Raw genomic sequence first — 67,463 nt, forward strand, 5'->3', positions numbered from 1 at the left:
TTTGACCCTGGATAATTTGGAACCAAATGTTTCTTATAGGCCGGACAATTCACCACTGCATTAAAATAATTTCATAATTAGGAATGAATACTTACAAAATAGAATTTACTTACTAACAGGATTCGTGATTCTACTTTGTGATATTTTTTACGAATTTATCATACTCTGATGTATGCATTGTTTCTTTGTGCTGCCGTTGAGCTTGCAGACCAACACATAAATAAATCTCTTTCTTATTTCCTAACACTAAGCATTCTTTTTTCTTTTTCTTTTTTGGTTTATAAGTTGTTGTTTTGTTCTTAGTAAATATGAAAGAGATTCATTTGATGAGTATTGGTCTGCAAGTATGATAATAGCCTTAAGATTTGAACTCTGCAACATTCTTAATATTTTATTCTGATGTCTGATAACACCTATATGACAGTAGTCATAAGCCTACTTTATATTGAGGAACTAGGGCTACTAGTAGTCAAAGCCCAGATTTAAATATCCAGGCTATTTTCTGCTGACTTAGGCCTATTACTAGTCAAAGTCTAGATTTTAATAAATCTTCATACCCAGCATACGTTTTTCTAAAGCAAAATGAGATATATATCTGAGGTACTTTCAGCCAGTGTGAAAAAAAAATAACAAGGAGATATCCTTTCACCAAAATTTCGTTTACCGATATTTCTGTGCTGCAAAATTGCCTGCACGAAAGTATCAGCACAGGGGAGGGAGTTGGATTGCTTTCTTCAGTAAGAGGAAGTAGTGTTCTTTTGTTTGTCCAGATCTGTTTTCAGTTTATATTTTAATATTTAAAATCTACTTGATATTAATATTCAAAGTCTAGTTTTCATTTCCGTCATATTTTCCGTTTGTCATTTTTCCGTTGCTTATTTATTTTATTCAGGTTTAGTTTCCTTTGCAATTAAATTAGTTAACCTTTAAACTTAATTAGTTATTATCATTGTATTCTTTATCGCATTATCTTATAATACAATTATATTATTAGTGTTGAGCTTATGTTCGGGGAGCTTTTGTCCGCTTTTGCATTAACATAGTTGAGCTTATGGCCGCGACCCAAAAATATACACCTAGTTTTGTCATATAAATATTTTACATAGTGTATATTGAAATACTGTCTTCCATGTAGGCCTACATGGGATACGGCTGTTTCGGTGTACGGATTGCTCGGTGTAAGGACGTTTAGGTGTGAGGCTGGTTCGTGTAAAAGTTCTAATGTTTACACCGAAACGTCCACTCTTCAAAATGAAAATTATTCGTTAGGGAGAAATAAATTCATGAAGTAGAATATATAAATTAATAAATAAAATGAAAATTAAATGCTCTTGTAATTGGCAGCGGTTACGGAAATTATATATAGTAAAAAAGTGTGTGATGCATAAACATTGTGTACACCACACACCCTTATTACGGCAATAACTCTGCAGAAATCGCAAAATGCTGCACAATCTTTGAAAGAAAATTTTCAAACACAGGTGGTTTTTCTTCCAATAACCGCTTTTATATCATGCATACCCAATAAAATTAGCAAATCTAGGAAAAGAAAACTGATTATGAATCAGTGATGGGATCTTAATTATATTATTGCGGAAGAATTACACTGTCAGAAAAATGTCGCAAGAAAAATTTTAACGGCCTAAAGAACACAACAAGAGGCTGTATCCTACCAGTTGTTCCTGCAGAAATTGTTTCTATTATGAGTTACTCTTTTGTTCTTAAAATAGGTCAAAGTTGATGAATTGTGACCACTAAGTGAAACTAATAACAAAATGGACTTCGCATTAGACGCTTGAAGAAAAATCTCTTGGAACCCTGATCTCGCAAGACTTGATGTTAATTTTTCGGGATTTGATGCTTTCACAAGGATATCTTCAAATTTAAAGAGGTTGTATTGGAATATAAGACCAAATGTTCCATTGTTTTCCTACAAAATAATTAAAAGTGGTGATAACAAAACACTATTTGCAGAAATTAAAGGCTGTATGATTTAGCTACGAGTCATAGAATTTACTGACTGTACCACACTTTCTACTGTTTGTGTCCCTGTAAACACTAGAGTACGTCCCGTCTGCATTTAAAAATTAAACCTATTGATCAGAGTTATAAATATTTTATTTTCCAATAACATGTGTTGCTTCACATTCGCGACAAATGCATTGGCACTGGCTTCTAACTTTTTGACTATAGATTTAATAAAACGTCCTGTTAAAATAAGTACAAAAAGGGGCTTCAAATCAGTCTGCACCTTCTCTCAGTAACCCCTGCCAATTATAATTGTCTAACTGCAGAACATTTCAAACCAGAACACTATTTGTAACTGTAATCATCATGTTGGATCCGCCAATTTGAATTTTGTAATTTTAACGTCAGGTTTTGAATCACCTGTCCTAAAAACCCTTGGCAGTAAGCTGGCGGTATTGTTTAATCTTCTATTCTAATGATTATTTTCTCTTTATGCTTGGAGGCCACTTCTAACATTCAAAGAGCGGTTTCTACCCTTAAACTTGCACCATTGCCAAAAATTTAAAAAAAAAAAAAAAACAAGAATACGTGACGATTATTTTTTGATATTCTGCCAGTATGCAAAGTTTCATTCAAATAAAATGAAATCTGTAAGTTTTCGTCCCACGCGAAGTTTCATTCAAACCAGTAAATTATACTTCCGTAAGTCTCCTTGTTATTGCTGTTCAAATGAAACAAATAAGTTAATTGGCGGACATGAAGTCAAAACAAAGAAAAAATACGGCGATTTTACGAAGAGACTGAATAACGTTCGTGAAAATTACAAATCTGATGATGTAATGACAGTCTTAAAAGAAATTGAGTACAATTTTAGATTCTTAGTTGAGTGATTCTATGTAATTTTATTTTTTTCAACAAAATTCCTTTGAGTTGAGTTGATTTTGAGCTGTACGTCCCGTTCAGCAGCGAGGCTATATGAGACATGGACATACTGATTAATGTGGAATCCGAACCACATGAGCTCCCACCGGGAATCGAACCCGGGTCTTCCACGCCAAAAATTCATTTGAGGTATTATTCAGTACTTTGTGCAATATATTTATTTCTGTTCAGAAATAATGCTGAATATTTTGCAGTAAATTTGATTATTATTCTATAAAACTCGCGTATGGACACCTCTGAATAGAAATTATTGTTACGAATGGATTGATGTTGTATTATCACCCTGTCTCAATAACAATGAGACTCAATAACAATGTTAATCAGTTTACACTATTACAGAGTGGCTACAATATGATACTTCATGACTGTTCATTACAAGTACATAATTAATGCAATCAAATATTAGGCTATACACGAAACGTCCTTTACAGCCAAGCGTCCTGTTAGATATTGCAAATATACCGCCTTATGCAGTCGTTTTGACATACGATTAGCGTCATACTAAAAGCTTGACTACTGCAGGAAATATACGTTAGTCGAACTCTTTAATATGGCTCTAATCACTCATCAAAACGACTCTGCATAAGGCCCATAATGTTTAGTTTTTGTGTCTCGCAACAGTGGAGTTTAATGTGTGTAAGCGATTGTGACTGTTCTCACCTGAAATTCGTTGAAGGTGGTTGTCGCCGATAATAAAGTGCTGTTGTGAAAAAGTATTGTGTCGCTGGGACAATGGAAAGTCAAAAATTAATGTTAAAAGGGCAGTCTAACTGGAGTGTCTGGAAGTTTCAGACTACAGTAGTGCTGAAATCTAGAGGGTTGTATGATGCAGTTACAGGAACAGAACCTAAGCAAGAAGATGGTAAAAGCGCGGCGGTATTTGAAAAAGAACTTAAAGAATTCAAGACAAGGGACAGCAAAGCACAGGAGTTGTTAGTGACGTCTGTAGAAGAGCAAGTGTTGTCACATTTACTAACGTGTAATAGTGCAAGGGATATGTGGGGAAAGCTTCTGTCAGTGTACGAAACAAAATCTGAGGTGTCTCTTCATCTGCTGCAGCAGCAATTTTTCAATCTTAAATTTGACGGTGAAAGTGTAGCTGACTTTATTTCAAAGATCCAGGACATTTGTTCTAGGCTGAAATCTATGGGTGAAAACGTTTCAGATAATATGCAGATTACGAAGATACTAATGTCTCTGCCGGAGGAGTACAAATTTCTAACCACTGCGTGAGAGTCGGTACCAGCAGAGAAACAGTCTGTGAATGAACTCATTTCAAGATTAATGGTGGAAGAAGAAAGATTGAAGAATTCAAGATCTATAGATTGCAGTGAGGAAAATGGAACTCGTGCTTTTGCAGCCAAAGCTGAATACGGAAAAAAAATCACCGGTACCAGAGAGAAAGTCAGAGATAGTGATTCGGCAACCGGTAGTACTTCAAGAAGTGCAAGGTCAAATATAAGGTGTTTTTTGTGTGGTGGTGCTTATTTTAAGCGTCATTGTTCACTGCAACAAAGTGAAAAGGATAAACCCGTGTGTAATTTTTACAAAAAAACCTGGTCACATATTTAAAAATTGCTTTGTAAGACTGGGTAAAGAGAAGGCAGGTCGCAAAAACAAATGCATTCGTGGCCGCTTATGTCAGTGGAGAAGCAAACAGTGCAGATTGGTTTGTAGATATTGGTGCAACAGAGCACATGTGTTGTAAGAAAGAAATGTTTGCCACTTACAAAAGTTTAGATGTACGCAGGTCAGTCAAAATTGGTGATGGATCAGAAATATATGCGTTGGGTGTTGGTAGAGTGAAAGTAAAAGCTTTTGACGGTATACAATGGGTAAATTCGGTAATTGAAAATGTTTTGTATGTACCAGCTCTTAAATTGAATTTATTTTCAGTGTGTGCAGTGACAGTGATAAAGGTTACGATCTAGTATCAAACAATAAGGAATGTAAGTTGGGGAAGGATAATGAACTAAAATGTATAGGCATAAGGGTAGGAAAGTTATATAAAATGATGTTCAGGGTGGATTGCCAGTTTGAAAATTCTGCACGTGTTAGTTCTGCAAAAGTAAAACTAACGTTAAAGGAATGGCATGAAAGATTGGCTCATCAAAATGCGGCACAGGTCCGTAACATTCTTGTGAAGCATGGCATTGATTTTGTAGACGAATTTTTTCTCTGTGAGTCGTGCATGAAGGGTAAGTAACATAGGTTACCTTTTCAAAGTAGTCAAAATAAATCTAAAAGACCTTGTGAGTTAATACATGAAGATTTAGCAGGGCCAATGGAAGTTGAATCTCTTGGGGTGTCAAGATATTTTTTTCTGTTGAAAGATGATGTGTCTCACTACAGAATTGTTTATTTTTTGAAGAGCAAAAGTCAGGTACAAGGGCATTTAGAAAATTTTTTGAGTAGGGTGGAAAATGAAACAGGGTATAAGGTAAAAACTTTAAGAACTGACAATGGGTTAGAGTTCGTAAATAGCGAAATGAAGAAACTTCTGGAACGTAGAGGAATCACTCATCATGGAACAGTAAGTTACACGCCAGAACAAAATGGAAAAGCTGAACGTGAAATGCTCACAATCGTAGAGGCAGCAAGAACTGTTTTACAAACTGAAGATCTGAATAAAGAAATGTGGGCTGAAGCGGTGCATCACGTAACCTACATTTTAAACCATTCAGGTACAAGCGAGGTGCAAGGAAAAGTTCCAGTTGAAGTATGGTCAGGTAAGAATGTTTCGAAGGAAGAAATTGAAAATTTTCATGTTTCCGGTTTAAAAGTATGGGTGCACATTCCCAAACAAAAAAGATTAAAGTGGGATTCTAAAAGCGAATGTGGTATTTTTGTGGGCTACGATTTGAACAGTAAAGGGTACAGAATTTTTTATCCTAGAAGTAAGAAAATCGATATGGCTCGGGATGTTGTTTTTCAGCCGAACCAGCAAGTAAGTCAACACAAATCAAAATCCAGTAAAAATAACAATTCTTACATCCTAACCGAAACAGAAGATTCGGAAGCTCTAGAAGGAAGTCAACAGGGTGAAGAATGGGAAGAATCATCGGCACTGCAACCAGAAAGTGAGAATGAAGCCCAGCTTCCTCAGCTCAGAAAGAGGGAAAAAATTAAGGCTCCAACTTGGCTTAAGGACTACGAAACAGTTTTTGTTTGTGAAACAGATGAACCTACAACGGTTGAAGAAGCTATGCGGGGCAAAGAAGCAAATGCATGGAAAAAAGCAATGCAGGAGGAACTGAAAAAACTTGAAGACAATAGTACATGGACAGTAGTTGAAAAACCTGAAGAAGGTGACATTGTGGATTCCAGGTGGGTATTTAAGAAAAAGAGAGATGAAAATGGACATGTGACATACAAAGCAAGATTGATAGCAAGAGGGTTTCAACAGAAGAGTGAATGTGATTCAGCAGACATTTATGCACCGGTTGTTAAATTAAGCACTGTAAGAATTTTATTAGCTGTAGCTAACAAGTTAAGGTTACCAATTTTTCAAATGGACGTTAAAGGAGCTTTCTTAAATGGTGAGATGAAGAAAGAAGTTTTTGTGATACCACTAAAAGGGTTTGAATGTAAACAAAATCATGTATTGAAGTTGAACAAGTCCATATATGGTTTGAAAAAATCTCCTCGAATATGGAATGATACATTCAGTAGTCTCTTGGTGAAACAGGGTTTTGTAAGATCCAAAAATGATTATTGTTTGTATGTCAAAACCGTGAGTAAGGAACGAGTATATTTGTTAGTTTTTGTTGATGATATACTTATATTAGGGACTGAAGAAAATCTTGGTAGGGAGTTAAAAGAGAAGTTGACAAAAAAATTTCAAATGAAAGATCTGGGAAAAGCGTCCAATTACTTAGGGATAAACATCCATCAAGATTTAGAACAAGGTGGTTACAACCTTAAACCAAACAACCTATTTAAAAAATGTACTGAAACGATTCAATATGGAAAATTGCAAGCCAGTAAGTACACCAATGGAATCTAATTTTGTCATAAAAGCAAGCGAAAAATCTGAAAGTCAAGAGTTAGAAAATAAATGCAGACAAATTATAGGTAGTCTGATGTATGCAATGGTAGATACTAGGTCAGATTTAAGTATACCTTTAAGCATTTTGAGTAGATATCAAAATTGTGCGAATAAAGAGTTGCTAAATGCTTTGAAAAGAGTTTTGCGATATGTGAAAGGTGCTTTGAACTTCAATCTGTATTTTGCACTGAGAAAGAATCACACGTTGTACAAGTATTTGTTGATGCTGATTGGGGAATGTTAGAAACTAAGCAAGGTTATATTCTTCTAAATGTTCAATCGTGGACCTCTTAATCTTACTCTGCACCTTTACCGTAATATAACTGCAGAATCACTTTCCAAATAACTGTATGCTAATACTGTTAGGCAAACTGATACATATTTCCAACAATAAATACAAGTATCTCCATTTCACTAATTCCATTTATTATCATATTACCTTTAAATTAACCTATTAATATGTGTATGTGCCATTATTTGAAAACCTTATCATCTCGTGGCCTCATTCCATACCTACAAACACTCTTCCCCCCTTTACATAAATAGACTTTACCTCCCACATACCAATTCAAGATTCCTGCAATATAATCGGTGAATAGGTAAGCTAACTGCACCTAACTCTAATTACAATAAATATAGTATTACTGATAAACTCAACATAAAACTAATAGGTCAATTTCAATTCCGTAACTGTTTTCACTAAGCATTCGCTTCTTTCAATCTATAGTCTAAATGCATGTACCACGAATCAACCTTATGTTCCAAATTCTCGATCTTCATTGAATATACAGGGAGGTGATCTAAATGATTGAAAATCAACCAGTGGTTACATGTTTCAAATATTTGGAAGTACAGTAGTTTGGTGTAGTAGAAGACAAAATTGTGTTACTCTGTCATCAAACGAAGCTGAGTATATAGCATTAGCCGAAGCAACAGCAGAGGCAACTTGGATTTATAATTTGTTACAGGATTTAAAACTGCCTGATATCCTTTATAAAGAAGTTATTTTACTCCAAGATAACCAGGGAGCAATAAAAGCAGCTAAAACTTCCGGAACAAGTAAAAGGTTAAAGCACGTAGACATAAAGTACTATTATGTAAGACGAAGTAGAAAAGGGTAAAGTTAAAATTGAGTACGTTAGTTCTGAGAATCAGATTGCTGATAGTTTAACTAAGCCTTTGAATAAAACAAAATTTGAAAACTTTAAGTCTGGGTTAAAGCTTTCAGCTGCTTCAGATGAGTAAATGTACTGTGTATAACATGTAGGTTGTTAATTTATCTAGTAGATTTTTATTATATAAAAAAATATAAAAATAAAATGAAAATTAGTTTTTGTGTTTAAACATTACATTTGAGGAGGGGTGTTAGATATTGCAAATATAATGTTTAGTTCTTGTGTCTGGCAACAGTGGAATTTTTTGTGTGTATTCGCTAGAAGAGAAAGAAGAGAGACAGACTGCCTAGTGCAAAGAAATGTGTGCTAAAATGGTAAAATAATTGAAAACGTTCTTGTTTGTACTATTAATATTTAGATTAAATAAAACCATTAAATAATGAAGTTCCTGTGCATCATACTCTCAATTTTCAAAACGTCCTTACACTCAACCGTCCTTATACCGAAACATCCGTACACCGAAACAACATAGACCCGGCCTACATGTGTAAACTTTCAACATGAGATTGATTTTACCAACTCTCTTCCCCCTTTTATACTTGATGAATATCAAATTGCAACCTCAAACAACAGCATTATTCCTGTAAGTAAAAGGAAGGCACATATCCCGTAACCGGACTCCGCTTATCTACCGTAAGCTTTCCCATTGTCTCAAGATACTGAGTCAACACCGGAAAAGTACTTTAGCTCCTACTGGGAATTGAAACCAGGACCTACGTGGGGATCCACCGGATTCAGATTCCTTCCCATAAAACTTCGTAACTCTACGAACATTTGTGAACTTTCTTAATATGTGTTTATCATCAAAATGATTTATATAGCCTAAAAAATTTATTTAATATCTCTGGCTCTATCATTTTTAATAGGAGGCACTAATTAACAATTACTTGTCGTCTTTTCGGGTGTTGAATAACACAGGTTCAATACTACATATACGTATTAGCAGTGGCGGCGATTGGACGTTAAAAGTGGGGGGGCAAGACATGATCTGAATATTTGTATATCAATGTTAATATACGAATTTCCCTGGTTGAAACTATATACATTAATAGGCCATTTCAGAAAAGTGGGGGGGCAACTGCCCCCCTTTGCCCCCCCTAATCGCCGCCCATGCGTATTAGACCCGCAAAAATCTTCGGATCCCTCCAAACAAAACAATTCTGGGTGCGTGCCTCGCGTGCTCTAAACATTCATTTATTTGTGTAACAATATTTCAAATGCAGCCTAAGGCCAATTTACAACAGAATATTTTAACATCAATAATGGTAAAATGAAAGGAAAAAATCAGGCAGGATTTATCCTTAAAGATAACATCCCGACATTCACCTTGTGGAACAGCGAAAAAAAAGCTATTAAAACAGATCAGGGTAGCAGGCCACAAGCTTTGAACCCAGGATCTCCCTTTTGCGAAAGAAGAACGCTAACCACTAGGCTAGGCTCCTAGACTTAATAATAATATAGTTGGACTCAATATAGTGAACAAATTGGGTATGTGCCTGGATTAAGAATCAGCAAACAACGGTGAAATATCCCAAAAATAACGCAGACTGATAGTCAGTGATGTGGCCGTGCATCACGCAATATCCTAGCTATTTGGTGGTCTTTGTTTTAATAATAATAATAATAATAATATGATTTTCACAGGCTTGCCCCACCATTCATGGAACAGTTCTTACATCAACTAATCCTACTCGTGTTGTGGACAGCAAAGAGCGCTAAGAAAACAAAGCAAGATGAAGAATGAAAGACATTGTCTTTTTTCCCTCCCCTTTGCTACTTTTGTCTCACTCTGTGTTTCCCCCTGACCCTGCTACCCGTTCCACCTGGCTTTTTCCTTGTATGTGACTGATTTTCTCCTATGATATTCACAGAAATCGATCAAATTTTTTTCCTTGTTTCTACTTAAGATTTGCAATAACAACATATGAAAGTGAAATTTCGTTCTGCTTCACCACCTGAAGAACGAAATTCAATGTCACCCTTTGGAGAACAATACAATTGATACCATGTCCGAGGAGCTCTCCAAAGATCTGTTAAGATCTGTAACTGATGAACACGTTCATTTGTGTTACTGGTGTGGCAAATAGTATTTAACAAAATAGCTTCTGCTTTGCTCACATTCGTTCCATTAGATACCCGCAGAGGAGAATCTTATTCTGCTGGTGTCAGTTGTCGATTTTTTCCCACCAAGCGTAAAAGGAATATCCGAAACAGATTTGTTCCTTCAATTAGTTACGGTACAATAACGTTACATGCTTAAATAACGTTACGACGTCGTAACGAAAATTGGTGTTATATCTTGTACCTACCTACATTAAATAACCAATAATGTTGTTACAGAGAGCTATTTTCGTTATTTTAAGTTATCCACCCCTGGTACATACCCTCTTCGCGAAAGGAGCCCGACCTAAGATCGGCCAACAAAATGGGATTTTTATTCCCTAGACAATTTTTTTGTCTATGTGCTGCTGGTAGTTACGCAGAAAAGAAAGTGAGCGAGCCCTGCTTTTGTCCCGTGAACTTTGAAATATACCGATTTAATAAAGAATGGTATATTCGCCCGTTTAATTTCCTAAAGATCCCCAAATAGTAACCTTGGGTAAGTAAGCATGTGAATAAAGACGAGCTGAGCGAATGCTGTTCGTGAGCGAGCTTGGCCAACATATTTAAGATTATCTCTCTAGACAATGGGATACTTTGTTACAAAATTCTGTTCAAATGAGGCATATCACACATACACTTATATATATATATAAGTGAAACTAAAGTGTCACTGCACTTGAAAGTGGAACATGAATCACCAGCCTTCCCCTGGATGCACCACTGTTTTGGAATAACACACTTCCTACATTTAAGTACCAATTTAAGAGATTAACTTAGGAATCATATGGTTTTAGATGATATCAGTTTTAAAGTGTTATACATATTGTATTTTATGAAAAATATAATTCTAATAACTGTATGGACTACATTCGGGATAAAATACCAAACTTCTACTTAAGCTTTTAACATTATCACGACATCACACTTACTACAATGCCTGAAATTATGTTTAACTTACATTTACGTTTTCGAGAAAGGTTGTGTTGCTTTGAGTACTTAAAATGGGCTCTTCTTTGCCTCTTATTTCGCCCTATGTCTTACAGAAATAAATAAGTTCTTGCAAAGAATATAGACACTAATCATAAATGAAATACCATCTAAACAGCATACAATATTCTGAAATTTAGTATATTATAAAATCTGCTCTCTTACATTCGGATAAAACTGTTTTGTAATATAATTTTGAACTTCTTTCCACCAGTAAGATGAATGAGGATTTTCTCTGCGTTAAGACGCGGTGTTTTAAGTGTGGCTGCTATCCACTTTGATCCAAAACATCCCCACTCTAGTATATTGAAACGAATCTTGCGAGATTGATCATTCATTAAGTCCTTTCAGTAATTTTAGAAGTCAGAGCGCTCCTACATGTGCGCCAGTGTTTTCCCAGGTTTAATCTTTATTAGTATCCCACCTACACTCTTGGTACAAATTGCATCACTTGTATCCGTTCAATTATGTAGTGATACATTTTAGTTTTGATTAACTACTTAATCTAAATGTTGTCTCAAATTAGGTCTAAATATCGCGGTTTTAGCAAAACGCGATACATCAGTCAACGCCAGAAAATATTCTCGGCACAGAAGATATTAATCGCTTACATATCTTAATAAGAGTCTTGCCAAATATAATACGAAATAAATATCTCTCTTTACTTTGGCAGTTATGCTGTGATTTACGTCCATGCTATAAGATGTGTTGAGCAATTTCTAGTTCGATTCAATTCTCTTTAGCACTCAGATTCTGAAGTTTTCATAGTGTATGTGTGCTACCAAAATTAAATTGACTAATCGTTTTCTACATAACTATCGAGAGAGAGGTATTTTCTATCAATACGTATTAACATATAAGTGCTGACAAAACTGATTTTAGACTTTATCGCTTTCCACAATAGAGGCATGTTTGAACCTTATAATTGTATATAATAACACTTGTCCTGCAAAGTGTGTATCAACTAAATACATTCCTTCAGTCTTGTCATTTGTGAGTTTTTTTAATGTAATTTCCGAAGTAATCTCCGTCTATACTGTTGGCACATGCGAGGATTTTCACGTGCATTTTCTAACATGTTTCCTGCCAAACGTACCTTTTTACGAAGATCGTTTTAATACTTACGAAGTTCGATTTTTTTAGTTACTCGGTTCCCACACTATTCGCACGAGTGATTTATATCATAAGTATGTACAACGATAACTATCAAATCTGAACTTTTGATTATATTCCATTGCACACAGAAGAAAATATATTTTCAATTTTTATGTTGTAACATGTGCCTTGCCAAATGTATTTTTTTGAATATTTTCGCACAGTCTTGGTAGTTTTGAGGTTAATTACCGTCATGCATCTATATATGTTCGCCAATGTGAATTTCGACTAAATATCCTTCCACACCATTGGCATATTTGAGAATTTTCATAAGCATACATTGACAAGTGCTTCCCCATGTATAATTTTCCAAACAGAAAAAAAAATGCTTCCTGCACTGATGTCACATATATGAACTTCTTCACATGTATGAATTAATATGCACTTACCGAAAATAATTTTTTATTAAATCCCCTTTCGCACATCTTGGAGTATAAGGGGCTTTCCACTTGTGTGAATTAACATACGTGTTACCAAATATGACTTTCAAGCAAGGCACTTCAGAGGATAATCACCAGAATGTTTTTACATGTGTCTTAGTAAATGTGATTTTGGACAAAATATCGAATCACACCCCCAACATGTGCAAGACCTATCACCTGAATGTATTAACATGTGCATTGCTAAATATGATTTTCGAACAAATCGCTTTGTGCACACTTCGCAAGTTTTAATCTTATCACCCGAATCCATTTCCACTCTCTCGGCATACATGAAATGTTTCGTCAATCTGAATTAACGAGTACGTTCACAAATGTCTTTCTTTAGTAAATCATTTTCCATAATCATTGCACCTCTACCGTTTTTCGTCTCTATGTATTGACACGTGTTTTGCCAATACTAATTTTTCCACAAATCTCTTTCCATACTCCTCATACTATAGAACATTCTTACCTGTAAAAAAACGTGTTTGTAAACGTCAGTTTCTACCAAACTCACATTTACACTCTTTGCTCATGTAAGTTTTCCACCTGCAAGTAGAAATATGTGCTTTCCAAAATGAGATTTTCGAGTAAATCCTACACGCCTGGCAGCTTTAACATTTCTCACCTGTATGTACAAACATGTTTAACCAAACCTAATTTTTCAGTAAATAAATTTCCACACACTTGACATGCAGGTGCTCCTTCACCTGTATGTATAAAAATTTCTTGCAAAAGCTGACTTTCCAAAAAAATGCCTTTTCGCAGTGACTGCACGACTGACGTTTTACACCTGTTGGTATCAACATCTGCGTTACCAAAGCTGATTTACGAAGAAACAACTTTCTACACAATTGATAGGTGTCTCTTTCCAGTTGAATGTATAAGTTGTGTGCACCCTGGCATATATGAGATTCTTCACCAATGTGTATCTTCCAGATGTAATTTTTTGAATAAATTGCTTTCAATAATATTGAAACATGTATCGTTTTTGATCTATATGTATTGACATGTGTCTTCCTGAAGCTAATTTTTTGAATGAATTCCCAACCACAGTCTTTGAATGTGACAGTTTCTCACATATGTGCAAAAAGTCATGTGTTTCTAAATCTGATTTGACACTAAACCAATTTCCACACACTTGGCACGAGTAAGTTTTTCACCTGTATGTACAAAAATGTGTTGCCCCAAATGTGATTTCTGATAAAAAAAAGAAACCCTTCCTACACATCTGGCACGTGTGAGGTTTAGCAACTATATGAATAAACATATGTTTTGCCAAAGTTGATTTTAAAGTAAATTCCCTTTCGCAGTCATCGCAATTGTGAGGCTTTTCTCCTTTATGTATCAATGTTTCGTAAAATTTGATCTCTCAGGAAATCGAACCGCTGTCATAGACGACGTAAAATTTTCCACCTGTATGCATCAACATGTGCCCTGTAAAATCTGATTTTCGAGCAAGCCCCTTGCAGCAAACTTGGCATGCGTGAGGTTTTTAATCAATATGTATAAACACGTGATTCTTTAAATTCTTGACGAAATCTCTTTCCTCATTCCTCGCATATTAGAGAATTTTCACCTGTATGTATAAACATGTGGCTCGCCAAATCTGATTTTCGACCAAATATCTTTCCACATTCTTGGCATGTTACAGAATTTTCGCCTGTATGTATATACATATGACTCGCTAAATCTGATTTACGACAAAATCCCTATGCACATTATTGGCAAATGTGAGCTTTTTTACCTGTGTGTATAAAGATGTGTTTCGCCAAACTGGTTTATGTACAAATCGCTTCTCGCACTCATTGCATATGTGAAGTTTTTAACCAGTATTTATAACCATGTGACTGCAAATCCCATTTTCGAATAAATCCGTTCCCACATTCTTGATAAGTGTGAGTTTTTACAGCTGCGTCTCTAAGCGTTTCGCTAAAGCTGACTTATCAGCTAATCGCTTCCCACTGTCATTGCCTATGTTAAATTTTTTTATCTTGATGTACAAACATGTGCTTCCCCAAGCGTGATTGATGATAAAACCCCTTCCTACACACCTGGCACATGTGAGGTTTTGCACCTATATGAATAAACATATGTTTTGCTAAAGTAGATTTTAAAGAAAATCCCTTCCCACAGTCATCGCAAATATGAGGCTTTTCACCTGTATGTATCAACGTGTGTTTCGCCAAATTTGATTTATCAGCAAATCGCTTCCCGCAGTCATCACAGATGTGAGGTTTTTCACCTGTATGTATAAACACGTGTTTCGTTAAATCTGATTTTCGAACAAATTTCTTTCCACATTCCTCGCACGTTAGAGAATTTTCACCTGTATGTATAAACATGTGACTCGCCAAATCTGATTTTCGTCCAAATCTCTTTCCACATTCTTCGCATATTACAGAATTTTCCCCTGTATGTAAACACATATGATTCGCTAAAACTGATTTACGACAAAATCCCTTTGCACATTCTTGGCAAAAGTGAGTTCTTTTACCTGTGTGTATTAACATGTGTCTCGCCAAATCTGATTTATGTACAAATCGCTTCTCGCACTCACTGCATATGTGAGACTTTTTACCTGTATGTATGAACATGTGCCTCTCCAAATTCCATTTTCGAATAAATCCCTTTCCACATTCTTCACATGCTAGAGAATTTTCACCTGTATGTATAAACATATGACACGCCAAATCTGATTTACGACAAAATCCCTTTGAACATTCTTGGCAAATGTGAACTTTTTCACCTGTGTGTATAAACATGTGTCTCGCCAAAGCTGATTTACCTACAAATCGCTTCTCGCACTCATCGCATATGTGAGGCTTTTTACCTGTATGTAGGAACATGTGCCTCTCCTAATCCCCTTTTCGAATGAATCCCTTTCCACATTCTTGGCAAGCTTGAGTTTCTTCGCCTGTGTTTATAAGCACGTGTCTCCCTAAAACTGATTTATCAGCAAATCTCCTACCGCAGTCACTGCATATGTGAGGTTTTTTACCTGTATGTATGAACATATGCCTCTCCAAAACCCATTTTCGTATAAATCCCTTTCCACATTCTTGGCAAGTGTGCGGTTTATCTCCTGAATATAGTAACATTGGTCTCAACAAAGATGATTTTTCAACAAATGGCTCCCCATATTGATGACACGTGAGAGTTCTTTGTCCCGTATGTGTAATCATTTGCCTTTCCAAATCTGATTTTCGAATCTGAACGCTTGAACTGAATCTATTTCCATATTCTTGGTAAGAATGAGGTTTTTCACGTGCATGTATTAACTGTTTTACAATATCTGGCTGAGAAAAATTCTTGTACAATTCTTCGGAAATATGAACTTTCTGAGTTGAATGAGAAATTATTTCCCTTCTCGTAAGAGTCGTATTCAGTTCTCCTGAAACAGTAAGTGCATGGAACCTGTAAAAGAAGACATCAAACAAGAAATTGAAAATGGAGAATAATAATACGAAAGCACCAAAGAAATGCAAATACACAAGGAATGCGAAGGTTATTGTTTCCTACTATATTTGTTATATAATTGAAAATGAGAAGCTTAAGAAGGCGCAAATTTTTTATATTTTGTTATGTTGAGGTCTGATATTATTGTGCTATTACCTGACATCTTGTAAAAATACAGAATGAAGAACTATCAAGACGTTTCCATCAATAGCCTTATCGAGACTGTATGCGGTCGTATACAGCGTTACTTGCTTTTCAGAGACCAACAAGTTCTATAACTCGAAAATGGATGCTAATCTACCTTACTTAATCTCTTTGTACACAAGGATGGACGAATAGCTTTGTCGGAGAAGGATTTTATTTCTTACGTAGAAATAATTTCGAAGTTGCGAACACCAATATTTTTTATATGTGTTTCGTATTTTTTTGTTTTAAATGAAGCGTCTACATAGATGTTCATTCCTCGCTTCTACGCAAAAGCCTCTGTTGGCTCTGTTGATCGCAGATACAACACATGACACAAAAGAATCACTCATTTCATCAATGCAAATAAAAATGTGTATTGAGGCGACTAGCTTAAACTCAAATCGTAGAGTATTGTCATGATTTCATAGGGACATTTTCTGTGTCTACAATAATAGACACAGATTGGTTGGTATTTGTGACAGGAAAATGAAGTTTTTTTTCAATTAAACACTTGTTTTGCTTATGTGTCACGTTACTGTGCAGTGTGACAAGATGATTATGTGGAGCTTACATCCTTTTGTTAAAACGCTTTTGTCGTTCTTCTAATTATAAAGTAACTGAATGCGTGTGCGTGAGTTTATCCCTGACGTTAGTGCATCCTCTACGATATTTGTAGCAATTGCTTTCAATCTGACATTGTTAGTCATAGGAAGTTAAATATTTTCAATATCGAGACACTTTTAGAAAAAATCAAAGAGGCAAGAACTTCAGATAAAGACAGTACAAGAAAGGTGATGAAGATAACCAGGCTAATACTGCGGCTCCACCTCTCTAACATCCGTCAACTATAAATAAATTTATCAATCAGAAAATTAATCTTCACGACATGAATGTCGTTGCATTTCTTGTCTATCTCTGTAAAGCACAGCAAAGGGAAACAAAATTTAAAAATCATATAGGGCTGACACTCGTTAAAGGTGAACTCGGTTGTTTTAAATGTACAAGTGCAAAGGAAACTTCGGTTTCGGAAAATTCGGAAACGTGTGAATCCCTTGAAATTCACTTTTAACACGTTGGCTGTCAAGGACAAATTGGGTGAAGCACATTGAGAGCCAAGTATGAAACTTTTGGAAATGAACCAGTTTGGTGATTTTGCACCAAATACAGAATAAAAGGCATTACTTGTTTCTTCTTCTTTTACTTTCTTAAAATTCAACCAACGTCAACTAACTTAACATACAAATGCATAAATAGTTGTTTTGAAAATAAAAAAATGAATTTACTATAAACAATAACAAAGCTATTCTTTTATTAAAACAACGCTAGTGACAATTTCACGCCATTGTTGTCAGGACGTGCTGGTCTCCGGCCCGGGGCCACAAAAGCAGTGTAACATTCTGAGGCCGAAGTTTAGTTTTGATCCGAGAAACAAATAGTAAGTGAAACCTCCGTGCGGCTATCCCGGCCTAGAGCAGTAGCTCAGGTGATACCCAAAAGAGAGTATCACAACTCCATGCGTGACACTTATTGAGACCTGTTTTCGGGTCTCTTGGCAGCCAACGTGTTAATCTACTGTTATCTCTATCCCTAAGCCGGATCTTCTTTCTCTTTTGTTTTCGTACGTTCTTTCACTAGAATTAGCATCGCATCAGAACGAAAAGGGTTAAAAATTTTTCCCCCAAAACAAAGTATCTCATGAGTGGATTATGTTACAGACGAGAAATTTGTTATATAAAGTAATTACTGAAAACCAGTAGGCAAATCATCTACGCTGTAGGAGATGAAACCGAGCAGTTTGCGTAGTATTCATAATATATAAATTTCTATAAGATATAAAATTACTATAATGTGCAGACATTCATATCATCTGATGCAATTTAATGATCACGCAGTTTAAAGATTTTCACCTGTGAACCCATACATCTTGAACACAACATCTAAACTTGTTTCGATATTTTAGTGTGTGACGTCTAAAACTGCAAAAAGATCTCCTGGCACAGAAAATACATATTAAGAAAAACAACGAATTTTCATTATTTTTTTTCCTATACATCGCCATTTTCTCGTTACTTACGTGTCCCTTTACTGGTGTAGTGTATTCGACATTTGAGTGAATATGTTGAAGAATAAAATTTCTGCATGCGGTAACTCATGCACATTACGTGGTCCATTCTCGAGCAAATACTCCAGAATATTCAGGGGACAAGTCTTTGTAGACTATGTACAACTAAGTACACTTACGTAGCTTTAAGAGCCACATACATGATACAACTTATATTATCACATGTTGGTGGGACTAAAACTTATATAATATTCCATGCGTAACGTTGTGATGAACATTCAACATTTATAAAACCTTATAACACCTAAACTAGAAAAACAGTTCCCATTTAAATACAGCTTGAAGAAACTGTTTACTTCCTCGTCTTTACCAACGCATTCTGAAAAAAGTAAACATTTAATTTATATTGTCTCAGTAAGTCACCTTCAGTTGAAAGACAACATCCCGAAACTGGCCAACGCTTGATTCAGGTAAGAAGATCGAGAACCTGAACAGATCCGGCACTTAAGGGCAATACGAAGCGCTTACGACCGGTTATAATAACTGAATCCGTAAAATACAAAGGTTAAACTTATGCATAGCATTCTGGACATTTAATTCCATAGATTGCACTCTTGTGATCAGGTATTTGTTCCCTTGGCTACAATCACATAAAAATCTTATTATGCACACGTTCGCGAAGATATGAATGAAGAACAAAAACAATACTTGCACTAGCTCTGAGCTGCATTTAAATGTTTATAGTAATTTACACTGTGTAATTTTAGGAACACTAAATAAAAAATGTTAAAGATTAAAGAAATATCGCCAAAAATATCAGTACACCTTCGATAATCTACGAAACACATTTACTATGCGATTAATTGAACCCAAGGGCATACAACCTCAGAAGTAAAACATCACTACATAATGTCATCGAAGGAATAGAGCCAGCCCGCCTGGATTTCAATTACGAACATTCATAGGATCTTGTTTTATTGTTTTTTAATTAACAAAACGGCCTGTAAAGCTTCTGTTTAACAAGCATCTTACGACACCCCATGTGTATTACTGATGCAAGGGACATAACCCTTGTATTATAAACACTTCTATTTCATTACTTGTGTGCTGATATGTGGTCTCTGAGCAGTGTAAAGATCAACTATACCGATAGAAAAGTAAACCTTATTTTACTTTAAGCTAACTTACTCAATAACTTTCTTTGGAAAATTTATTATTCTTTTTTACCATGTGTTATTAACCAACTATATATTAAGGTTGTGACATAGTATGTAATCCAGCTAAAGTGAAGACGACACAGGTGAGAAACTCTTTTTTTTTCTCAACGTAACCCTGCATATGAATTGAAAAGATCTCTTGTCAACCTGGTACACGCAAATATTCTCATTCCTAATAGAACTGCAAGTAGTGTTGACAACTCATATCTTAAAAATACGCCTGTAGCTGCAAGATAGGCCTATTCCAGTATCTGCATTTCTTGACATAATTAGAGGAAGAAGTATTACTCATGTAAATTAAATCCAAAAAATAACGTATCACGCAACGTCATTGGTATTAAGTTTAGATTTCCAGAAACTAGTAAACTTTGGTGACACACATAGGAACGAAAGTTTATTGAACCGGCCGCAAGGATCATAGACGCATATAGAATGTCTTTGTGGTTCCCTGATGCCTTTCAGTAAAAAAGGAGCAATGCTAAAATGCTCAGGTATGAGCGAGGAAGTTCTAATTAAGTAAAATTCCACGTAACTTCTTTGTTCCTTTACTATTTAATTTTATTTATTGATATTGTACTTGCGCATTTCAGAACTAATGAAGTTGCAACATTCAACGGAGAAACAACGTAAAATTACATGAACCAATTTGATCATTATAAATGACGACACTCACATGTAGGCCTGAAATTGAAGCACTCATTAGAATTAGCAATCCAAACTAGATGTTTAAACTTTAAGGTGTAAATTAAATACTAATCATTAAGCGTAAATTCCCTCTAGCCTAGAATTACCATATCAAAATTATCAAATGTCAAAACAATCTTTCAGTAAAAGCTTAGTTATTACTTATTATAATTATTTTTTAAGAAAGAAGACTTCATTAACTTCGGAAAATTATTTCTTTTTACTACCTTACAATGGTGTTCACGATGTATATGCTGTCTCGTTTTAAACGAAAAGTACTTTGTTCAGTCTTTGTCCAGGTTCTATTCCGATCTAAAGCAGGGTAGAGTAAAACATCAGATTAATGAGTTGAGTTGATTTTGAGTTTAACGTCCCGTTCAGCAGCGAGGCTATATGAGACTTGGACCTACTGATTAACGTGGAATCCGAACCACATGAGCTCCCGCCGGGAATCGAACCCGGGTATCCCACGCCAAAGGCGCGTACGCTAATCGCTTAGCCACGAGGGAGCTCAACATCAGATTAAATTTAATACATAAAGCTTTTATATCGGACCGCGACTTGGGTACGCTATTCACGTCACTTTCCTTTCTCCGTACAGCTTTCTCATTTTGTAAATCAAAGTAAAAGACAATTCAGTCTTACTGCAGTAAGATGTCAAATTGAGCGCAGTATTATGAGAAAAGAGAAACAGCTTATATGATTATATTTTTCTCAACACAAAATGAATCAATCAAATACACACACACACACACACACATACACACACACACATATATATATATATATATATATATATATATATTATAGAGAGAGAGAGAGAGAATCAAAAGTCTGGACACGGTGAAATAACTCGAGAACTTAACTTCGAATCGAGAAACCAAAAAACACGTGTTTATTAATATTAAAAGAAACTATGTGACGAAACCAAACTCGACCTCTAGACCCACCCAACTTTGTAATTTCAAGTGGAAATACCAGTTTTTGATTGCAGATTTGGATTCTACGACCCAAACTATGTTAGGTTTCATCAACACATTTCCCTCGATGCATAATATCGCGCTATAATCGGCCAAAGTAAACAACTTTTTGGAGTGAAAAAGAAAGACATTTTGCTGACAGCGCGAGAATCGTTTCCAACAGATCCGTCACCGTTAAAGACCTTGCACTTATAAACGAATCGATCAGAAGAACGTCGCTTTAACATGTGAATGAACGAACGAGCAATACCATCCCAATGTTGCAATCCCATGTCATCTGTCACTAAACATGTTATAATTCACACATCCATACATTGCATGTGAGATGAGAACACTATAATGGATCGAATAACACACACACACTCACACACAAGTATCACTTCTTGTACAAATGCTCCACTATAATGCCGAAATTACAGGTTACGTTTATAACCTTCGTCATCTCTATCCCGAACGAAAGTTCGATCAACGTACTTAAGAGGCCTCCATGCCACGAAATTAAGGTGGTACCATACATACATATTAAAATGTGAACTCGGTTCACACAATGCTCTTTAGTGGTAACTCATTTAGTTTTCAAATTATATTGGAACGACAGAATCAAATCTTGTCTAGGGTCCGATTTGATAAATTTGTTGATAACACATTATAGATATTTAAAAATTTAATGATAAAAGAATTAAAAATAAAAAGAAAAAATACTACCACAGACTACTATCCTTTACAGACTACAATTACTACCCCTATTACTGCTATTAGTAATACTACTACTACTACTACAGCTGCTACTATCACAAGTACTACTACAACTACTAGTACTACTATTCTACTGTTAATATATTCCTACCATTGCTACTATACTATTACTACTAGTAGTAGTAGTACTATTACTACTAGTAGTAGTTGTACTATTACTATTACTACAACTAATGCTACAATTTCTATTACTGCTACTGCTACTACTACTACTAGCAGATACTTATATAATATACTATAATAATAATAATAATAATAATAATACAAGAAAGTGAGGCGTTCCTGGCAGGGTACGTCAATTTGAAAAGCGCCATGTTACTTACACCTTTATTCCTAGCTGACGTTAGGGGAAAAGAAGAAAAAAAATATTGGGTCGCCGATATTATTCCTTTGTTAAGCTACAATTATAGACCAGTGAGCACAACGCTATTAAACTCCAAACTCTTGCACACTAATGGCATCGTCGGTACGGAGAAAGAGGAAGATAAGAAAAAAAATCATTTCATAACAACACCACATACCTTGCAATCATGTTTATTCAACACTCTTGTAAATAACGTATAAGATTGAAAATAGCATCGACATAAGTGATCATGGACAGCTAAACTCAATTGTCAGAAAAAAATCATATGTATTCAGCCTTTAAAGATTCCAGAAAACTTCTAGCGCCAACACAACTAAAAGATGAGGAACAACAATATTTGAGCATTATCCTTAATAACAGTTAAAAAGTTGTTTACGTCCCTCGACCAAATCAGGACATAATCTTTGGTAGGCTGAATCACAGCGAGTGAAGGGAAATTACAAATTACATTACTGTTTACAAAACATCTCACCGCAGAGGGAGTAAGCATGTGACTGTGTCGACTAACCTTCCTCCCTAAACACATAACGTTTCCACTACTCACCGCAACCAACTGTTAAGAGGGCACTTCCCTCGACATAACTTACAATTTAACAGCGGTGGTAATAATAATACATACTGCAGAAACATTATAGGAAGTACAAGACCAACCAGTAAATTAGACTCTACCCCTGACACCATCACATCAAAGTGTGAGTGATATTTCAATGCCCACCGTCTTCGACGCGTCCTACTGAACTAATAAGTAGCATTATAGCTAGAGATATGACATGAAGACAACTCGAGGATTTACATAGATTTTTGTTGTGTGGCAACTTAATACTTAGATTATGATATATATATATATATATATATATATATATATATATATATATATATATATATTGTAATGACCAATACGGAGTGTCCACTACCGGACAGACATGAGCTAGCCGTCGCTAATCAAGCTTTTACTTCACCAAACATAGTACTTGTAAATAGACAATACGGAGTGCCCGCTGCTGGACGAACATAAGCTAGATGGTAGCGAGTGATACTTTATACATCTAGGCAACTCGGGAAATGATTCCATTCAAAGCAAGAGAGAAATGGTGTTGATATCAGACTACCCCGTCGGCGTATGATTCGACTTACTCGATAGAGACTCACTTCGGTCTACTCAAACATGTTATGGGTAAGATTTACTTGAGACGATATTGTAGACATTGTAGAATCGATATACATATAGTATGTAAATTCACTGAGTAACCAATGATTAATAATTATATATTGTCTTTGTTTCATAGAACGACTCGAGACAATAGAATAGACACACGACAATAATAATATTGCACTGGATATTATCAACGGAAACAAACTTAAACGAATTATATGAACTGCAGACAAGTTCTTTTACAATTTCCAGAACGGCGTTACTCCTTCCATAGATCCAAATAGAAATAGTAAAAACGGAGTTACCTGAAAAGGTGACCAAAGCTCACCCAACCTTTTGACGCTTACTAGTAGACAATACCGGCACCACAAGCCAGTTCAAAGAGCTCAGTTTTGGGCAGCATCTTCGGGCGGCGACTGCAATGACCTCTCTGCATCTCAACACGTAGTAACTGTAATCATAGCCACAGGTGCAGGTTGACCAAATGGCGACCTTCCTTTCGGTTAACAGCAACCAAGTATACTTCATTAACTCTCTCACCAGATGAATGAGATTCCACCGTATAAGTTGCTGGAACACTTACGTTCACAACAACAACCGCAGATGAAGATTTCACTGAATGATACGCTTAGATCCCACAGAAACAGGCGGAATCAGCCGGCAAGTAACAAGGGATGGAGTCCCAAATTAAGGAAAGGCGGGAAACGGAGTCACTACTTCAAGAGGAAGAAGCCGTACACAAGATCGAACTTCATCCAAGAGACAGTACTCAGTGGGACTATCAGACTTCCGCTTACAACATAGCGAACGATTAACAAGTACAAGCCAATCCCAGTAGTATCCGGAACGAGCACGAGCTGAATGTTCGTAGGTGAATTATTGTAATTCACTACACGTACACTGAATCTATTATCACTATTCGGTCATGGCATCTCCTATTAAAAGGTTTGTAATAGAAAACCATCACTTTGCTGCATGACACGCAGTAATTCATGTCTAAAACAAAGAACGAAGAACTACGCCTTCATTCTCACCACCACCATGTTTGTTCAGTGCGAAGAGCTAAAACAAAAGGAAGCGCGCTTCTGCATCCCGCTTGTTCTCTATTTGGTCGCTCCTTACTACGCATCAGAGCGTAATACCGAAACGAAAACTTTAATAGTAAAATATATATAACTAAATAAAAATAGAATTTACACAATTCAATGTTTATATATGTACGTTTATAACAAATCCCTCCGTTTAAACGAAACACAAAATTTCAAATTATTTCAAGCAGTAAGCAACATCTATCGAGACTGAGAGACATCCGCTCGACGCAAGCCATAGACATACAAAGAAAGTAGCATATTTCAACTACACATGCTAATCCAATTGTCGACAATCTTGAATCCTTCATGAGGGTCGAGAATTGAGAAAATATAAAAGAAAATAACACTAACTAAGAGCTGATTAAACATCTTAACGATTAATCTTTTTGAGAAAATGTAACGCTCAAAGAGGAACGTTACAAAGGTGAAGAAGAAGAAGGAGAGAAAGAAGAAGGAAATTAATTCCACAATAATTTCACCGTGAGACTACTCGCGCGAGATTTACTGAGGTCTCGTCTCGCACAAGTCAGGCGAATCGATGGCGAAAATTTTCATGATGCCGTCGCTTCAGGGGACAACGTCGTGCCACTGCTGGGCCGAAGACAACCGTCTTTCATAGCTGCCGTTCCTGAACAGAGGCGGGGTCGTCACGGTGTCCGCTGCCGATCCGACAAATGGGCATCCGAATTTGAACCAGCACTAGCTCACCCTTTTCGCTGCTGCCACAAAATAACCGACGACGGTCCGACGAATTTCGTCGGCAATTGTTCATGGGGATCGTCCCGGATCCAAAACCTAATAGAGGTTTAGATCCCACTTTCAATTGTAGGTCGAGTCTCTCGCGTCCCACTGCGGAAAAGGAACGATCAGCACCCTAACAAACCCAATAGTCACACATTTTCTTCTGTTTTTTGATCACATGCATACTTATTTCACCATGTCCACAGCATTGAAGCTAATTAAAGTTCATATAAGAAGTTCTCCTGATTTCGCCATTACAGCGCCACGTCGCACTGCAACAACGATATTTCGACTAAATCTTATACAGGTTTGAGCGCAGAATTCGACTTTACAATAAGAAATAAAAGCTTCCATTCCAAATGTTTCAGCTAACCCCACCTAGCGGTAGGGTGCGGGATCGTGTTCGGTACCATTGAACATTTTTTGTTGATCCGACGCGTATTTTCAATAGACTGTCGGAGATAATATCAAGCTCATGAACGAAGAGTGGAGCATCTAATTTCGCCGATATTACACATCGAGAAAAAGTTTTGATTATACTTTACATTATTTGGGATGTAATCTGCGAATTTTCAATAAAACATTGGGGCTTCCATTTGAAAAATCAATACCCTCCGCTACTTTCCAGAAGGTGGGGGTAGAGTGTTGCGTTTGATATCATCTGCTAGCTTCCTGAAACATATTAAATACTTTTTCTGTGCTTTTTGATCAGAAGTGTATTTCTCCAGTTACTCTACCGTGGCCAAACTTTTGTTCACCCGTTACTTCAAATATAAATTAACTCCACAGTTACAGGCTTTTTTGATCGCTTCACACCATTCAAACATTTGCGCGTTGTAGGGCCAATTCTACACTACCATAAAATCTTTTAATCGTCAGATAATATAACACTGGTCGCAGTGGTCATGTACGATGAAATCTACTACCGCGACAAAATTGAATCATTCCAATAATTTATCTTTGCCAGAGAATGGCACAATCGACCCTAATGAATGTTATATTTTAGCGATTAGAAAACAGTTATATCAATACATTTTCATCACAGACACAGAAGTCAAAAAAGCACCATAGTACAATAAGCAGATACTTCAATAGCTATACTTTTCTATAATTCCCCTTTCACTTTTAATTTTTTTTTTTATATTTTGTCCTCTATCCGCCGCTTTTGAATTTTCTGGTTTGCAACATTGATACTGCCCGAAGCCCGAATGAAGAAGGTGTGCCTTTCTCTGTGTCTTCTGTCTGTGGGTAGTGTGCTTCTATACAGTGACGAGAAGGAACAAAGAAGTGAACCAGTAACACTGAACGAGAACAGAAGTCGGAAATACTACCAAGCTCATGAACGAAATGGGAGTATTTAGCTGCCATATATTTTCCCCAATTACTGCACCATATTATGCATTGACGGAAAAGTGTTGATGAAACCGTACATAGTTTGAGCCGCAGAATCCAAATCTGCAATCCAAAATTGGGTTTCCATTTGAAATTTCAAAGTTGACCCCACCCCAAGCCCCTGGAAGTGGATGTAAAGGGTCGACTTTGGTTTCATCAGATAGTTTTCTTTAAATATTATTAAACACGTGCTTTTTTGGTTTTTCGATCCGAAGTTCAGTTCTCGAGTTATTCCATCGTGTCCATACTTTTGATTCGCTCTATATATATATATATAGTCAAATGGGGTGAAATCGGACGATTACAACTTACTTAGTTGTTTTTGTAGTTTCAACTGCTATTGTTAAAGCTAGAAAGTCGCGTTTTCGGTTGGTGGTCAATAGATGACGTCACGTGCATTAGCCATAAATATCGGAACAATAATGTAATTTACTACCCCTATATACATGAGTACTGGATCCAATTAGCTAAGGATAGAAGTCAGTGGACTGCTTTTGTGAACGCGGCACTGAACCTCCGGGTTCCATAGGCCATAGAGTTAGTTAGTTAGTTAGTTAGTTAGTTATATACATGAGTTGAAATGCCATTGTTGTGAAGAAAAAATATATATCCTTAAAAACAATGTTAATAGAGACCAAACTATTAAACGGTATGGGATCTATTGGCAAAAGTAACAACACTCAATTACTTGTGAAAAACATATGTTGATAATACAAATCGAAATCTCTTATTTTGCAACGTAGTGCCAGTTTTGAAGTGGAGTGGAGTGACCTGGGGTGAATTCGGACGATGCCACGGTATTATAAGAAGCAGCTTGGCGTTCAGCCGAAACGAAATTATGACTCTGTGCGACTTGAAAGTGCTATTCATGCAGTCAAGGAGGGAAGAATGTCTTATCGTAAAGCAGCCGAAGCTTATCAGGTGCCGCGCTCGAGAATAGAAAACAATGTGAATAAAAAAAAAACACGAGAACTATGGGCGGCCAAACTGTTCTAATTCCAGAAGAGGAAAACATGTTGGTGAATGGCATTCTTAGAGCTGCAAAGTGGGGTTTCCCTTATACATCTCAAGACATCAGGTTTCTTGTTAAAGGGTATCTGGACAGAAAAGGGCGAAGAGAAAGAAGATTTACCAATAATTTACCTAGCGTAGATTGGACACGGTCATTTTTCAAGAGACATTCCAACATACTTGCCGTCAGACTGAGTGAAAATATCAAACGTTCTAGAGCTGCAGTGAGCCACGAAACAGTGAAGAAGTATTTTGATAATATACGTCCACTTTTGTAGAAAACCCCAGCGAGTAACATCATCAACTACGATGAGACTAACCTAAGTGACGATCCAGGGTGAGCAAAGGTGATTGTCAAGAGAGGTACAAAACACGCAGAAAGAATAATCGACTCGTCAAAAACCAGTGTGTCAATAAAAATGGCAACAGCCGACGATGGTACTTTACTCCCATCATATGTTTTATATAAAGCGGAACGAGTGTGGGATACATGGCAGGAAGGTGGACCTGAAGGGACTAGGTACAATCGTAATCGTAGTGGATGGTTTGATCTTGCAGTATTTGAAGATTGGGTTACCTCAGTTGCCTTGCCGTACCTCAGAACTAAAGAAGGACCCAAAATCATGCTTGGCGATAATCTTTCGAGTCATCTGTCCCTAGAATTTATTCAGCAGTGTGAACGTCACAACATCTCTTTTGTGCTGCTACCATCTAATAGCACTCACCTATTGCAACCTCTCAATGTTTGCTTCTTTCGACCTCTGAACATTGCATGGAGAAATGTGTTATGTAATTGGAGGAAGTGCACACCTGGCACTCTCTGAAAGACGTGTTTCCATCGCTTCCCAAGCAAACTATGAACAAACTTGATCTTGAAGCTTTGCTGGCGTCTACTATTAATCCAATGTTCTCGGGATTGCTGTCAGAGTAGGTGTTGCTGTGCTGAGCTTTCGTTACCATACAGCGGCAACATCTTCAGAGCTGTGTGTTGAAGTGTGCTGGTCGTACAAATTATATAGTGGTCTTTAAGAATCGCTGTGTTCCTATTGGTTGTTTATGTTGGCCAATGGCGTGCTCTGATTTTGCTGGTGGAAACTGCTCTGATTGGCTGATGGTTCTTTTCGTACTGAGAAGCTGGAACCAGACGTCAGGTAGATGATAACCTTCGTCTCTGTTGATGGATGGCTTGTATGTACGGATGAATAAAGATTCATGTATTTTCCTGTCCCAGAACTGTTTACTTTTCTTTAGTACTTCAATTTGGTCCCACATGGCCGTATGATTGTATTGTATGCAGTGTTCGGCTATTGCAGATTTTTCGGGTTGTTTAAGTCTGGTGTGTCGCTGGTGTTCTTTCATTCTGGTGTTTCACCTATGTAAGTGGCGTTACATTCACAGGTGATCCTATAGATGCCTGGTGTCTTTAATCCCAATGAGTCTTTTGCACTTGGTAGTAAACTCCTGATCTTCGGTGGAGGGCAGTGTACAGTCTTGATGTTGAATTTCTTCAATAGTCTTGCTAGTTGGTTGGAGGTTTTTCCATATATGGAATAAGTGCAATCATTTCCTTGTCTGCCGTGTTGTTCTCTTTTGTGGTGCAATCTCTGCTACTGTATTTTCTCATGGCTGTGTTGATCTGTTTCGACGAATATCCGTTGAATTTGAATACTGTTTCCAGGTGAGACAGTTCTGTGCTTATATTATCTGGATCTGCTATTTGGTATGCTCTGTGTATTAGAGTATTTAACACCCCCATCTTCTGTGCAGGATGATGAAAACTGGTCGCATCGAGGTAGAGATCAGTGTGTGTGGGTTTCCTGTAGATTGAATGGCCTAGACTTCCATCTGGCTTCTTGTATACGAGTACGTCCAGGAGCGGGAGTCTTCCTTCTGTTTCTGTTTCCATTGTGAACTGGATGTTGCGGTGTATAGAATTCAGATGCTGCAGGAATTCGTCGAGTTTCTGTCTGCCATGGCCCCAGGACAGAACATTGAAGACAGAATGAAAGAACACCAGCGACACACCAGACTTAAACAACCCGAAAAATCTGCAATAGCCGAACACTGCATACAATACAATCATACGGCCATGTGGGACCAAATTGAAGTACTAAAGAAAAGTAAACAGTTCTGGGACAGGAAAATACATGAATCTTTATTCATCCGTACATACAAGCCATCCATCAACAGAGACGAAGGTTATCATCTACCTGACATCTGGTTCCAGCTTCTCAGTACGAAAAGAACCACCAGCCAATCAGAGAGCAGTTTCCACCAGCAAAATCAGAGCACGCCATTGGCCAACATAAACAACCAATAGGAACACAGCGATTCTTAAAGACCACTATATAATTTGTACGACCAGCACACTTCAACACACAGCTCTGAAGATGTTGCCGCTGTATAGTAACGAAAGCTCAGCACAGCAACACCTACTCTGGCAGCAATCCCGAGAACATTGGATTAATATGAACAAACTTGCCGCAAATCAAAGTGATAATATCGTGAAGGCATTTCAAGCGAATGGGTTAATTGCTTTCAACCCAGATCGTGTTTTGGATAAACTGCCAAGTCAAGTTGAAAATGGCAGCGTAAGTTATGGTTCCTGGTCAGCAAGTTTTGAAGATATGCTGCGACACGCACGGCACTCAACTTCAACTACTGGAAGAGCTCAAAGAAGAATGATCAACGTTTTCCCTGGAAAGTCAGTTGTGGGACAAGATGTTCGGGCAAGTGAGAGACAGGAAGTAGAACCAAGTGATCCCCAAGAAAACGAAGAAACGGAAAGTGAAGTGTGCAACGTGACTACAGAAGAGAAGGAAGGCATGTTGGACGTAGAAGCTTTCGTTGTGGTGAATTATTACTACTCGCGGACTGGGAAACAACTTGCAAAACAGTATGTTGGAGTTGTGACCGATGTGGGAGCAAAGGATGTGGAGGTGAAATTTCTTCGTTCATATTTGAATAGTTGATCGGTATTCGTTTTTCCACCAGTTGATGAAGATAGGGTCGGCAAAGAACAGATTCCCCGAGTGTTAGCTAAGCCTCGTGAAGTAAGGGGTAAGTTTTACTTCCAAGAAATTATATATTAATCTGAAGCACTAATGAACCAACGAAACATGATTGTGGGCAAAATACTTTTTACTTGTTCTATTGATGTAAACCAATATGTATTTTTCCCGATCAAGAATACTGGTATTTCACTATGTTAAATATAGTTTAAAATGTGTAATCGAAAGTATGAAAGTATTCAAATATATGTCTGACAACCATCCTTTTTGCTGTTAAATATTATTTACTGTCCGATTTCACACCAGAGCGACACAGCTTCGGACTAATATGCAGAAATGCTATAATGTTCGAAATCACCCCACCACGTTGGGTGACATCGGACATATTTTAATATTTTTAACTATGTGTACAGTTGGTCAAAACTTCTTTTGATTCTTGTATTCTATTCCTGAAAGACATCCCCCACGATATAGCTATTTACATTAGCAAAATAAGGTAACGTAGTTCCAGCAAAATTGAAAATGTCTCAAATCCGTCTGATTTCACCCTAATTGACGGTATATATATATATATATATATATATATATATATATATATATATATATATATATATATATATATATATATATATATACTATTATATATGTGGAAATATGTAATACATTATCTAGTTTCATCTAAAACATTTTAAAACCTACTTTTACTCAGTTTAAAGAAGAAAGCCAACTCTTTAAGTGAGAGTTACTCAGAGTACTCGTAATCCCCGATTCCCTGATAAAGTCCCTCGTGGAAGATACACACCTGCAAAGAACTTGGCAATACTTCAATTCCATTGCAATATTATATTTGCCATTTTATATTATCAGAGTTATGTGAACTAGTAATCACGTTCAGGGTGCCTTCGAAAATAAATTCTATTCCTCTCCAAAAGATAGGAAATTTTCCCCAGTACATATCTTCGAGTATGTCCAAGGTATATTATCAATATTTTCTCACTACGATTTCATTTCCTCCCCATATAATATGGTGGTATAATCTATTAGTTCTTACTACTGCTGACAAGAATTAGCCTAAATAGTCGAGCAATTGTAGATCGTCCGTCACATTCTTGTAAAGCTGAACAGCAGTTTCTCAACTTCAGTACTGTAAACGACAACTATGCAAGTTCCACTGTGGTTCTGACCCCACGTAAACAGAGCGCCTTTAATAACATCTTTTGGATAATCAAATGTAATCGATTAAACATTGAAACAGAACTGACTTAACGCTTTAATATGATAGTTCTCATCTGATAATTATAACAAATGTTTAATTAACCAGAAGTTAGCGGACAACGAAAGTAAGAAAAAATTTCTCCTATAAATGAGACAGAAAGTTTGACCAGTTGCAAGGTGACTTTTGATTTCGAACTCTAGAAATGGTCCTGTTATAAGATGTATGATCAAATTTGGGTAATTGGGAACGGATATTATTGCTCAGTACAATAACGAGTAATACAAATTATCAGAGGTATATTTGAATAAAAATTGCCAAAATATTTACGTCACAAGATGAATATAACATAAATATCAAATATTGCAGTCTTTAGTGAAAAAATATCTCCAATAGCACAAAGGAAAAGGAAACACTCTGAAGTTAGAAAGAGATTCAAAAGTTATACAAGGAGTGTCTCTTTTGGTTAATTATTGAAACGTCTCCTCTCAACCGTAACGGCTGATCAAGCGATATAAGTAAAGTTGAATATTTATTATAGCTAGGCAAAAGGCAAGAGGCAAAACTACCTGAAGCGAAGTTCTAATTATGCTAAAATGAGGAAGTCATTTCCTCTACAAATCATTTACTGTAGATGAAAGTCCTAGATATTTTCATTCTTCTTCGTTGTCTTTTTATCTACCATAAGTTCTGTTTTATTTCCCACGCTAAGCATAGATCTCAGGTACAATTGCTAGTGGTAAGCTATGTCTCATAATCCCTATATATTACTTATGATCTTGAGCTACAGAGAACTCGCATTCCTTCCCTGTACAGACAATAGAATACAAACAAACATTGGGTTATTGCAGTTACGTATTTATCTACTTCTAGCAAATAAAGGATAACTCTTTCTCAAGGAACAGATATGCAACAAATGTACTCTGTCAGATTTCAAATTTGAGTTAAACATTTGCCTACTCCTAATTATTCAAAAAATATAATAATTAATAACTGAATAAACGGACCACTGAACAGATGTTCCTAATAGAATGTGTGCTTACCATTTCATTAAACAATTATAAAGCGTGGTCTAATATGTTTGATACTAAACGATGGTGTAACATATTATCATTAAAGACAAAGTAAGAAAAGGTACCCTTAAATTATAACTTGATGATATTTCATTAGAATCAAGTATTGCTGTCTTGATGCAAGAGAAACCAGGTATCGATGCATTGTAGACGTTCGGGAAACTTGAAGAAACACAATAGTTAAATAAATCATTAACACATTTATTTTCTTTTCAACGCTATCGAACCCTATCGACTTTAATCGAATGCTTTTTCTCATGAATTCCCCTGCCTTCAGTTGATTGTTTGTCAACATTTAATTCTAAGATGGTCAGCTTTAATTTTAATGTTCTGTATGTACTACCATGAGCAAAATAAATGACGCGTCTCTTTATTTTGAAGTTTTTTGAAAATATCTCCGTTTTCTTTATATGTTCGAAATCTCGGAAGGTTTCCCCAGCAGGACAGGTTAATAACAAACCCGTTTTTAATATTTGTGTTAGATATTAGCTTAAAATAAAGAAATTAGAAGCAAAAAACATTAAATCGACAGAAATCTCGAGAATTACCAACTCTGCTAAAGTGGGAAATTTTCAAGAACACGAGGGAATTCTGCATTTCAACACGAAGCAGCGACATCTATGTCATTGAGAGAAATGTGGATTAAATCTACAAACTAAACTTTTAAAGAATATTTCTAGTATGTCTTATTATATGCATTATCTGCAAACTCCAAATATGTGAATATATGCTAAGTATTAACATAAAGATAAAGCAAATAGTGGAAATTATCTATGGAAAAGGCCGAATTAATAGGACGATCGTAATGAAATATCGTCTTTACCGGAACAGGCTCAGTTCACGTAAAAAGCAAATAGCTCAGTTAGTTAAAGCAACGAGTCTGTATGCTGAAGGTAGCGGGTTCGATCCCCTGGAAATGCCGTTGTCATTTTTATCACTACACTACGGTTATTTTATTTATTTTTTTATGTGGGAAAGAATCAAATTGTAACGTGTGTGTAAAACTCATGACGATACCAAAAAAAGAAAAAATGCCGTTGTCGCACTTGCACTAGCGTCCCTAATTTTGTTTACAAACAGTTTCGTAATTATTTCCCCTGTGCTCACTGCTCACCATATGCTCGCTGGCGCATAACGAATGTTTCCCAGTAAATGTTAATTCTAATTTGGAGAATTTTATAAAGTTTCACAATATTTCTCACTAGATAGTCTTCTATCTACGTGTTTGGATATTTTGATAACAGATGTCCCTATTAAATGTTTAATTTTCCCTAGATGTTTAATTACGGAAAAGTTTTACAATGTATTTGTATTGAATTGAAATTGTTTTGAATTTACTACATAAGGTAAGTAGACCCAAGGAGGAGAACTCAAGTAATTGATATTCTACGTAAAAGCAACCTATTGTAGAATGATGATGCTTCTTACCTTCAGCACATAATCTTTACGTTAGAGAGTCAGACAGAGAAAAATCCTGTTTTTCCTCCTCTATGACCACCCATCTTAAACCTCTACATATCGTTGTTCGTCTCACAAAATTTCGATGCTCCAAAAACATTCAAATAATAATAATAATAATAATAATAATAATAATAATAATAATAATAATAATAATAATAATAATAATAATAATAATAATCCTGAATATGCCATCCTTACATAATGTAAGGATATCTTAGTTTCCTAGTTTAAATCTCAAATATCTTAGTTTAAAATGCTTTCTTTAGTACTTATTTGAGCAACCATGTAGGAGGGGGTACGACTTTTTATTTTGCCCCTCTCATTTCAGTACCCTTCCAACAGAAAGTAATTTTTGATAAGCAGGACAGACAAAATGAATAAGAAATATATTTACAGCATCCTCTCCCCCTTCATGATTGGAATATCACGTAATATTTTTTATTCTACGAAAGATGGCCCTGTGCGGTTAGGGGTAGGTAACTAAAAGAACACCTAATATATAGCGCCCCTTGATTGTAATATTACCGCTTCTTTATTTGTACGAAGGAGCCCCTACACAATCAAGGGTGACAAAAAGAATAGGAAGAGTGTCTATTGATTCCAGTGGTGGATCCAGCACGAACTCCTGGGGGAGGGGAGGGGAAGTGAAACATTCTTTTGATAATGTGAAGCTGTCACAAATTACCACTTAACTAAACTAAACAATAGTGGGGGGAACCGGAACCCAGTCAGTTTAAATTGATGTAAAAGTTTAATTTTTGGCTTCATATTAAAGTTTTGGTTTCAAATGAGAGTTTCAGTCTAAGTGGTCAATGATCAAATCTCGTGGGGCTCTTCAGTGTAGGCTAATACGGCCCCCTTATGAGAAAAGGCAAAATTGTTAACATGTTTATAACTTTCGAATTTTTCGTCTATTTTAAAGAAATATTTTGCTTCGTATTAAAGTGTTGGTTCCAAATGACAAATTCAGTCCGAGTGGACAATGATCAAATCTCCGGGGGGGGGGGCTCTTCAGTATAGGGGGCTACGGCTCCCTTATGGGAAAAGTCAAAAATATGAAAATGCTTATAACTTCCGAATTTTCCGTCTATTTTAAAGAAATTATTGGCTTCATATTAAAGTCTTGGCTTCAAATGACAATTTCAGTCCGTGTGGACAATGATCAAATCTCGGAGGGCTCTTCGGTGTAGGGGTTTCGGCTTCTTTATGGGACAAGATTCACGTAGTTGATATTGCAAAATTGTTTTATATATATGAGTGGAAACTTGCACCATTTGGTTAATTTTACCTCTTATGTTTTGCAGATTCATATTCCAAGCAATAGTTACTCCGCAGAGCTAAAAGAAGGCACTTACTAGTTTCATTAAAATGAAATGTCTTTTATGAGAGGAGCAGACGAACGAACAGGCACCCAAACGTTGGTTGAGTCGTACGGTTGAAACTCGTTAAGCTCGCTTCAATTATTATTATTATTATTATTATTATTATTATTATTATTATTATTATTATTATTATTATTATTATTAAAGCTTTTTGCTCCTAATTTATTTATTTTACTTTATTATTTAACGAATATATTGAAAATTGTCAGAGACACGTATGCAGTAATTTATTTCGGGAGGGGTCCGACTTCAATATTAGGATAAATTATAATAAAATTTTAAAAGATAATCCCCAAAATTAGGCTAAATTTACAGAAAAGTTGGGGTTTCAGAGGGGGTCCGGACCCCCTGGACCCACCCCTGAATGCGTCCTTGTTTGTCAGTAACATTTCCTCATTTTGAAACCTTCAAAAACTTCGGATAGACTATATAAAGGAAAACGAGTTATTTTCGATAAAATATCACTTCAAGGAGACGCGACAGTTTTATTGCACATGGTGGTATCCAACGTTCACAAGGGCAAGAATTCCTTCCCTTTTATTCTTTTGCTATTGTGCTGTATCGAAAGGTCAGGTTTGTAACATATTACTCCTACGAACAAGCATGACTGGGAGATAGGAATACTGAACACAACTCCAGAGAAATGCATGCTGAACTTACGTCTTTACGCTTTGGTGATTTGCCCTCAAGGTCAATCGAGTGGTAATTCAGTTCCGTCTCTGTTCTTAAGCCATGTTCGTATTACTTCGAACAGTTTTGATAATGAAAAGCATGCCTCTTAATATAACAGACTTCTTTCGCGTAAGAAATCGAAACTCAGTTGGTCAGAGCAACTAGTCTGTAAGAATTAGGTTGTTAGTTAGTTAGGAGCCCAGTACGAGTAAGGGTTTTTATTACTATTGTTTTTATCTTTTTTATGTGAGGAAAAATCAAATTGTGACATCCCGATATCAAATGTATTTGATTAGGTAGCTTTGTCTTAGCTAAACTTTAAACATCAGTAACTGTCGAAATTATTTCACTAACCGATCACTTACTGAACATTTCAAACACGTCAAACCAGTGGCATAACATGAAGGTTAACCTCTCCTCCGCAGTCCTTAGTTATGCGTCCGTACTTTCAAGGGCGGACTAAGGGCCGGGCGACTGCCCGGGGCGCCAGAGAAAGAGGGGCACCAAAACGAGCCTCAAAAAGTAAATTTTATAATGTGCTTTCTACTGACGTTTTTGGTTTATATTCTTGTAAAGTAGTGGCAATTATATGTGTTTCATAGTACTAAGGGGGCTGTATCGAAAAATTGAGAGATGGCATGTAGAATAAAGAGTGCCGGGAATTAAGTATTGTTTGTTTGTTTGCTTGAGTTTAGCGTTCCACGGTTATGCCTTAATGGGCAAGGGAGATGTGGATACTAATTATAGTGGAATCCGAACCACTTTTATCGTTCAACAGTAATCCATCGGGAATTGGACCCGGTACCACAGAAGGCAGGCGTGCTAGCCACTAGACCAGGGGGTGGAGTTGGTATTGTTTATAGCGGGCCATATTCTTTGTGAAGTTTTCCTAGGTAAGGATTTCTTTTTGAAAATGGGTTTAAAACAGGGGCGTCATTTAGGGAGGGCAGGGAGGGGCATTTGCCCCCCCCTGAGTTTGAGATGTATATAGAGTTTATCATTAGAATAGTAGTAAATCAGTGAAAAACGCGAAATTTTACTTATATCAAGAGGTCTTGCCCCCCCCCAAAGCAAAATCTGAAATGACGCTCCTGGTTTAAACTATTAAAAACACTATGATAAAATGTAAAATATAGGCTACTACTATGGGAAGGGCGCCAAAAAGTCACAGGAATAATAATAATAATAATAATAAATATGAATGTCTTTGGAGAGCCGAAAGTATGTGACACGAATATACGTAGAGCTTTAAGATGAGTGGTCATAGGGGAGGAAAAACAGGATTTTTCTCTCTCTGACACTCTAACGTTAAGATTATGTGCTGAAGGTAAGAAGCATCATCATTCTACAATAGGTTGCTTTTACGTAGAATATCTGTTACTTGAGCTCTCCTCCTTCGGGCAACTTTGCTTATGTAGTAAATTCAAAACAATTTCAATTTAAGACAAATATTTATAGAGAAAATTAAACATTTAATAGGGAAATCTGTTATCAAAATATCCAAACACGTAGATAGAAGACTATGTAGTGAGGAATTGTGAAACTATAAAATTCTCCAAATTAGAATTAACATTTACTGGAAAACATTCGTTATGCATCAGTGAGCACAGGGGAAATAATTACGAATCTGTTTGCAAACAAAAATTAGAGACACTAATGCAAATGCGACGATATTTTCTCTCTTTTTTTTTTTTTTTTTTTGGTATCGTCATGAGTTTTACACATATGTTACAATTTGATTCTTTCCCAAATAAAAAATAAATAAAATAACCTTAGTGATAAAAATGACAACAGTCCTTCACGGGATTCGAACCGTCTACCTTCGGTATACAAACTCGCTGCTTTATCTAACTGAGCTATTTGCTTTCTTACGTAAGCTGAATCTGTTCTACAGTAAAGACGATTTTTCATTACGATTGGGCTAACAATTCGTCTTTTTCCATAGGTAATTTCCACTATTTGCACTATCTATACGTTAATACTTAGCATAGATTCATATATTTGGAGTTCGCTGATAATGCATATAATAAGACATACTAGAAATATTTCGTTAAAATTTTCGTTTGTAGATCTAATCCACGCTTCTCTCACTGACATAGATGTCGCTGCTTCGTGTTGAACTGCAGAATTCCCTCGCGTTCTTGAAAATTTCCCACTTTAGCAGAGTTGGTAATTCTCGAGATTTCTGTCGATTTAATGTTTTTTGCTTCTAATTTCTTTATTTTAAGCTAATATCTAACACAAATATTAAAAACGGGTTTGTTATTAACCTGTCCTGCTGGGGAAACCTTCCGAGATTTCGAACATATAAAGAAAACGGAGATATTTTCAAAAAACTTCAAAATAAAGAGACGCGTCATTTATTTTGCTCATGGTAGTACATCCCCATGATAAGAGGGAGAGGAATCGGATGAGATGCATGATAGTGATAGAATAAAGAAGTGCAACGCATGTCTGAACTTCGAGGAACATGAGCAAATGGTGTTCGTAACCGCAAACAATACTTGTCGGAATTTATGGTACAACCAGAGCACTCTGTGGTAGAAGTGGTGATACTGTACTTGAGCCAACCAGTGTCCTCAAAAATGGCCAATGTTCAAAAACCAGATAAAAGCTGACAAAAGTCATTGAGAAGCAGCAAGAAAATATCTTTAGTTTGCGAGGATACACGATCATATGATGAGAGTAACTATCATAAGATATAAATATCCGAGGCATGAACATTTACGAGTGAAGGTAAATAACCTAGACATTAAAATATTTACTAAAGCTGAATTTTTGGTCCTTTTAGTAGAGTTCGATCATGATACACCATACATCATTATCACAACTATCACAATAAATGAAGATTTCATTAAAGTTAAAAAGTTAAAAAATGTCGATAATATCTTTGTGCGGTCTGTATTTGGCATTCTTATTTATTAGGGTATTCTATATACAAATTAATACTACAGTGTCAGACAAAATAAATAACAGAAAAGTATGAGCCATTGTATAATGCCAAATAATTTGTTGTGACGAGTAAATTATAAATAAGCCAGTGACCTATTACTCCTTATAATAAAAAAGTATTACCGAATTTCCTGCTAACGGAATAAAGTTCCTATTGCACTTAAACCTTCCAAGACTCATAAGTAATCGTGAGATCTGCCTGCAGGTAATATCGTGTTTGATGTATTACTGAGTGATCATTTTACTTACGAGTATCCGTTTTAACAAGAATCAAACTAAACACTACTCATAACCGAGACAGTATTCAATCCTAACGCTCAAGGTTTGGAGTAAGGAGATTTATAGAATATATCGTTACGATACTTATTTCACTGCTGAACAGTCTCACACTTTACGAATTTAAGCATGCGTTAAAATAATTCTCATTACGATAACAAAGTTAAAATAAATGAAATGAAAAAAACAATATAAAGAAGTACTGGAAGTGTTGAAAAAAAAAATTAATAGAACATAACTGATTAAATAAACGCATTTAATCGTACCTGAGGTTCTGAGAATTATCTGCTTCTCGATTGTCATTTTGTTCAACGTCACCTTCGTTATCGTTCTTATCTCCAAGAGTGGAAGACATGACACTGCATGATTCTTCCGCGTTATGTGTAAAACCGGAAGATTTTGACTTGATTTTACCGTGAGAACGATTGCCATTTACAAGTTCATCACCTGCTGATAAACGAGTAACCAAACATATTGCTTTCGAAGTTAATTTCCAATCGGATATTGCTTCATCATTATTTTCTGGACAAATATTTTCTCTTTGCGTTACACTCTTTCCATCCTTATATTCCACACATATTGTAAGAGGATCTTTATGATCATTAATGTTACTAGTACAGACTGTGTAATTACATTCTTCAAATGATTCATTTTCTCTTTTCATTTCAACTATAAAAGGTACATTTTCTTTTTTCATTTCAATTTTGTTACAAGCATTGAAATAAAGGAAAATAATTTCTCTCACATACAAACTGTTCACGTTGGAGATGTAGAACATTCAGCACTTCATGTTCAAGAAAGACAATAAATCTGAAAGCAATAAGAAAAATATTAGTTTATATATATATATATATACGAGCAAACATGCTGAAAACAACAGTAAATGCCACTTCAATTGAATCTCACTTAGAGGTTCAAATGCTTTTAGCATCAGACTAGGGACGCAAGAGGTAGTGAAATCAGTATTTCCTGAGATATTCCTACTACTCATAGCAAAATATCGGTATCTAAATACCAAAAAACTAATCAATATTTGATTATTGACTTTCTTTTCTTTCACGCTAAACCAAAACCTAATTTATTGTTTCTAAACTTTACACACAATTATATTATCGGGATATATTATATTTTATGTTTATTATTCAATATTTACCATACATATCTTACAGAAGTACGATTCTTGTTCTTTTCCTCTCTCCATTTCAAATGAAGTTACGAATTATCAAAGTACGATCAGTGTTCTATGATGAGAAAAAACGCAAAACCTAAGATTCCTTTCCTACATTGCTGGCTTCTGTTACTTAAATAAAATTTGAAAAGTCATCTTATAAAATTTATCCACTTAAAAGTAGATAATATTTACAAGACATACTATAATATTCTAAAGACAGATCTACTTATTTTCTAAAGCCTTTCGTCTTTACTCAAATGTACGTAGTGTAGCAATTTGTAGTTAAATTTATTTTGTCGTCGTTGTAGCAAGTTTAAATTTTCTGTTCTCGCATTTTTCGTTATTTCGCTTCGCCGCTGCTCAATCATTACTGGATACATTTTTGTCTGTTTTCTACTAAAAAATAGTATTTTTTGTTTGATTAGATGTATTGGTGTTTAGAATCCATTTTACTTTCGAAGGACCATATGGGAGATGGTCCTACTGGAAAATATTAAATCAAACAACATGGTTTCTTATCAGAAATGAACAGGCTTTCCGTACAGAAGGCACATAGGCAGCCCAAAATGCATCCAGAAAGTTCTTATATAAGGATGTGAAGAAGACAACTGCTACTTAATTTTTGTATACTTCACTATATTCCTACCTTAAAGAAATAAGTCTAGTACGTCCGTAAGTATATGGCATAATTTACTGTACAGAAACACTTTAGAAGAAGATATTCGCTCTCATGATATATTTGTGTGAGATGTAATGATCATTTTCTTCGATAATTAAAACATTAAAATCAATATCACCAAGGCTGAACATCGAAAAGATTTATCGGCATATATGTTAATAAAAACTACATCTGTTTTGAAAATTAAAATGAAATAAAAACGCGAGAGATCTACGTTGCATTTCTACTTAACCAAATTTCTGAAATAAATTCATTTTATTAAAATAAATGTCTTCTCATATAAATAGGATTTTCGCGATTAAAACGATTATCTTTCTCATCTGGGTGGAGAAACCTGTCATATTTTCTACATTACAAATTAACAATAGAAAATAATTTTCCTTCTCTTTTATGAATATTAGTTTTAGTCAGAATAAACTCCTCGTAAATTGTAAAAGGAGTTTCCTACTTGCGACAGTGAAACCCTCCTCCCGGAGCTACGAAATTCCACGGTAGGATTTTTTTCTACACGGTAGATGTACTAAAGATACAAATACTTTTGCAGTATTTCTTTCACTCTCTGTGAAAAATTTTCTCAACTCATCGATGCTATAGTTAATTAATCCAACGGCATAACAGCAATGGAGGTGCTAATCATGGCTATACACGAAGTGGCCGCACTTACAAGGAGTGGTGAATAAACACGTGTTTCAGATCGAAATTTATTTTGTTTTTCTATATACTTGTACGCAGTTAACAATCTTAAATTATACTATTGATTTAATACATCGTAATTCAAAATGAAAATGAAATGAAACTATAAGTTTAACGTCCCACGGAAATGCCGGTTAGGCTAAAGGAGACGGTGATAATTAGATGTATGGAATGGTGGAAAGAAGAAAGTGGGAGAAAACGGGAAATCCCCGAGAAAACACACGAGCACGGTGATTGTCCAAAACAAAGTCTACACGGCGCGAGCTGGGATCGAAAAAAGGACCACAAGCACCGGAGTTGAATGCTCTACCACGAGCCACCGCGCCCCCCACACCGTAATTCATTTACTACATAATGTGCAAATGCTCCTTACTACTCTGTGTGTGTTCATACCCGATAGCGACGTGTGTTGTGTCTTGCGGAAAAACTGGCGAGAAAATATATCTGAAGATATCCTACCCCTAAATTTAGAAGAGGTGTTTAGCGAAACCGTACGTAATCTTTTCTTAAATCTCTAATTTAAGAAAATGAGCTCTTTCGAGCGCTATATACGCTGACATAAAAATTCGCTAACAACGCTTTGTAGGTACACGGATACACGCGTAAATGAAAAGAAACAAACTCTAATAAACACACATCCAAAAACACCCGAACTAATGAAACATACAGAGAAGAACTTAAACTTAGATATATGGGTATAAATATTACATTTTGAAAGTATATCTATTTACCACTACAGAGATTCCTTTATTAAATTACTGATTCTTCTACAGAGATGAAATTCGAGTTAGAGACAGCACACAGACTGACATCTGTTAGGCTTGCAAACAACGGTTTCGGGTGTGTTGATTGTACACATTTATTTCTAAAGAACTTCTAATTACTTTACAAACTGGTATATTTTGACCATTTATAAATTAGTACTTTGATATTTCTAGTGCAAATGGAAATAAAAAAATCACATTGTTAACTAGTATTATAAAATGTAGTCAATGAATTTCATTTTTTTATCCTCAATTTATTTGAAACCAAGAAATAAATGATAGTAATGTGCAGGTTTACTTTTGGCGCACTGCTAGAAATAATTTTTGAAAAATTAAAAGTCTTTCATTAACTTGCTTCTTATTGTCTCCTAAATCATTTGCGTTGGGCGAGATGAAAATATATCATATCGCTTAGATGAAACTAGTATGCAACTGGAAGTATGAGTAAAACCTACAGTGCAATAAACAAAAAAAAAAACTTATGCTAGGTGGACAGTAAAAAGCATGAATAATGTCTAACCGAATCAGACCAGGGTGGAGCTGTTGGCCCCGAAAGGTAGCGACAGGGTGTGTCCGGAGGCATCAAGTCCGTCAGCAAATGTAAGTATACGTGTAAGTGCCAAAACTAGTGGGTTTTGGCAACGACACGAGTTTCAATAACACGTGTCATGGTTTCAAACGAGTAGCGCTCCACTTGTAAACATACAATACAACTTCCGTACACTATGCAGAAATACACCAATGGTGGAAAAGTTATTAATACAGCGGTATTTCAAGCGCAGTCACATTGGCCGTAGGGCACTTGTAATGATTTTATACTAAAAAACCTACGATTGTAAAACACCTACGTAATTCTATCGCTTGCAGAATTTTGATATTAAAGTCTTTTTATGCAAAATATTTAATTTTACCTTTAAATCTTCCAATATATGGTGCGCGAAAAGTAAAACAGCACCGTTAATAAATGAAAATAATGTAATTAGCCATATGGTTCTTATAATTTGCATAATAAAAAAAAATGGTAAGAATTTCCTTCCAGCGGAATTTATAGGGCAACGGAAAGACCAGATATACTTCCGTTTTAAATTTCCTTCCCACCGAGAATATTGCCACCGGCTATTACTAATCTATCCTGTAGGCAACAAATGTATAATTATTTATGTATACTTCACAAGTAGCAACTAAGAAATTAATACTTAATTGCCCGTGTATTAATGTTTCATATGCGTGGGTATTCATATATCTGAAAGTCTTCTCTTCATAAGACTATTATCAGTCAAATAGGTAGGTGCACCAGCTTTCTAGTCAAATGTGCTACTATTGCTAATTGGTCAAATGTGTACCTCAAACAGAGGATTGATGATTGAAAAACAAAATAGAATAATATACAGGACACAATCGGGAAGAATGGACACAAGTCGGGAATAAAGTCAAAATCAGGAAAAAGTCAAAGTCGGGAAAGGAGTTCTGACAGGGAAAGAGGGCGAAAAGCCAAGGTGAACAGGGCAAAAAAGTAGAGGAAAGTGGGAAGTGGAAAATGAAAATAGAAAAAGTATAAAAAGAAGGGAATGTATGTACGTGTAAATGTAACAGAAAGTGTAAGTGTAGTGTAGGTGTATCACTGGGCCCACTTAACTCCTTCCTCTTGGAGCACTACTAGCTACGATGTATTCACTAGCTCAGCCGCTGTCGAACTCTATCTGAAAGTCAACCCACTATCAAATTCAGCAGATCGTCTTCCTCTTCATTCACACACAATGTTGCCAATAATCGTCTGACAGCGAAAACAAAGCTATCGGTTATCGTCTTTCAAATTATATTAGAAAGAGAAAGTCGTAAAATCGTACACACGTAATAATTGTAGTAACAAATATGGCTACTACTAACAATAACATAAAATTATGTAGCACATTGAATAACTGCAAAAAAGTGTGCGTTGTAAAATGATCAAATATTCTTGTATTATCTCTTGGACATTGTCGTATCAGCATGAATCTATGAACCCCCCTCCGGACACAATCCCACCATGTGATAATATCCCCGGACATATCATAATCCCCCTTGACTGAACATAATTCCCCTCACATTTACTGGATTAAAAGGTCTCCGCCTTATGCAGATTCCTTTTGACGTATGATTAGAGTCATACTAAAAGCCTGACTACTGTAGGAAACATGTTAGTCGAAGTCTTTAGTATAGCACTAACGACTCCTCACAACGACTCTGCATGAGGCCCTCTATGTTTAGCTAAAGGGGTTCAGTTCTTTTCTTTAAAAAATGTTACAGTATTGGTAATTTCTGTTACATTCGCTTAGTGTAGGTTAGTTTGGTTAGGTCAGGTTTCGTTCCATTAGTGTAGGTGTCCCGCATAATTTTCCAATAAATGATATAATTTGACTTATTTCTACTAATATTAGGTAAGTTTATTTTACCTCAGGTTAGCTTACGTTAGTGTATGTTAGATTAGGATAGATTTGGATACCTTATGTTACGTCTAAGTGCTTCCATCGTTCATTTCTGCTGTAAATTTTGTGTTTTCTACGTGCTTCTCGACCCAATGTACTAAACATAGTCCCATTAAAATTAAATCTTACTTGGACAAAACCTGAGCATAATGCAAATACAATAATTGTAAGAAACGGTTTTACTTAATTTATTATAGGAAGCAAATGCCAATCAAAAATACAAAAATTCAATTAAGTTATTTGGCTTACCTTATAATTCGAAGACAGAACTACCTTTCTTTTAAATAAGGAAACTCAGGCATCCTGAGATACAAGAAATCTTGGAGCTTTTAAAAATACTTGGCCATTTTTGAAACACATTAAATCAATTTTCAGAGCGTGTCAAATAAATACTCAGGTATGACTTTTATTTCACCATTAGTCCACTCGACTCGTCATCAAAACTAGTCATCATTCATGTCTACTTGTTATAAATCACATAAAAAAATATATATTAATTTTTTTAGTTACCCACAATTACTCCTATAAATAGAGTTCACAATTAGTGATGGGCACTGGGAATATTCCCGGTGGGAAGGAATTTTAAAAATGCGAATATTCCCGCGTTTTTTGCCCGGCCTATAAATTCCCGGGAAGGGATTTATTTCCATTTCTCTACTTTATCTTCCAAATTATAAGAAGCATACGACTAATTACTTTATTTTAATATATTATGATTTAATTCTAGGTTTTAAAGAATTTCGAGGTTAAAAAATTTAAAATTATTGACGGTACTTTATATAACTAATAATAAGTAGTTTTTTTTTAAGTTCCATTTCCATTTGCACTAAAAAGTAAGGTAATTGTTTAATATTGGAGGGCCAAAACTACCAAAAGTAGGATGATTTACGGAGGAAATGAGTTGATAGTGATGATCAAGTAAAGAAAGTATCGAACACAATATTTTTAGGGCAGTAGGGGATTTATACAAAACGGAAAGGTAAGTGAAAGTGATTTATGTGAGAAAAGAGAGTGAATTGTTGGTAACGAAGATAGAAAATAACGTGCCATGCGTTGCTCTAATTCGCCTTCATTCGCTAACGCTCGCTCTGCAATGCTGTCTGAATTTAATTTTTATTTATTTATTTCATTTTCCGCCGTAAGAACTTAGCGTTCATGGCTTCGTCAAGAGATACAGTTACTATTACAATTAATAATAATAATAATTAGAAGAGAAACGCTACAATTAATAATACAGTTATTTAAAAAATAATATATAATAATACAATATATATAATAATAATAAAAAATGTATAATTAACAATAAAACTAAAAGTGTATTTTTAGAGAAAATATAAATTGTACCTTATTTTATATATTTCAAAATTCAAATAAATCGTAATATTTATATTCAGTGGCGTATTTACGATTTTGTTTCGGGAGGGGCTTTGCTAACTTTCGGGGGGGCTTTGCCTGGAAATGTGAAAATTCTGCAAGATATTTCATTTACTTTACTATACTAAGTAAGATTTCGGGGGGGACTTAAGCCCGGAAGCCACCCCCCTAAATACGCCACTGTTTATATTACAAAGAAAGATCACACTGAAGATATTCATCTAAACCATAGAAAAGATGTTTAAGTAACAGCAACTTGAGGTGTCTTTTAAACTGCAAGCTTGGCATTCGTTTGATACGATCTGGTAATTTATCATGAAGTTTTATTCCTATGTGGTGTAACGAATTTTGAGTTCTTGTTAGACGGAAATTTTGTATATGAATATGATTGGTTGTTCTTGTGTTGTATTGGTGTAGGTCCGAATTGAGTTGAAAGTTTCTTTTATTCATATGTATGAATGATGTTGTTTCGAGAATGTATATACACGGCAATGGTAATATTTTAAGTTTCTGAAACAGTGGTCTACTTGGTGTATGAAACGGAACTGATAACATTATTCGTAACATTTTATTCTGCATTGTAAATACTTTCTTCGCATAACAGGTATTACCATACAAAATGATTCCATACGATAGAATTGACTGGATCAATCCGAAATAAATTGTTTCAAGGTTTCTGTAGTTAGAATCTTACTAACTTTACGTATAAGATATATTTTCGCGCTTAGTTTTCTCAACAAATCATTCACGTGATCATCCCATGTTAACTTAGAGTCTAATTTTAACCCTAAAAATTTACAAGTGTCAGATATCTGCATGAGTTCCCCGTCTATACGTATTTGATGTATATTTAGAGAGTTCAGTTTTCCTTCATTGAAACTCATTATAGTTGTTTTCGCTGTATTTAAGTTAAGTTGGTTTGCTTTTATCCATTCTGCAATTTTATCTGTCGTGTTCTTAAATATGAATTCCTCGGAGCAAATGTTATTTGGAATTTCAACTAAAATGTTTGTATCATCCGCAAAAAGTACGCTTTTTTTTGGAACTATGTAATCGGGAAGATCGTTAATGTATATAAGGAAAAGTATAGGACCTAATATTGATCCTTGTGGAACTCCGTGCCTAATGTGTCTTACCTCTGACTTGGTTGCACCTATTTCTACATATTGCATGCGGTTAGTCAAATAGGATTGGAACCATAAATTAGCATGACCTCTAATGTCATAACTATGCAATTTATTCAATAAAATTTTGTGATTAACAAGGTCAAAGGCTTTTGTGAGATCCAGAAAAATTCCGTATATTTTATTTCTTCTTTCTCTCGCTTTATATATATCACTTAGAAAAGCAACTACAGTATTGTTAATTGATTTGCACTTCCTAAACCCGAATTGGCTCTTCGTGAAGATATTATTCTTTTCCAAAAAGGGCACCAACCTGTTATACATAACATTTTCTAAAATTTTGGAGAAAAGAGATAGGACGATAATTTCCTGGGTCAGTAGTTGATCCTTTTTTCTGTATAGGTCTTATTTTTGCAAGTTTAAGATCTTCTGGAAATGTTCCCGTTTCAAGGGAGGAATTGCATATATCAGTCAACGGTATAAGAAAATATTCGGCACACATTTTAAGCAAATAATAAGGAATGTCATCGGGCCCAGAAGATCTTTTCGTCTTCATTTTTTTAATAATCGATCTTATTTCTAACTCTGTGGTAGGTATTAAGTATATAGATACAGAATTACTAGATAATTTTATGTTGTTTGTCTTTTCAGACTCAGAATTTGAGTATGTTTTTGCAACGTTGGCAAAAAAATCATTAAGTAGGTTTGCAATATGGTGTTTATTGGTTATTTCTTGACCATGGTGTATTATTTTTAGTTCCTATTTTTTGCGGTTTTGATGCGGTTGATTGTTCATTTACTACCTACCATAGTGTTTTGTTCTTGTTATCAGATTTAGATATCCTATTTGACGTATGCATTTTCTTTGCTTCTTTTATTACTCCTTTAAGAATACTTCTATATTTATTAAAATATTATTTTAGTTTCCTATTATTCGTCCTTTTCACAATTGTGTGTAGTTGTTTCTTTCTCATGCAGGAATTAATTATGCCTCGTGTTATCCAGTTGCATCTAGTTTTTTGAGAATATATCTTTATCTTCTTAAGTGGAAAGGCTATTTCGAAATAGTGCCTAACGGTATTAATGAACTGTCTGTATTTATTGTTTACTTCATTTTCTAGTAATGTGTCCGTCCAGTCTTCCTTGCTAAGAAGATATTGAAAGTACTTAACGTTCGTTTCATGAAAGTTTCTTGCCCACTTACATTCTTTCCTATCAATTTTCCGATCTTGGGGTTGAAGTGTTATGTTTATTTGAACTGCATTATGGTCGGAGAGTGATGTGTTAAGATTATATGCTTTAAAGGATGTAGTTTCATTATCTATTATAATTTGATCTATACAAGATTCTGAGTTTTCTGTAATGCGGGTTGGAGTGTTTATACTGTGTTGTAGGCCGAAGGATTGCAAAGTGTTTGATAATAATGTTAGGTGGTTTGATGGTGTCAGGAAATCAATGTTTAGGTCGCCACATAATACGATTGGTTTACTTTCTTTCTTAACTAGAGTTAGCAGTTGTTCTAATTTTTCAATAAAACGGGGAAAGGAGCTGTCAGGTGTTCTATACATGACTATTATTATGTACCTATGTCCTGATTTTTCGATTTCTATTACCGCATGCTCAAATGTCTGTTCCTCATTTAGATACATGCTGTTGGTTTTTACTTTATACTTTAATATTTTTCTCACAAACATTAAAGCACCACCACATCTACTGAACGTCCGGCAAAATCCACCAACACATATGTTGGTAACGTAGTTTAACGTATGAAACCATAAGAGAACTACATCGGAATAGAATATCGCAAAAAAGTAGGTGCAAAATCTGGCCTCCAATGCTAAAGAACAGCCAAAATTAGCAAAGTACTAATTTACAAATGATGAAAAAAACATTTTGTAAACTAATGTAGAATTATGTAGAAATAGAGATGAAGTACTCTTAATAAATCCTGAAGCACCATTTGTAATAGACGTCGGTATGTCTCCTCTCTCTGACCCGAATTTCTGAAGAGGTACTAGGACTTCTTTACATGTGAATTAACGTATGGAATTTCGAGAAATAGGTAGAATGAAAGGTCGTGTAGAAAATGTTACGTGCTAAAATATAAAGATAAGTATGTATCTTGAAAATTTTGTTAACATTAATTTGTATGTGCAGATGTTGATAAATTGGTGAGACATGTATCTTCTAACATTTGCCCAATATAATTGGTTTATAACATTTATAAATTTAATGTGTTTATAATATCAGTAATAGAGTTGAGTTGAGCAAATCCACTTACATATAAATTTAAACTGTTTAGTGGTTTGAAAGTATTAGGTCTTACTATATAATTTTTTCACACATATTTAATTGATACAACATATTGTAAATAAATATACATTTATGCGTACTCTCTAAATATAATAAAGTGTTAATAAAGTAACATAGTACCGTTCAGAATATACATTTTAAAGAATCCTCTGTGGACAACAGTAATAATATGCTGTGATATAAAAATTAATTCAACTTTGAAATCATAATATAGTAATAGAATGCAATTTTCTTTCTGATTGTACATAAATTCCCGGACAAAATCCAGTAGAATAGAGCCCTTTTTTCACCAAAATTGATCAACAGTGCAGATTTCTCACCAAAATTGATATAATTTCGCCTTATTTCTTACGAAAATTGATACAAATTTCCCTTATTTTCACGAGAATTGGAGAAAAGTGCAAAATTCTCACCAAAAATGGTACAAATTTCCTTCATTCTCACAACAATTGGTCAACAGTGCAAAATTCTCACCAAAACTGGTACAAATTTCCTTCAGTCTCACAAGAATTAATCAACAGTGCAAATTTCTCACGAAAGTGGGCGTAAATTTCCTCTGATCTATTTTATCATATATTTTAATACAATTTTATATTAATTTATACAATTTATGTTGATTATTTACTGTTTTTTCCCAATTCTTTAAGAAACTTGTTTCTTCCTTGGTTATTCCTCCTTCAAATGCTGAAAATACCTAAAGGAACTTCAGAACATGTCCACACAAGTCTTTTTCGTTAATCTTGATCGCAGTTGGTCTTGGTATTCAAGAAACTAATTCTAAAGAAAGGAGGCACCTATAATAAAAGAATGGGATGTTCTAAGGTGACCTAACTAAAGGAGAAAGGCAGAAAACAATGCATGAAAAAAGTAGTCATATTGGTAAATGTAACCTTCGTGTGAGGTATTATAGACAATAGATAGCCGACAAACACCATTGTAATCGTACCAGATGCTTCTTTTGAAGCTGTCACGTATTTTCATCATTATGTCAATTAAGGAAGTAACAAAGTGTCAATTTAATGTGACATATGGATGTTGCACAATACTTGAACCCTAGGAGGTGAGACAGACATGTGAAATGACTTTTAGAAAAACATGGGAAACTTTGGATAAAGAACAATTGGTAAAAGATATTGACTGTCTAAGATGTAAGGCGGGGAGAGTGAGAGAGCGCTTTGACGGAGTAACGAACGTAACATAGACACCTGCTTGTATGTGTGTGTGTTCCAGGTTTTTTTTTTTTGGAGGTGGGGAACTGTGCTGTTCTCTGGACATTGCTTAATGGGGGGCCTGTAATTTCCACTGCATGGAAACTCAAAAATATGTGAAAAAAGAAAGAAATAAGAATCATTATTCTAACGACAGAGAATTTAAGAATGAGATAGGTACGTGTCACTTTTTAAAAGTTAATGTATTGCCCCATATTGAGGAAACCGCACGTAGGATTGCATGAAGGAACTCTGTTGTTATTTTGAGCAAAGGATCACTTTAAACGGGTGTTTGACTTTTTACGCATTTTGTTAAGACCTTGCCACAAACGTAGAGGGGGGAAGAGAAAGAGTGAGCGTGCCTACCTGAGTTTCAAAGAGGAAAAAAAAAAGAGTGAATGAATGTGTACGCAAGACAACTTTCCCTTTTGTGCTTTTGGAAGAAGTTTTGAAGGAAGATTTTTTGTAGGTATTTTTGCATAAATGATTTTATCCTTTTAAAAACTAGAGTAATGAATTAATTATTTATGAATATTAAGGAGATGATAATGAATATTAATGAGATGCTAAAGAAAAGGATTACAAAGAATGGATTTTACTGTTTTTCGTATATTTAGAGGCATTTTGCGGATATATGTAATATACAGCACTGCGTATTGTACGTAAATGTATGAGATAATGTGGAAGGAAATGCGCGCAACTCAAAGAAACATATTTTATGTAATGATATTGTATTTTCAGTAGCTGATATGTGATTTTAACATAGAATATCATCTTTTGGATACTGCATGGGTCTAATGGAGTACGAAGCTTAGACGAATGACAAATTGCATGTATTTGTGATTAGTTGTAAGTAGGGTACATCTATGTGTAGCTGATATGTGATTTTAACATAGAATATCATCTTTTGGATACTGCATGGGTCTAATGGAGTACGAAGCTTAGACGAATGACAAATTGCATGTATTTGTGATTAGTTTGTAAGTAGGGTACATCTATGTGTAGGTGATATGTGATTTTAGCATAGAATATCATCTTTTGGATACTGCATGGGTCTAATGGAGTACGAAGCTTAGACGAATGACAAATTGCATGTATTTGTGATTAGTTTGTAAGTAGGGTACATCTATGTGTAGGTGATATGTGATTTTAGCATAGAATATCATGTTTTGGATACTGTATGGGTCTAATGGGGTACGAAGCTTAGACGAATAAGAAATTGCATGTATTTGTGATTAGTTTGTAAGTGGGTAGATGTATGTGTTGCTGATATAGGATTTTAGCATAGAATATTATGTTTTGGATACTGTATGGGTCTAATGGGGTACGAAGCTTAGACGAATAAGAAATTGCATGTATATATGATTAGTTTGTAAGTGGGTAGATGTGTGTGTTGCTGATATAAGATTTTAGCATAGAATATCATGTTTGGATACTGTATGGGTCTAATGGGGTACGAAGCTTAGACGAATAAGAAATTGCATGTATATATGAATAGTTTGTAAGTGGGTAGATGTATGTATGTATGTATGTATATTAGTTTTGATATCGGGACAGGAATATATGTATCATATTGTAGACATATTATTTTTCGTTTGCATGTAAGTGTTTTAAGCATGTGTTGTTGGTTGCGTAGCTTTAGGGGCTATACTATGGGGGATGCAAACACCTGAAGTGTATCTATTGTATTAATATTGGATTGTAGCCTTATTTTATTGTATTGTAGAGCTGTATATGTTGTTGTGGTGATATGCTAGATGATTGCAAACACATGAATTGATTCCTTATGTATATAGATTATCTTGAATACCATGTTAGAATGTATATATTGTGATTTTTTACGTATTTGTCCTCTTGTAATATTGAATGGTTCGTTTGTTACTCAAACTGTGAGGCTGAACACATCATGTTACCTTATAATGTGAGCATACCACAGATGTTCTAGTGGTATTTGAAGCACAAAGGATATCACTGTGCTATAACCATTTACTTATAGATATCTTTTCAGTATAGTATTTATACTTTTACTTACTTCTAAGATGCTTGTTTACCTTATAGTAGACATTATGCCGACAATATGGTTTTGAACTTACCATCATTTATTGTAAGAACATAAAATACGTATAAATAACCTTATATGAAGCATAGGTATTGTTCCTTTATCTTATATAGAATAAAAATACTTCGTATGATATCAATAGTTGTTTGGAAAAATAAAACATATTATTATAATTTGTAACGCTTTATTGTATTTATATACTTTACAATATTCTATTTTGCAATATTGGCATATTGATATACATATATAGATATATTTAAATAAGATATTTACTATACTTAGAATATTTTTAATAACTTATTGGCATATTTACATGATATATACGTACAAGTACCAACAGATAGGAAAACTTATGGACATATTTGATGATATTATGACCATGTTACTCCATGATGCTACCTTTAGACAGTTTACTATTTACATATATACAGAATACCATTCATTTCACACACCTACCAATCATTTAACACAGTTATTACTCTGATAACCATATGGCAATGTTCTATAGTCAGTAATACTGTTATGATTTAATCGTCGTCTTTTATTTTGAACTTTCTGATGTGTTTTAGTTTCAGACTTGGATACGATGACAAACCCAGGCTTACGAACAATTCTTTCTGGATTGTGTAACTGTTTTTTGTCAGCTTTATCTCGAACTAGTTGATAAAAATGATCAAAGTTAATTTCTTGTCGTGTACGATGATTTAAAGTAATTCCTCTAATTTTAAATACATAATCTACTTTCCCTGTTTGAACTTCTTTCATTCTATAGGCATAATTTTTTGGCCCTAAGCCTATAAAGGCATCAATTTCCCAGCCATCAGGAACTTCATTAGTTAACTCACCTAAATAGGAACCCAAAGAAAGTGGAGGCTTTTCATTACGTGGCTGTACAAACATAATACTATCAGTGTCGCAGTACAATACACGATCAGGATCTATAGCTGTTAGTAATTCGTAAAGTTTTAGACGCGCCCACGAGGTGATAAAGGCTGCAAGGACAACATTGGAAAATTTCCATGGCTTGTTTTTGTTCTCAATGTTTTTATATGATACAATGAGATGTCGCTCTCCAATAGGCAATACAGTTTGTACCTCATATTGGGGTGCCCATAGATAACTTAAAAATTTTTCTGGAGTATCTACAATTACAGATTGAGATAAATCTGTTCTTTGTCCCCATTTGCCATACAAGGAATTGAGAAATATTTTGGAAATATATCTTAGACCAGGATTTGATTGAATGTTATTTTCCGTTAACTGAATGCATTCATGTTCATAATAGTCTGCAATATATTTTTCTTGATCTTGTTTAGTTTTGCACCAGCTAGGAAACCCTGAAGACTCCTGTTTCATTTTTAAGAAGGAATTGACATAATTTTTAAACAAATTATTTTCTGATCCAGATAATTTGAATTCCCAAATTTCGATAATTTGTAGAATTTTGTATCCGAGATCTAAAGCCACATGAAGTTCAGGAGTACAGTATGTACCATTAAGGACACGCTCGGCATCATTATGCATACAGTTGTTGTCACTTTGTTCCATACACGTACGACATAACCCAAACAAAAGGCGATCATTACATGTATATGGTAAAATTGGAAAATATAAGTCTTTGGGAGGCAAGATACTACATTTCACTAATCCATGAATACTTTGCACTTGAGGAAAGTCAGGCCCCTTGTATATTATAGGTTTTCCTATAGGCAGTGGCTTACGTGCCATTACCCAGGGGTAAAGACTGGTAACATCATAATATGACACAAACTCTTTGCTGGTACATTCGTACAAGGCATTAAAACATTCTGTACGCCCACCATGAAAACTATCTTTAGGTACCAGATGATCAACAAGATCATGACACTGTGTTTGAATAAACTGTTGTAATTTTTTATCATTTTTTACCATGAGGTCCCATTCACATTCCCACATTTCAATGACATTAAGATTTAATTTTTTAAGAAATGCTATTTTTGTGGTGGTGTTTTCATACCGATCTTGTAATGATGTACCTTGCTTAGAGGTAGAATCTAGGGACACGTGTCGTAGTGTAGGATAACAGTTTAAACACCCGTGATAGTAACATCCATGAAATTCGTAAACTGTATTTGTTTTAGTTTCAAATCCATCAACCTTATACCTCCCAAATCGTTTTTCCAAACCATTTCCAGAATGAAGAATTTTATTACCAGTAGTACGTTCTAAGTATCGCAGCCAGTACATTGCCTTCAGACTTTGACGATCACGATGGTCAAACCCATAAGGTGGAATAATTGGAATAATTTCTTTAGGTAAATATAAGGTACGATATGTTAGTATTGCCAAACTAGCAATAGTTGACGAGACGATAAAACATTGGATACCATTTGTTTTGTCTTCAATTAAGTTTGAAAATTTAATGACAGCCTCTGCTAAAATTTTAACATCATTCCGACAATATTCAATCATTTCCTTTTGGAGATTATATTCCTCATTACTTGCAACACGTTCTTTGTGCCATATGATAAGTTGCTCTCGATCTTCAGTGCTCCTTGAATCAGGATCAAAATATTTTAGATCAGGAATTTTACCTATGTAATTTTGGTTCTCTAATGTATTAAACAAGTATGGGAAATGTCCCTTTCGTAAATTTGCAGAAAGACCTAACGTCTTAGGTAATTTAGATAATTTAACTCCCATATACAAATATGTGTCACGGAAGTAAATTTTTTGTCCTAAACGCATTTCAATAATTTTTTGCCCTGACATTATTACTTCCGGTGTAAAATGATGGTTTATGATCAAAGTTTTAGCACAGAATTGCATATCATAATTACTGCCATTATGGGAAAGCACAACGATTTTTTTAAACATTGGTCGAGTTATTAATACATGATTAACAAATTCTTCAATGTTGTGAAAATCAAACGAACGGAATCCATTTTTATCGCCGCATACAAAGCATGTATCATCAAGCTTCATGTCCTTACACTTGTAACAAGCATGAATACAATTTACAAAATTTACATGATGTTCTTGTTCTCCTTGTTCATTTTTAGGAAGCAACATTGTTTCTACATCAAATATAATGTACAAAAAGGTATCTATATGTTGCATCATAGCCGTTTGAACAAAACAAATATGGTCATCGCTTACATATGTGTAACATGTTTTACAATAACGTTCACCACAATCATGTTCAGACTTGCGTGAACGCATGTCAATTATAGTACCACAATGGACACAAATTTTCTTTGTTTCGCATATACTTTTTCCGGAAACATTTATTGCTTTATGATTAGCAAAACATTCTTCTGAAGAAAACAGTCTATGGCAATCAAGGCATTCAACTTTAATATTATTATCATTATTAGAAACATTGTGATACTTTTCGCACATTGGGCATTTAAAGTTACACTTATGATTTTGTGTATGATGATAACCTTTCAAACAATACTGACAATATTTCCGTTTGTTTAATAGTGTTGTAATGTTGGTAATTAATTCGTAGTGTCCTTCACTGTACAAAATCAAAATTTTCTTTGATGCATGTATTCCAGGATAAATTACATTATAGTTTCGAGTTAATCCGTTCTTTTCGTAAACAACAATTTGATAATGAGGCGCTAGCTTATTTTGAAACTTTTTTACATCATCAATAGTACATCCATCATGGATTTCAATGTCAACTTTAGCATTGACACACAATTGTTTTGCTTGTTTCATCAAACGTTCAGAATGATTTTTCAATTGATATACATAGTTATAACGATGATCAGCTTTACCCATTCCAAGAATAATACTTTTAGGAAGACAATACACATCCTTTTCTACAGGAATAGTACATTGTTCCATGTGTGTTACAAGATCAACAAATTTTGATGAACCCCTTGTTCGTCCCCTACCTTTACGTGAATCAACAATATGAATTTTGAAATTTACTTTATCACCTAATAAATAATTTTCATTACTATTTAAAACATTTTCAATTTTACGAAATAGAATGTCGGAGCTTAAATCCGACTTTTGACGCCACGAAATGTATATTGGTTTATTAATGGTAGAAGCAGAACTTTCTATTGTTATACCAACATACATATCATCATCGGCATCATTTAAAACGTGATCCTTTACAAATTCAAATAACAACTGAATATATTTTTCAGGATCATCTATTCCACTAGTTTGCATACGTTCAATTGTAACTTCCTTTCCTGTAAGTCCAAAATAACTATATTGTTTGATTCTACTATTAACAATACGAAAATATTCATTTGTTTTACCACTCCCATACATGGTATGTTGTGATACATTAGTAGTATTAGGACTTGGAAAGTTTATAAAATTTTCCATGAACACGCTAAAATCATTTGTAGTTAAACTATTAGCTTTTCCTTCAGACACAAGTTCCATAAACTTTTCACGAGCTAAATTCTTTATATTATCTTGACGAAAGAAGCCTACATGATATAAATCAATAATATCTTTTGCACACTTACATTTTTTCAAAACAACATGAGGATCACAACCAAAGTGCATAAACAACGCTTGCAATAACTTGGAATAAGCTTCATTGCTTACCCTTGCACCCGTAGCATGACATTGTGTTATCACTTCCCATGTAAATAAAACTTCGTTTGGATTTTCATATCCACGTGCTTGTTGTGCTGACAACATGGTACAGATGACAGATTGTCCTTCCATTGTGTGATTGACACACTAAATATGTAATTGGAATATGAATTTTTTGTCTTATACAGTAAATATTTTACACAATAATGTACACAGAACTTTGATATTTCTTTTCACAGTTTTTAAATGACAAGGTTTTGTAAGTAGACTTTTATGATATAATTCACAATGTGTTGACCAAAGATACACTTTTTAAAGAATTTTTTACACTTACCAGTAAATATAATAATAAAACTTTCCCGAACTTGTTTTAGTTCACAACAGATTTAGTTGTAAGTTTACCGACAACACACTTGAAAGCTTGTCGGGAATTGCACTAACACTGGCCGTTAACTACAATGATAAAACTTCCCGTAACTTTTTTTCAGTTTAGTATCGATGCACTACCACTTGTCACTCACTAAGTATATTTTAGTTTACCGAAGATATACTTTTAAGTTTATCGGTTAATCCTTTAGCACTTTCCGATAATTGTAATTTACAAACTGTCGTAATAAAATTGATTTAGACTAATTACAGCACGCAAAGTACAAACAGGAAGTGTGTTTACTTTTTATTGATTGTTTATTATCAACACTAATAAATGGAAATTCCAAGAACTCCACACGAAGATTCCCGAAGATTGCCGAAGGTTCCCGAAGGTTCCCGAAGTTTCCCGAAGTTTTCCGAACAATGCCGAACCTAACCGAAGATGAACATGAGAGTTTATCCACAATTCCTGTACATGCTGGTTAATGTATCACACGAATGGTTCCGAAAATTGCCGAACATAATCGAAGATGGACATAAGAATGTATGAACAATTCCTGTACACGTTTAGTAAATGTAACTTCCAAAAGACTTGTAACTTTAAGATATATTTTAAAGTTTATTATTAGATGTAACTTTATAATAAAATTGGTATTTTAAAATAAATGATTTAACAACAAAGAGTATACCAATGAGTGGCTTTACTTTAACACTAGTAATTCTATAGTGCGCGGCGCGGCTTGCTGCGTTGGATTTATACTTTCAAAATTTAATCTCGTACCCAAACGCATTTCGTTTGTAATCTCGTACCCAAAGGCATTTGGTTTGTAATCTCGTACGCAGATGCTTTAACATATTTTAAATTAATAATACTGATATTACGCAATATGATGTAATTTGTAAATGCACTATTAAAGTTTGCAACACTTGAAATAATTATAACTACTTGTTTGTATGCTTTTCCAATGTGTTATCGGTCTAAAAAATTCCTTTGTTAGTAATGCTAGGAATTTCTTTTGTTTGCGTTGCTACAGGTGTTTAAAATGGTTTAAACCGGTTTAAACTAGTTTATTGTTTTTGTTATACAATTATTCAGTTCTGCAGGAACTTTGTTGTTAATTTTTTTTATTTGTTTGCTTCATTAGAAGCTCAGAGGAATTACATTTCGAAAATATTAAAATTATCAAAACATAAACTTGAACATAAGAAAGTTATTTTTAACACATCCCAACACGATTAAACTTAAAATTTATTACATAAAACTTTTTGATTGTTAAATGAACAAGTAAAATTTAAGTCAGTGTTGCAATTGAATACACAAACTAAAAGTAAAAGAACAAGTTACCAAAAGTAAAGTGTACAAACATAACTTAAAACACAATGTTGCAATCCAAATTGCAAAGAAAAAATAAAAAAATACAACTTACAAACAAAATGTACAAACCGAAAATAAAAAGTGCAGAAAGAAAATTTAAAAACAATGTTGCAATCTAACATACAAAACGGAAAATAAAAAATATAAAAGCAAAACTTAAAACACAATGTTGCAATTAAAAAATGCAAAGCTAAAAAATACAGAACCAAAACTTAAAACAGTGTTGTCATCAAAAATACAAGAGCAAAAGTTTAAAATACAATGTTGCAATCCAAATTGCAAAAGAAAAATTAAAAATACAAGTTTAAAAATTGAAACATTCAAAACTAAAAATACAGAATCAAAATACAATGTTGCAATCTAAAATACAAAAGGAAATTAAAAGTACAACATTAAAACACAATGTTACATTATAAATTCGAAACAAAATAAAAATTACAAGTGAAGAAATAAAAATGCAAACTGAAAACTAAAAATGCAGAAGCATAAAATTTTAAAGAACACAATGTTGCAATCTGAAATACAAAAGAATATTAAAAGTACAACATTAAAACACAATGTTACATTATAAAATCCAAAACAACATTAAATTTACAAGTTAAGAAATAGAATTGGAAACTGAAAATAAAAAATACCGAAAGAAAATTCAAAACAATGTTGCAATCCAAATTGCAAAGAAAAAATAAAAAATACAAACATGACACATACGAACATTCCCTAGTAGTATACGGAGCTGAACTTTTACCGTCATTATTTTAATGACATGAGTTTGCAACACATTTTGGGGAAATAAGGTCCGTATACTACTAGGGAATGTTCGTATGTGTCATGTTTGTATTTTTTATTTTTTCTTTGCAATTTGGATTGCAACATTGTTTTGAATTTTCTTTCGGTATTTTTTATTTTCAGTTTCCAATTCTATTTCTTAACTTGTAAATTTAATGTTGTTTTGGATTTTATAATGTAACATTGTGTTTTAATGTTGTACTTTTAATATTCTTTTGTATTTCAGATTGCAACATTGTGTTCTTTAAAATTTTATGCTTCTGCATTTTTAGTTTTCAGTTTGCATTTTTATTTCTTCACTTGTAATTTTTATTTTGTTTCGAATTTATAATGTAACATTGTGTTTTAATGTTGTACTTTTAATTTCCTTTTGTATTTTAGATTGCAACATTGTATTTTGATTCTGTATTTTTAGTTTTGAATGTTTCAATTTTTAAACTTGTATTTTTAATTTTTCTTTTGCAATTTGGATTGCAACATTGTATTTTAAACTTTTGCTCTTGTATTTTTGATGACAACACTGTTTTAAGTTTTGGTTCTGTATTTTTTAGCTTTGCATTTTTTAATTGCAACATTGTGTTTTAAGTTTTGCTTTTATATTTTTTATTTTCCGTTTTGTATGTTAGATTGCAACATTGTTTTTAAATTTTCTTTCTGCACTTTTTATTTTCGGTTTGTACATTTTGTTTGTAAGTTGTATTTTTTTATTTTTTCTTTGCAATTTGGATTGCAACATTGTGTTTTAAGTTATGTTTGTACACTTTACTTTTGGTAACTTGTTCTTTTACTTTTAGTTTGTGTATTCAATTGCAACACTGACTTAAATTTTACTTGTTCATTTAACAATCAAAAAGTTTTATGTAATAAATTTTAAGTTTAATCGTGTTGGGATGTGTTAAAAATAACTTTCTTATGTTCAAGTTTATGTTTTGATAATTTTAATATTTTCGAAATGTAATTCCTCTGAGCTTCTAATGAAGCAAACAAATAAAAAAAATTAACAACAAAGTTCCTGCAGAACTGAATAATTGTATAACAAAAACAATAAACTAGTTTAAACCGGTTTAAACCATTTTAAACACCTGTAGCAACGCAAACAAAAGAAATTCCTAGCATTACTAACAAAGGAATTTTTTAGACCGATAACACATTGGAAAAGCATACAAACAAGTAGTTATAATTATTTCAAGTGTTGCAAACTTTAATAGTGCATTTACAAATTACATCATATTGCGTAATATCAGTATTATTAATTTAAAATATGTTAAAGCATCTGCGTACGAGATTACAAACCAAATGCCTTTGGGTACGAGATTACAAACGAAATGCGTTTGGGTACGAGATTAAATTTTGAAAGTATAAATCCAACGCAGCAAGCCGCGCCGCGCACTATAGAATTACTAGTGTTAAAGTAAAGCCACTCATTGGTATACTCTTTGTTGTTAAATCATTTATTTTAAAATACCAATTTTATTATAAAGTTACATCTAATAATAAACTTTAAAATATATCTTAAAGTTACAAGTCTTTTGGAAGTTACATTTACTAAACGTGTACAGGAATTGTTCATACATTCTTATGTCCATCTTCGATTATGTTCGGCAATTTTCGGAACCATTCGTGTGATACATTAACCAGCATGTACAGGAATTGTGGATAAACTCTCATGTTCATCTTCGGTTAGGTTCGGCATTGTTCGGAAAACTTCGGGAAACTTCGGGAACCTTCGGGAACCTTCGGCAATCTTCGGGAATCTTCGTGTGGAGTTCTTGGAATTTCCATTTATTAGTGTTGATAATAAACAATCAATAAAAAGTAAACACACTTCCTGTTTGTACTTTGCGTGCTGTAATTAGTCTAAATCAATTTTATTACGACAGTTTGTAAATTACAATTATCGGAAAGTGCTAAAGGATTAACCGATAAACTTAAAAGTATATCTTCGGTAAACTAAAATATACTTAGTGAGTGACAAGTGGTAGTGCATCGATACTAAACTGAAAAAAAGTTACGGGAAGTTTTATCATTGTAGTTAACGGCCAGTGTTAGTGCAATTCCCGACAAGCTTTCAAGTGTGTTGTCGGTAAACTTACAACTAAATCTGTTGTGAACTAAAACAAGTTCGGGAAAGTTTTATTATTATATTTACTGGTAAGTGTAAAAAATTCTTTAAAAAGTGTATCTTTGGTCAACACATTGTGAATTATATCATAAAAGTCTACTTACAAAACCTTGTCATTTAAAAACTGTGAAAAGAAATATCAAAGTTCTGTGTACATTATTGTGTAAAATATTTACTGTATAAGACAAAAAATTCATATTCCAATTACATATTTAGTGTGTCAATCACACAATGGAAGGACAATCTGTCATCTGTACCATGTTGTCAGCACAACAAGCACGTGGATATGAAAATCCAAACGAAGTTTTATTTACATGGGAAGTGATAACACAATGTCATGCTACGGGTGCAAGGGTAAGCAATGAAGCTTATTCCAAGTTATTGCAAGCGTTGTTTATGCACTTTGGTTGTGATCCTCATGTTGTTTTGAAAAAATGTAAGTGTGCAAAAGATATTATTGATTTATATCATGTAGGCTTCTTTCGTCAAGATAATATAAAGAATTTAGCTCGTGAAAAGTTTATGGAACTTGTGTCTGAAGGAAAAGCTAATAGTTTAACTACAAATGATTTTAGCGTGTTCATGGAAAATTTTATAAACTTTCCAAGTCCTAATACTACTAATGTATCACAACATACCATGTATGGGAGTGGTAAAACAAATGAATATTTTCGTATTGTTAATAGTAGAATCAAACAATATAGTTATTTTGGACTTACAGGAAAGGAAGTTACAATTGAACGTATGCAAACTAGTGGAATAGATGATCCTGAAAAATATATTCAGTTGTTATTTGAATTTGTAAAGGATCACGTTTTAAATGATGCCGATGATGATATGTATGTTGGTATAACAATAGAAAGTTCTGCTTCTACCATTAATAAACCAATATACATTTCGTGGCGTCAAAAGTCGGATTTAAGCTCCGACATTCTATTTCGTAAAATTGAAAATGTTTTAAATAGTAATGAAAATTATTTATTAGGTGATAAAGTAAATTTCAAAATTCATATTGTTGATTCACGTAAAGGTAGGGGACGAACAAGGGGTTCATCAAAATTTGTTGATCTTGTAACACACATGGAACAATGTACTATTCCTGTAGAAAAGGATGTGTATTGTCTTCCTAAAAGTATTATTCTTGGAATGGGTAAAGCTGATCATCGTTATAACTATGTATATCAATTGAAAAATCATTCTGAACGTTTGATGAAACAAGCAAAACAATTGTGTGTCAATGCTAAAGTTGACATTGAAATCCATGATGGATGTACTATTGATGATGTAAAAAAGTTTCAAAATAAGCTAGCGCCTCATTATCAAATTGTTGTTTACGAAAAGAACGGATTAACTCGAAACTATAATGTAATTTATCCTGGAATACATGCATCAAAGAAAATTTTGATTTTGTACAGTGAAGGACACTACGAATTAATTACCAACATTACAACACTATTAAACAAACGGAAATATTGTCAGTATTGTTTGAAAGGTTATCATCATACACAAAATCATAAGTGTAACTTTAAATGCCCAATGTGCGAAAAGTATCACAATGTTTCTAATAATGATAATAATATTAAAGTTGAATGCCTTGATTGCCATAGACTGTTTTCTTCAGAAGAATGTTTTGCTAATCATAAAGCAATAAATGTTTCCGGAAAAAGTATATGCGAAACAAAGAAAATTTGTGTCCATTGTGGTACTATAATTGACATGCGTTCACGCAAGTCTGAACATGATTGTGGTGAACGTTATTGTAAAACATGTTACACATATGTAAGCGATGACCATATTTGTTTTGTTCAAACGGCTATGATGCAACATATAGATACCTTTTTGTACATTATATTTGATGTAGAAACAATGTTGCTTCCTAAAAATGAACAAGGAGAACAAGAACATCATGTAAATTTTGTAAATTGTATTCATGCTTGTTACAAGTGTAAGGACATGAAGCTTGATGATACATGCTTTGTATGCGGCGATAAAAATGGATTCCGTTCGTTTGATTTTCACAACATTGAAGAATTTGTTAATCATGTATTAATAACTCGACCAATGTTTAAAAAAATCGTTGTGCTTTCCCATAATGGCAGTAATTATGATATGCAATTCTGTGCTAAAACTTTGATCATAAACCATCATTTTACACCGGAAGTAATAATGTCAGGGCAAAAAATTATTGAAATGCGTTTAGGACAAAAAATTTACTTCCGTGACACATATTTGTATATGGGAGTTAAATTATCTAAATTACCTAAGACGTTAGGTCTTTCTGCAAATTTACGAAAGGGACATTTCCCATACTTGTTTAATACATTAGAGAACCAAAATTACATAGGTAAAATTCCTGATCTAAAATATTTTGATCCTGATTCAAGGAGCACTGAAGATCGAGAGCAACTTATCATATGGCACAAAGAACGTGTTGCAAGTAATGAGGAATATAATCTCCAAAAGGAAATGATTGAATATTGTCGGAATGATGTTAAAATTTTAGCAGAGGCTGTCATTAAATTTTCAAACTTAATTGAAGACAAAACAAATGGTATCCAATGTTTTATCGTCTCGTCAACTATTGCTAGTTTGGCAATACTAACATATCGTACCTTATATTTACCTAAAGAAATTATTCCAATTATTCCACCTTATGGGTTTGACCATCGTGATCGTCAAAGTCTGAAGGCAATGTACTGGCTGCGATACTTAGAACGTACTACTGGTAATAAAATTCTTCATTCTGGAAATGGTTTGGAAAAACGATTTGGGAGGTATAAGGTTGATGGATTTGAAACTAAAACAAATACAGTTTACGAATTTCATGGATGTTACTATCACGGGTGTTTAAACTGTTATCCTACACTACGACACGTGTCCCTAGATTCTACCTCTAAGCAAGGTACATCATTACAAGATCGGTATGAAAACACCACCACAAAAATAGCATTTCTTAAAAAATTAAATCTTAATGTCATTGAAATGTGGGAATGTGAATGGGACCTCATGGTAAAAAATGATAAAAAATTACAACAGTTTATTCAAACACAGTGTCATGATCTTGTTGATCATCTGGTACCTAAAGATAGTTTTCATGGTGGGCGTACAGAATGTTTTAATGCCTTGTACGAATGTACCAGCAAAGAGTTTGTGTCATATTATGATGTTACCAGTCTTTACCCCTGGGTAATGGCACGTAAGCCACTGCCTATAGGAAAACCTATAATATACAAGGGGCCTGACTTTCCTCAAGTGCAAAGTATTCATGGATTAGTGAAATGTAGTATCTTGCCTCCCAAAGACTTATATTTTCCAATTTTACCATATACATGTAATGATCGCCTTTTGTTTGGGTTATGTCGTACGTGTATGGAACAAAGTGACAACAACTGTATGCATAATGATGCCGAGCGTGTCCTTAATGGTACATACTGTACTCCTGAACTTCATGTGGCTTTAGATCTCGGATACAAAATTCTACAAATTATCGAAATTTGGGAATTCAAATTATCTGGATCAGAAAATAATTTGTTTAAAAATTATGTCAATTCCTTCTTAAAAATGAAACAGGAGTCTTCAGGGTTTCCTAGCTGGTGCAAAACTAAACAAGATCAAGAAAAATATATTGCAGACTATTATGAACATGAATGCATTCAGTTAACGGAAAATAACATTCAATCAAATCCTGGTCTAAGATATATTTCCAAAATATTTCTCAATTCCTTGTATGGCAAATGGGGACAAAGAACAGATTTATCTCAATCTGTAATTGTAGATACTCCAGAAAAATTTTTAAGTTATCTATGGGCACCCCAATATGAGGTACAAACTGTATTGCCTATTGGAGAGCGACATCTCATTGTATCATATAAAAACATTGAGAACAAAAACAAGCCATGGAAATTTTCCAATGTTGTCCTTGCAGCCTTTATCACCTCGTGGGCGCGTCTAAAACTTTACGAATTACTAACAGCTATAGATCCTGATCGTGTATTGTACTGCGACACTGATAGTATTATGTTTGTACAGCCACGTAATGAAAAGCCTCCACTTTCTTTGGGTTCCTATTTAGGTGAGTTAACTAATGAAGTTCCTGATGGCTGGGAAATTGATGCCTTTATAGGCTTAGGGCCAAAAAATTATGCCTATAGAATGAAAGAAGTTCAAACAGGGAAAGTAGATTATGTATTTAAAATTAGAGGAATTACTTTAAATCATCGTACACGACAAGAAATTAACTTTGATCATTTTTATCAACTAGTTCGAGATAAAGCTGACAAAAAACAGTTACACAATCCAGAAAGAATTGTTCGTAAGCCTGGGTTTGTCATCGTATCCAAGTCTGAAACTAAAACACATCAGAAAGTTCAAAATAAAAGACGACGATTAAATCATAACAGTATTACTGACTATAGAACATTGCCATATGGTTATCAGAGTAATAACTGTGTTAAAAAATGATTGGTAGGTG

The 67,463-nt window shown here is 34.5% G+C and overlaps 1 protein-coding gene across 2 annotated transcripts; it reads right to left on the minus strand.

The window, feature by feature from the left end:
- Nucleotides 1-9,745: 9,745 nt before the first annotated feature.
- Nucleotides 9,746-44,882, minus strand: LOC145671355 (uncharacterized). Of its 2 annotated transcripts, none has more exons than XM_081740412.1 (3): nucleotides 44,155-44,882; nucleotides 40,203-40,746; nucleotides 9,746-16,217 (listed from the first exon to the last, which is right to left on the minus strand). In XM_081740412.1, the coding sequence occupies exons 2-3, from the start codon at nucleotides 40,712-40,714 to the stop codon at nucleotides 15,659-15,661; spliced, it is 1,071 nt and encodes a 356-aa protein (XP_081596538.1). In that variant the 5' UTR covers nucleotides 40,715-40,746; nucleotides 44,155-44,882; the 3' UTR covers nucleotides 9,746-15,658. The 2 variants fall into 2 exon arrangements, with proteins under 2 accessions (XP_081596538.1, XP_081596539.1); XM_081740413.1 differs by lacking the exon at nucleotides 44,155-44,882 and adding an exon at nucleotides 41,754-42,611.
- Between the last annotated feature and the right edge of the window lie 22,581 nt (nucleotides 44,883-67,463).

Source organism: Thermobia domestica, chromosome 15, assembly GCF_964235325.1.
Source record: "Thermobia domestica chromosome 15, izTheDome1.hap1.1, whole genome shotgun sequence".
NCBI classification, from domain to species: Eukaryota; Metazoa; Arthropoda; class Insecta; order Zygentoma; family Lepismatidae; genus Thermobia; species Thermobia domestica.

Coding starts and splice junctions, on each gene's coding strand:
- LOC145671355 (XM_081740412.1), bottom strand. CDS start 40,714: ATGTTCTACATCTCCAACGTGAACAGTTTGTATGTGAGAGAAATTATT. Junction 16,218..40,202: donor GATAATTCTCAGAACCTCAG/GTACGATTAAAT, acceptor CTTCTTTTACAG/GTTCCATGCACTTACTGTTT.